Genomic DNA, 72,089 nt, shown 5'->3' on the forward strand with positions numbered 1-72,089 from the left:
AAAGATTTTTCAGAGCAGGCAGTGGTCCTATGGACTCTGAAAAAACCGAAACCAAATGGTTTCGGTATTTTTTCTTTTTGCAGCTTGTTTTCCTTCAAGGAAAACGGGCTGCAAAAAGAAAAAAGAAAAAAAAACTGCTTTATTCAAAAAGCAGTCACGGACATGGTGGTCTGCTGTCTCCAGCATGCCACCAACCCTGTGAGTGCCTAGACTCGCTATGGGGTCGCAAACTGCGACCCACCTCATTAATATTCATGAGGTTGGTCTTTGCGACCCCATAGCGAGTCGCAGAAGGTGTCTGAGACACCTTTCTACATTTGGTTTTGCGAGTTACAATTTGCGAGTCGCTATGACTCGCAAATTGCAAGTCGCAAAAATATACCTACCTACATCTGTGAGCACACCAGTCCTTTAATACCAGGTTACGACGAACTGCCACACAAGCCCTACCTGACAATGCATATTTTCAACCTGATGTTCAATTTGCTCTAACAACTCTCAAAAGTCAGATGCATCATTCATCGATCTGAAAAGAGCGTTAATGTTTGAAATCAAAGATTGGGTCACAAAAGTACCATGTATTCTAGCCCTCAGAGCCAGGTGCAAGCCTGAGTACACCTTGCGCAAAACAGCAGCAATCTTTTTGTCCACAGAGTGTTTTATGACCACAGCTTCTGCCAACAATATTCTCCCAATCAAACTGGCCTCAAAAGAATCAATAGGGATTAAATCTGAATTTAGATGCATATCCTGCAACACATACAATTTTGCTGTTAATCTAGGGAGCATAATTTGTCAGGGTCCATCCATCCACCCTTACAACTTCATTAATGTATGGATGAACTGGAACATCCAGGGGAGCAACACCCGGAAACTGGCATCAGATGGAGACCTTGCTGAAGTCTCATGAGCCTCATCCTCAGGGAAACACATATTAACCGTACAATACATAATCAACTCAGGAAATATCTCCCTAGCAATGTACTTACCATTATGGTCCTCAGTCCCAGAACCCTCCTCTTCTGGTCCTGATGACTCAGAGGGTCTCAAAGGTAAGGCATCCTTATGCTTGACTCTGTCTGACCTCATCTTTAACAAAGTATCCTTTATCAGCCTATTTATGATGGCTTCTACACTATAGTTACGCCTCTTTGGAGAAGAAGTCGAAGATCCTGATTAAGAAGGGGATGTTTCAACATCCCTCCTCTTTTATGCATGTTTCCCCATATCCAGTAATGCAGAAACACTTCCAAAATAGCCAAAAAACATCTACAGGTATAATTTCACAACGCAAATCGTTACGTGGTACTCACCCTGCATACCAGTTCCTAATGACTTTCCTAATCACACTCGCAGACACACCCAAGCACTATTAGATATGCATGTATACAAACATACAGGCACTTGTTGACACAGGCAGAGTCTGAGTGGATGCTTGGTTTGTTTGATGGTCGTGTGGGTGTATGCAGGGGATGGTAGACAGTAATATAGCTATTTGTGTAAGACATGGCTTATGGGTGGGTAAATGCATGGATATGATTGCACAGATGTTTTTGTGCAATTGTTGTTGAATGAATGTGTTGGAAAGCTGATTATTGGTTAGGGGAAGTCAGTACCTACACTTAGCAAGAGGCCACAAACCCCCACTAGGTCCAGTCAAGATCTCAATAAATGTATCCTGGCTCAACACTTGGTAGCTTGGTCACAAGCAGTTAGGCTTAACTGAGGAGACAGGTGTGTAAAGCCAATTTATAAAAATAGATTATATTTTGTATCTTTAAAATGACATGAAAATGGCAAAAATCCAATATAGGAACTGCAGATATCAATTTTTTTTAATTACATTTTTTTAGCACCTAGAATCAAAAAGCGTCACTCAGAACATTTGGTCGCACTTGACCTGGGAAAAGTCAAAATTTTAAACCAACCGTGATGTAGCCCTGCTCAGCTGCACTGAGCTAGAGGCCTCGGTTAAAGTTTTACCTTCAATCTTAGAACATTTCTTGAAGATTTCTCTCAGACTGGGACAAAGTCACAAGTTGAGGCTGACCTCGCTGGAGATCTCTTCAGTACACTGAGCAGGAGGCCTCGGTCAAACGTTTACCTCCAGATTTTGAAACGTTTCTGTAGCTTTTCTTCCCCGATATCGGACTGTGACGTTGTTGGATTGCCTTTCCACAAACCTCCAGTCAAATCCTGGAAGTCTGGGGCTCCGGAGCTTTTCAGCAGGATGAACCTGCAAGGTTAGTGGTCGACGTTGGCCAGCCTGACTTCCGCTGTTGGGTTGGTCCACTAATGGAGCTTTTTTTCCAAAGTTGCTCCAAACTTCTCCAAACGTCTGGCTCTTCTTCTAGAAGTGCTTTTAAGATGCTTCAAGTGTCAACAACTCACCACAAGGTTCCACAAGCTCTGAGTTGCTCCTTGGGGGTTAGACCTTCAACTCTTAGAATGCACCTGGTCACAATCCTTACATGGCCATTGGTCACTGGTCAGCTAGGCTATTTGTTCAGGACATGATTCAGGAAACTCTTGTCAGCACCTTTCTACCTGTAGCTTACAGGGAGTCCCTTCCTGGAGATGTAGAAGAAAGGTAAAGTTATTTCCCTGTCCAAGTTATATTCAATTCAACAGTGGCAAGTTGTTGGATTTATTATAACATTTATTTGATACCAAACTTGTAATATTTAGCTTCTTCTATGGAAAATAAGACTTTATTATTTTAAAATAATAGCTCTCCATGTTAGCCTATGGAGCCCATTCACTACAATGGAGAAACATGAACTTGACTATTTTTCACTCACCAGGGCTTTTATAACACCTTTTATAAAGTCCCTGCTTATAGTTACACTACACCCAACAATGGGGGCACTCCGAGCATATCTTAGGGGTGACGTGTATGTAAAAATAAGGTAGTTTTGGAAGTGCTTTTAATTCCGAAGTCGTATTTAGCGTTAACTTTAACTTAAAAGCATCCAGCAAGGCAATCCTGCTTTTAAAATGACACTGGGCACCACAGTAGTGCACCTATGGGTGTACTATCTATCCTGGGGACCCTAAACCTACATGCCCACCATATACTAGGGACTTATAGGTAGGTTGGTACAGCCAATCACAGTGAATCTAATTTGCATTTACCACTTTAATCTGAGCACAGGCCCTGGGACTGGTTAGCAGTATCCAGGGCATCATTCTAGTATGGAAAACACCAGTATGAGTGGAAAAAGTGAGGGGGCTTCTACAATCAACCCAGTTTCCCTAGGATGAATGATTTTTTATAGGTGGATGGTTATAATTGCTTAGATGAAGGTGGGCGATGGATTCAGGACTGAACATGAATGACATTCCAAAGATGATTGGATGAATGTATTACTATGTGTGGTTCAGACTTTGTGGATGCATGTCTGTGGATGTAAGAATAAGTAAATGAATGTGGTTGAACTTGTATGAGAGGAAGGGTGGATGAATGCATGTGGTTGGATGTGTATGAATACTTGAGGGTGGTGGACAGACAAATGCATATGTGTGGTGAATCAAAGCAATGGCCTAAAAGGAAGGAATAATGAGTGGTTGAGTTGAGGTTGATACTGAACTGTATATAGTTTAATGGACGGAAGAATCTAGGAGAGTGGATAGTGGATGCATGGGTGTTGAGTCTTATCTAAACGGATGAATGAATGGAGATCGATATTTCTTAAAGTACACACATAGAAGAATATAGAAATTCACATTACTACATAGCACACAGACATGTGCACAAACAAAAAGATACGCACACACAGATAGTGGCACATATAAGCACAAAAAATGACACACAGACAGAGATTACAAGACAGAGGGAGTCACTACGAGTCTGGAGGTCCAAGGACTGCCAGGCAGGCATCGCAGCAAAAGACCTACTACGCCTCCAACACATCCAAAACGCCTCCGCCCGGCTGATCCTCAATGTACTCCGCCACAGCCACATCTCCCACCACCTAAGAAACCTTCACTGGCTCCCTGTGGACAAAAGGATCACTTTCAAGCTTCTTACCCACGCTCACAAAGCGCTCCACGACACCAGACCAGCCTACCTAAACAACAGACTCAGCTTCTACACCCCCACCCGTCAGCTCCGCTCCACTAACCTCGCCTTCGCCGTCGTCCCCCGCATCCGAAGAAAGACCTCCGGTGGCAGATCCTTCTGATACCTCACTGCCAAAACCTGGAACACCCTCCCCACCGCCCTGCGACAGACTCAAGACCTACTCACCTTCAGAAGGTTCCTCAAGACCTGGCTCTTCGACCAGTAACAACAGCTCCACCACCCCCGAGCGCCTTGAAACCCTCACGGGTACGTAGTGCGCTTTATAAATCCTATGATTGATTGATTGACTCATGATGGCGGTAAAACGGCCGCACTCTAGGTGGTCAGACTGCCACATTATGACCTGGTGGGCGGACCACCAGGGGACTGCTGTCACCACGAGGAACATGGTTCCCGGTAGGCTGATGGCTGTCAGAGTTATGCTCAACCACGCCGGCGCTGCACTCAGCACCGCTGTGCTGATCAAAACCCCATTTACCACCAGTGCTGGAGGGCACATGAGGGGAACTGCCCAGTATCCTCAGAATGAGCACTGTCTGCTTTGCTCATTCGGAGGGTGCTGGGTGCTGCAGTGTTGGCCACTGCTCCCTTAGGGCTCCCTGGGCCAACCCAGCTGGAACATCGTAGTACAACATTGTAATGTGATGGGGGTGCCACCGGCATGGCGGTGGAGTCCTTCCCATGGCTTTGGTGGTCCTGTGGTGAGACCGCCAAAGTTGTAAGGAGACACACATTCACTAAATCCTCCCCCACAGACAAGAACACATGTGAAACACAGTGATGCATTCATTTACAGACACACATGCACACACTAAAGTTCATTACAAAAAACACGTCTAAACACAGACACAAACAAACACAGGCATCCCCACACATGAATGAAAACAAAAGCAGACTGTAACACATACACACACTTTTATACACTTAGTGCAGATACAAGAGCAAACCCAGACTCCTCAACACATATGGACACACACAAACACACACACACATGCACATGTTCATATATACACATTCACACACAGGCTCACACACACACACACACACACACATAGCTCTTTGCTCTGTTGTTTTCATTGGTGTATGTACTTTGTTGGTAACTGGTGCAGATCTTGAATATTGACTGAGGAATTTCACCTGACCTTATTATCAAGGTCAACATATTGTGAGTACAAACACCTGAAAGGGAATGTTAAAGTTAAGTCTACCTTTAGTATCTTGGGTATTGGATGGGTAGAGTTGAGGTGAAAACTATTTTTTAATATTTGTTTCTATTTTGTTATATGATTCTTAAATATATTATTCATTTATTTTTATGTGAAATAGATTTAATTACTGTTTTTCAAATGTTATGGGTTTTCTCAGGGAATATAATGGATAATATTTAAGAACTATTTGTTGTTATTAGCAGTTTATTTATCAACAAAATATAACTATGAATCTGTTTCTCTGTGTTTTTCCCTTCGTGCACTGCCTGTATCTTCACTGGAGGCTTTGGCTGAGAAGAGACTACATCTCCCAGCTTCCTGAATGCTCAGGAGGTGCTGCAAGCAGCAGTGGCATGCTGAAAAACACTCAACTTCTCCTGCAGCATAGGATCTGTTTCTCCATAGTTTTTTTCTGCCCACACCATCTGATTCTTTACCGGTGGCCCTGGCTGGGGTGGGACTTTGCCCCCCAGCTTCCCTAGTGCTGGGGGGGCATAATCAGTGGTGAGGAACAGAGAAGTACTGGACTTCTCCTGCAGTGCGGGACGCACTCGGGCACATGCTGAAGACAGGGTCAAGAGCACACCCGTTTGTGCCTATTTGAGGCCGGATGAGGCTGGGCCCTTTCTCTTGATTCTTCGACAAAACATAAAGCCTCCCAAGATAGCTCTGAGACAAGGTAAGCTATACTTTTACATTTTTTTGTCTTCTCTTGTTACTTACTCAATCTAAAAAAGGGAAAATAAATCACTCGTCAAACAAAACTTGGTGATAAGGGGAATTTTATTACCCCCACATTACTTCTTATTTGATTTCAGCTATGGGTGCTATTTCTGCTGTACTAGAGCTAGTGGAAAGTCACATAGATGCTGTCCAATAGTTGGTTGAAACTAAAGACCCCTCAGGGCACTTTTGATATCCCACAGGTGGAAGTTACAACTAGGACCCCAGTCTGTGAATCAGACATAACTCTGAAATCACTAGTGAGATAAAGCCTCAGTGCCTGCTGACATTTTTAACCCATGAATTATTCATGAGTCCCTTGCTAACTCTTCCATTGTTAACTTAATTATCCCCTCATCTAAGGCACAAAAAATCCAGTCCTTTCAAGCACAAGGGACACAATGAAAATGGCCAGAAGGTTGTTGCAGGGGTCAAAAGGCCGAGCTTGGAGCCTGTAGCTTCAGCTCTAAACAAAGTTAACTCGGTCAGGCCTGATATTAGGGTGGAACTACATTATGTATGCAAATCAGTTTTTAATAATTTATTGAAGGACCTCCTACTGGATGTTTCCATGCAGATCAAAACTTTTGGGGACAGAGTGCAAGCACTCATGGACTTTGCCGCAATGCTTGTCAGCTCCATTCATTCATCAATTCACAGGCCACCAGTCTTCTGCAAGACTTGCCAGTGATCCACTTATCTCAGTTACTCAGTTCCTCTACACACAGCAAGGGCCATATTTTAGCTCTGATTTTTACCAATCTAGTGAACATGTTAGTGGAGTATCCTTTGCAAACAGTTGGACGGACCAATATATCATTCTTTTTTCTATTCTAAAAATAGGAGAATTGGCCCCTAATGTCAACGTCCCTTAAAGTCCCCTCAATGGTGTGAATCTGATGAGGCCAGTTGGGAACAGGCTGTATGTGAGTCAGCTCTAAATAGACTTAAATTATGTTTTCTTGTCCTAATTAGGACTGAAAAATTGGGTCAACAAGACACTGGGAGAAGTCATCCTGATAAACATTTGTAAAACAAATGAGACTGTGGAAAAAACTGTGCTGCTTTTCTCAGGATGTGAAACAATTAAAAAAAGAATGTAAGATCAATGAAAGGAAGTGGAGATGTGGTGTGTAAACAAATTTATATAGCTTCCTTAAAAAAATATCAGCATGCCATCCGGACAGCTCAGTTATTTGATTTTACATATAGGTTCAAATATTCCTCAAATTCCGCAATAGATATTTACAGTAATGAAAATTACATTTTAAAGCCAAATCCAGCCATGCCCGCCCCTTCTAAGGAGCAACATGAATTATTGGCAGATCACTTTCTTGGGAAAGTGAGTGGCATCTATGACTCCCTAGTGTGAGGACATAAAGACAAGTCGGAAACAGGGACCAGCATTATGAACACTGAAACTGAGCTTTCAAACTCCCCCTAACTGAGCAAAGAGGAGGTTGTACTAGTGGCAGGATCGGTTAAATCAGGTGCTTCGCTTGATCCTACTCCAATAGATATCCTACTGAAGCTTGGGAATGCAATGCTTTCCACTCTGACAGAAATATATAAGATGTTTGGAGACCACCTGTGTCTGGAGGAATGGAAACATGCTTTTATTCACCCTATACTCAAGAAGTCGACGCTAGACCCTGAGGTAGTTGAAAATGATAAACCCATATCTCTACTCCTCATCCCTATCAATATTCTGGAAAAGATCATAAATAGGATTATGACAGATTACCTGGAAACCAATCATATACTCCACCCTACCCAAACAGGTTATTGAGTTGGCCATAGTACAGAAGCTGTATTTTTAAAGGCCATGGAAGATCTAAAGTTGGTTCTTGATCAGGGTGGCTCAGCAGCACTAACTCTTCTTGACCTAAGTGCTGCAAATTTATTAAATCTTTTAGAGGAAATTGTCATCATGGGAAATGCCCTGAAATGGCTTGCTTCTTTCCTGGACAAACAAAGCTTCCAAGTTAGTGAGGTTTCTTTTTATTCTACCAGTCATCAGCAGAGGTGTGGAGTTCCTCGGGGCTCATCATTGAGCCCTACAATTTTTAACATTTATGTCCGTCTGCTATCTGACATCATCTGCTCTTATGGGTTCACAATGTTGTCATACATTGATGATACACAGCTGATTGTCGTGCTGTCTCACCATACTAACATCACTTCCCACAAGACTCAATGGCTGCATAGAGAAGGTGTCCGAATGGATGACAGCCAGCTGCCTAAAATTAAATGGAGAGAAAACAGAAGTGATAGAGGTAGGCAACAGCCCATCCCTCAGGCAGCAGATTAGCAGCCCTCCTCTGTTAGGGGAATGGAAATGTCCAAACGGGAGGTGAAGAGTAGGTTTCACCTTACACAATCATCTTTCCATGTCCTCGCAGGTTAACAAGTTTTTGATCAGTCAATTATGCCTTGTCAACCCAATAGGGTCCCCAAATGTAACAATCTTGATCTTCTGGCTGCGCCCAGAATAATCAGAGCCAGATGCAGAGGATAGTCATTCTCAAATCTTGCTCCTAAGCACTGGAACTTTTTGTCTCCTAACCTGAGAAGAGAAAACAATTTTCTGAGTTTTAGGAAGCAGTTAAAAACCTATATTTTTCAATATTCAGTTTTGTATTCTTCCTTCACTTTTTCCTCGAGTGCAGGGAAGCACGGATTCTGGTAGCGGTGCACTATATGAGTCTGGTGAATAGAACAGGTACACATGTCAAAGGCCCATCCTCTTTTGAGAATGTTAACTCTCATCCTACTTTTACTGGCCAACTATTGTCTCAGCTCTCAATCCATATGGCTACATAATCTAATCTTTCAAAACTCGCCCAAGAGCTTATTATCACTCAATTTTATCATCTTGCCAGTTCAAAGTTTAACGCGGACATCAACGGGGAGTGTGCGGACCAATTGCAAATATCCCTTGAGTGCATGCACTATATTACCATAATAGAGGGCATTCCACTTGTGCATGAAGATTGGTAGGGTTTAAAAAAATGTTGCTCACTAGTGCAAGACTAATTCAGGTTGATCAACTGACATAACCAACTAAATTCTCATGGTTAGTAGGGTTGGCTGGCTTGGTTATTCAACTAAAACTTCAAGGCGCAAATACGTAGTGGTGAATTTCAGAAACCTACAGCCAGTAAGCTCGTTATTATACAGATTGCACCATCTAGCAAATATATCAGGTAAAATCTGAGCAATCCCATTGAATTTTATCTATCGACCACCTACCCTACCCTCTACGGCTTTCAAAATGCCCAGACCGGACTCTAACATGGCCACTCAGTCTATTACCCCTTTTGTCTACAAAAAACGCTTTGCAGCACTCTCATTCATGTCAGTTGTAGAATGACTAGATATACCTTCTTCATTACCACTCCATGCTGCTGGTTCCAAGATTTGTAGGGGAGAGGCTTTGAGCATAACCACTGCTCAAGTTGTTGCTGCCGGGACAGATTGCCTTTGCTTCAAGTCATGGAACATTGAGGGGGTCAGTTAGAAGCTAGATAATGTGGACTGGAACCAATTAGTTAACAACCATGATGTGTTGGGTTGCTAAGAGACCTGGTCCCTTTAAACTTTTCATGTCACTGGTTTTCAATCCTTTTGTGTAGCAGCTATGATCTTCACATCAGGCAGAACAAAGAGTGGTCTAGGGGTGCTCGGGCTATTGTTCACCCCTTGCTGTTAAATTTTATGACTGTTATTGACTGTTTTTTTAGATGTTTAGCTAATTAATTTCTATTTTAATTATTTCACAAACTACTCCATTTGATCTAATCACTGTTTTGGACCACTTTAATATGTATTATTCGGAGAGACACCCAAATAGGGAGGCTATCATTTGGATGGGTGACTTTAACATCTCTAGTTGTCCTCTCAGGGAGACCATGGCTGTGCGGTTACTGACTGGCAAGGGGAAAATTTTGCACATTTTACACACATCCCTTATGGGGTACCACTGAATCATATTATAATCAAGCAAAATTTACTTTTCATTTCAGATTTGTTTAAGGAGGGTGATATTCATTGCCTACCTTTACATGCAAGTGTAAAGGCTCCACAATTGATTTTATTTAGTTGTCATTACATATAGCCCCTTATGTACAAGAATAGCATATTCTTTCTTCTGTATTAGCAATCATAATCATATCACTGTACGTTTTAAATGCCCCTTTGTCAAATCAAAAACCTCCAGCTGCTCCCCTGATTTACAGTTTTCTATGAACAAAGGTATGCACATCAAATGGGAAAAATTGAACCATATTACATTTTTTTGACAGTCTATTAAAAAGCAAGCTGAAGTTATGTGTTGTTTATCTGAGGAGGCAACGGCTTACTATGTTTTTGAAAGTTTTGGTGGCCTTTGTAAAGTGATATCCAGCATGCTGGTCACCAAGAGATTACAGAAGGAACCTCCCCCATAAAAATGGTTTAACACAGTCTGCTTCACTGCCCTGAAACAGTTAAAAGTGGTATCCAAAGTGTCACCTTGAATTGTTGAGGATGTTAGACAGGTTAAGTTTACATATAAGTCTACTCTACCCGTTTCTCTACTCCCCTTCCCTGCAAAACTACTGGCCCATCTCCCTACACCCCTTCCCTGTGAAGGTCATCGAGAAGATTGTCAACAGCCAATTATCTCGCTTCCTGGAGGACAACAGCCTACTTGACATCTCTCAGTCTGGCTTCTGCAAGAACCACAGCACCAAGACCGCTCTTATTGCTGCCACCGATAACATCAGAAGCAGGCTCTACAAAGGTGAAACCGTTGCCCTCATCCTCCTTGACATTTCTGCAGCCTTCGACACCGTCTGTCACTGCACACTTTGTACATGCCTCCACGACGCTGGAATATGCCCCAGAGCCCTGGATTGGCTCACATCCTTCCTCACCAGCAGAACCCAAAGAGTCTGCCCTCCCCCCGTTCCTGTCAAAAGTCACCAAGTCCATCTGCGGAGTCCCCCAGGGATCCTCTCTCAGCCCCACCCTATTCAATGTCTACATGGCACCGCTCGCCAACATCGTCCGATCCCACGGCCTCAACATCATCTCCTATGCGGACGACACACAGCTGATCCTCTCGCTCACGAACCGTCAAGACCAACCTTCCCACCGGACTTCATGTCATCGTCAACTTGATGGAGGCAAGCCGTCTCAATCTGAACTCAGAGAAGACCGAGATCATCATCTTCGGCTCCAACAAATCAGCACAGGATGACTCCTGGTGGCGGGCCACTCTAGGAGCCACCGCAATGCCCACCACCCACTCATATAAACTCGGCTTCATATTGGACTCATCGTTCACTATGACCCAGCAAGTCAACGACATCACATCCTCATGTTTCAGCACCCTCCGAATGCTTCGCAAGACCTTCAGATGGATCCCCATTGAAACCAGAAGAACGGTCGTCCACGCCCTCGTCAGCAGTAGAATGGACTATGGCAACACACTCTACGCGGGAACAACTGCCAAGCTTCAGAGAAAACTTCAGCGCATTCAGAACGTCTCAGCATGACTCACCCTTAACCTCCCTCACCACAAACACATCTCAGCCCACCTCAGACACCTCCACTAGCTCCCCGTCAACAAAAGGATCATAACTTCAAACTCCTGATCCATGCTCACAAGGCTCTCCACCGCGCGGGACCCGCCTACCTCAATGAGCATCTCAACTTCCACATCCCGACACGCCAGCTCCGCTCCGCAAACCTCACCCTCGCCACCATCCCCGCGTCCACCGAACCACAGCTGGCAGAAGATCCTTCTCCCACCTTGCCGCCAAAACCTGGAACTCCCTCCCCATCAACCTACGTCTGACCCAGGTCCTCCTGACCTTCAGGAAGCATCTCAAGACCTGGCTCTTTGAGCAGTAGCTCAGCGCCTCTAGACCCTACCGGGTGAGTAGCGCGCTTAACAAATTACTGATTGATTGATTTAGACGAGAAGAATCAGAAGATAAGGAGGCAGGCATGGGAAGATTTGCAAGCTGCTTCAGAGCTCAGGGACTTCAGGGCATTCTGGGAATTCATAAATCAGCCTTTTTTCTCAGATGATAAACAGCCCAGAATAGATTGTCATATTCCTGCTGAGGAATGGGTTTGCCATTTCTCAAACATGTTTGGACAGGATCACACACCCCACATACTAGTGGATATATTGAAGTCTTCACCTGACAATATATTAGCCTTAAGCAGCTCTATTGACATGTGTGTGGTAGTAAGAGCTATATCAAGGTCCCCAGCTGGAAAGGCACGAGGGCCAGGCAGGGTACCCATTGATGTTTTTAACAGAAACTTACTTGTGGGCACCCCTGTTAACAATTGGTTCTCGCGCCGTGCTAAGAGGTGAAATCCTAAACTCTTGGAAGGATTTCACAATTGTTCCAATATTTGAAAAGAGGGGCAAACGCCAGCCAACTCATCTGTCGACATCTTAGGGAGGGTGGTCCTTCAAATACTGGAAGACTGGGGACAGGAAAATAATATTTTTGCCTGGGGCTTGATACAGTTGAGGAAACCTTGAAACTGCTCCTGGTGTCAAGGAAATATGTTCACTCCAAGGGAGGTGCCCTCCATATGGCATTTATGGTCCTCTTCAGTGTGTTTGACCTGACAGAGGCAAGTTGTGGGACATGATGGGCAAGGCAGGTATCAATTATGCCTTGATCGATCTTTTGAAGCATTTGCACTGGGGACCGACCGCCAGGTTTGTTTTGGTTTAAATTGTGAATGTAACTTCCTTCAGCTCCATCAGAGATGTCAGACAAGGCTGCATCTTAGCCCCGTATTTTACTCCTCTTCTATATAAATTCCCTTGATTCAGATCTGGTGAGCTACTGATGGTTGGAAGCCACATAGTCCCCGTCTTACTTTATGATGACAATGCAGTTTCAATTGCCTGCACCGTTAATAGGTTGCAGTTGCTTCGTGATTCCTACAATTAATTTATAGGGGAGCTAAGTTTAAAATCAACCATCAGAAATCATATATAATGGTCTGTAGTCCCAAACATACTCGCTCACGCAAACACAATATAGGTGGAATCCTAATCCCCAAGGTGCCTAATTAAAACTTTCTTGGGGTTATGCTGGAGGATAATCTGAGACAGGACAAGCTCCTGACCCAGTGTTCTGCTTTCCTTCTCTTAAATCATGACCGAGCTTACAGAACCTCTCTGGAATGCACTTCTGAGTTTAAAGAAGACATTTATTGTTATCATTACTTCACCATGAGGTTCCTGAGAGACGGAATTAGTAGATTGGAAGCACACGTTCAAAAGTAGTCGCAGCAATGAAAGCAAAATATATCAAAGTACTTCTCAGTTGCAATGTACACAGCAAATACATGTGATTATATTATAGCATAACTTCAAAGCAAAGCATAAAAGTCAAAATTGCATCACCGTAGGGCAAGGCTGTAGTGCCTATACTCAGCTTCATCTTTCTGGGGCTTCAAGTTGATGACTCTGTTCAACTGCAAGAAAGAGATTTTCTACCCAAACGGGAGACAGGCAACTGACGTCTCCATTCCTGTCTGAAGTCAAGATAGTTTCAATCTAACTCTGTTGTCCAGAGCCACCCCTTAAAAGCAAACTCAGTGTGAGAACTGAAGAAGCCTCACTCGTTCTCAGACTGGATTGAGAGGTAAACATAAAATCTACGCGCTCTTATCAGCTAGGGTCTGGTGTGAAAAACACAGCTTGGTCTATCATGTGGAAAAACGCAGCTTGGAAAAACACAGCTCATCTGCAGTGTCTCAACTACAATGTCTAACTGCCATGCCAAAGCCAACAGGCAGCTAACCTAAATACCGAATGTAGGGGCATATTTATACTCTGTTTGCGCCGGAATTGCGTCATTTTTTTTGACGCAATTCCGACGCAAAACTAACTCCATATTTATACTTTGGCGTTAGACGCGTCTAGCGCCAAAGTCCATGGAGTTTGCGTCATTTTTTAGCGTGGACACCTACTTTGCGTTAATGATATGCAAGGTAGGCGTTCCCGTCAAAAAAAGTGACTCTGAGGCATGTGCGCCGTATTTACACTCCCTGGCAAAATTCACGCCCGGGAGTGGGCGGGTCAAAAAAATTGACGTACGGCCGCTTTTGCGCCGTTTTTTAGCACCTGGTCAGGGCAGGCGTTAAGGGACCTGTGGGCTCGGAAGGAGCCCAGAGGTGTCCTCCCATGCCCCCAGGGACACCCCCTGTCACACTTGCCCACCCCAGGAGGACACCTAAGGATGGAGGGACCCATCCCAGGGACATTAAGGTAAGTGTTTTTTTTTTTTTGTTGTGGCATAGGGGGGCCTGATTTGTGCCCCCCTACATGCCACTATGCCCAATGACCATGCCCAGGGGACAGAAGTCCCCTGGGCATGGCCATTGGGCAAGGGGGCATGACTCCTGTCTTTGCTAAGACAGGAGTCATTTCAATGGGGGTTGGGAGTCGAATAAAATGGCGCAAATCGGGTTGAGGCGAAAAATTTGCCTCAGCCTGACTTGCCCCATTTTTTGGCGCCCAAGCTCCATATCCCCCTACGCCGGCGCTGCCTGGTGTACGTCGTTTTTTTTTCACGCACACCAGGCAGCGCCGGCGGCTAACGCCGGCTAACGTCATTGAATAAATACGGCGCCCGCATGGTGCTTCAGAATGGCGTTAACCGGCGCAAATTTTTTTGACGCAAAACTGCGTTAGCGCAGTTTTGCGTCAAAAAGTATAAATATGGCCCGTAATGTCTAATGCCATGTCAAAGCCAATAGGCAGCTAAACTGAATACAGAATGTAACGGCTAATGCCATGTTAAAGCCAATAGGCAGCTAACCCAAATACCAAATGTAATGTCTAATGTCATGTTAAAGGCAATAGGCAGCTAAACTGAATACAACATGTAATGTGCTACTAGTGAACATTGAGCAACTAATATGCGCAGTGGTGAAATACAAAGTCATTGATTGGTCAAACACAATTAATAGCATCACACCCAGAGAGCTTGAAATTTTGCTGAGGTAGTTGATGCAATCTCCAAAATTTAAAGGAAACCTGGCCACAAGGTAAATGCTTTACCTTGGGTACATATTGGACTGATGTTTAAGACTACACCTCCCCGGGGAGTTTGCAAATTGTAGAGAATATATTCCTATCCAGGCTATTAGCATTGCCCAAGAGCACTGCCAGTCCATTTGTAACTTGGGTTACCTTTTTTGGAAGATATAGCCAAGGCTGCGTCCTTTCTCCTGTGGCTCAAGATCTGGCACTCTCCACACACCAAATTCTCCAGAAACAAGGTTAGATTCTCCAATAATCTACCTATGACTTTGGTTTGTCGATATTTAGAGATAAAACCTGAATCATGTTTACTGTGAACAGTGAACCCTAAACACAGAGTTTACTTGACTCATTTTTGATTAGGCATCTACAGTTTTTGATAGCTTTCCCACAGCAGGGCACCTGGTTCTCTAATTTACCTTATTGCTCCTGCAACAAAATTTCCAAACAATGGCTTGCCCATTTTTTTTTTCAACAAGCATTCAGAATTAGAATAGAAATGGATGTCTAGGATTTTTTACTTTATTCTGAATATCCTAAGTAGGCCTGTCCCAATAGTTTTTTTGACTCACTCAATACAAAGTGATTAGGTTTTATGTGATATAAAATTGTACTCTGTTTTATTGATTCACGCACGTTTTAACTCTTGTGATTTTTCACTGTTTAATTCATTTTATGTTGATATTTATATCTATTTATGGCTTGAGCTTAATAAAATACTTGACTGACTGACAATATGCACTTAGAGTTGAATAATTTTCCATTTTCATGTGATTTTTAAATAAATGTAAACATTTTAAATTACGGCTAAGGAGATTTCATTAGTTAATATTTATCTATCTTAAAATAGTGAAATTGTTTTAATATAATTTTGCAAAAGTTTAATAATGAAGGAACATACTTAATTGATCTTAATCTAATTGCATTTTGTAATAGATTATTTCTCGCTGATAAAGTAATGTTTCATCTGAAAGTATTACAGATTAAACAATATTAATTAAAATAGTATTTAAAATGTAGTATAATATTGTGACACTACTTTTCAAATTGTTACTTTTAAAATTGTTACTAAATAATTATGGGCCAGATTTAGTAAGCGTTTTGCATGGCGCAAACTGCGAAAATTGCAGTTTGCGCTATGCAAAACGTGCATCGCGATGCATATTCCCATTTTGCGCGTCGGTACCGACGCGCAAAATGGGAATGTGACTCGCAAGTAGGAAGTGGTGTTCCCTTCCTATTTGCGACTCGCACCGCGATGCAGAATTGCTTTGTGACCGCAAACGCGGTCGAAAAGCAATTCGCAGTTACCACCAAACCCATTCGCAAAAGGAAAGGGGTCCCCATGGGACCCCTTCCCCTTTGTGAATTTTGCCATAAATGTTTTTTCAGAGCAGGCAGTGGTCCAATAGACTACTGCTTACTCTGAAAAACCGAAACCAAATGGTTTCGTAATTATTTTGTATTGCAACACGTTTTCCTTTAAGGAAAACGGGCTGCAATACAAAAAAAAACTGCTTTATTTAAAAAGCAGTCACAGACATGGAGGTCTGCTGTCTCCAGCACGCCACCATCCCTGTGAGTGCAGGGAATCTCAAAGGGGTCGCAAAATGCGACCCACCTCATTAATATTAATGAGGTGGGTCTTTGCGGCCCCATTGAGATTCGCAGACGGCGTCTGAGACACCGTTCTGCATCCGATTTTGTGATTTGGAAATTGCGAGTTGCACCGACTCGTAATTTCCGGATCGCAAAATCAGAATTTGCTACATCTGGCCCTGTATTCTTCAAAATAGTAAAATCTAAACAATATTACAATATTTATGTTTTTTAATCTTTTGGATGTTAGTAACCAAATTATGGATAAGTAGATAGTTAAAAATGATTATACTTTCCCTAATGTTTTTAGAGCGGTAGCAGCATTAGTACATAAATTTCATCCAGGAATATTTGCACTAAATGGTTCATTTTAGGACTGTAGTTAGAATAGTAAACAAAACCTCATACACAGTCCACAATATTATGCTTTTTCCCCATATTAACTTGGACAGGAGACAGAACTGTAAATCTGACCCCCCCATCCCAAACTGTATGCAATTTCTACACCAGTAGTGGGATGATCAGCATTAGAATAGTAATTCTGAACCCCCAATATTATGCACTTTACCCAATGTTAGTTGAAATCAAATTACAGTAGTAAATTTGGCCCACAACATGGTGACCTAGCCCTAGTTTTAGTGGATCAGGAGCTACAATAGTAAATATGACACCTGCATTTGTATATGTGAGAAAACAGGGCAGATTGCAGAGGACCGTTAACTTTTTGGTCCATTTTTCACTTTTTGCTGGTGTTTCCTGACTCTGATGGTGCCCTGGGTACTGTTAACCAGTGCCAGGAGCTGTGCTCTTTGTAAAATGAGCATTCAAATTATGCTAATTATAATATGCAGTGTCAACCTACCTATAAGTCCCTAGTATATGTTAGGGCATTTAGGTTTAGGGACCCCCAGCATATTTAGTGTGTCAACCACTACAGGGACCCCAGGCAAACCCACTAACCCAAGACAATCAGGGACCTGGGGTCAGTGGCAGTGGACACACGGTCAGGGGACAGAGGCACAGGATAACAGGGAAGCTAGGAGGACTGCTGTGCGACGGGGGAGGACAGGCCCAAGGAACCGACACTCCATGAGGCATTCTCCAACATCATGGGAGCTTACCACCATTCCCAGGAGACCCAGGGCATGGTACTGGGCAAGTTTCAGGAGACACAGTGGCTGCAGGATGAACACTACCTGGGGATCAGGGAGGACTTGAAGTCCAATAACACCACCCTGGTCACAATTGCAGGGGTACTGGCAGACCTTGTAAACACCATGTGGGACACAGTGGCACACAAATGGGCCCCTGACACTAGCCTGGACGATGAACAGCCCTCAGTGGAGTTTACCACACACCCTAGCTTTGTAGATACGTTATCTGTAGCAGTTGGCAACATACGTTGAAACCACAAACACCGACCATCCCCCACCCTCATTCCATGGTATTGGGAAATTGGGCTAGGGGAGGCCACAAGTGAGGCTGGAACACTATATGCAAATGCCAGTGGGGGAGAGGAGTGACACATGTGCTGCCTAACCTCTGCTCGCTCTTTCAGCAGCAATCCAAGAAGAAAACCATGAGCCGGGCTCCCTCCTGGTCACATTCCTTTTCCAGCCACATTCCGTTCCCATTGCTGGCAAGCTACTTCCTCCTAACTTCTGTGGGGGTCGTAGGCGGGTCCTCGTTGATGGGGGGGCTGGTGACATTCATATTACTGAGTTACCTGTCATATTTGTGATTTTTATATACACTGATATTAACTGAGTAGTATAGGCAAAATTAGATTTTTGATCAAGTGTGGCGCAATGGAACCCGTGATTCCAGTATGTGAGATGGGTAAAGCATGCAATTGGACCTTTCTACGCTGCAATTACTAACATGCAATACTCTGTCAAAGCAGGGTGCCACATGCCATAATACAAGACATTAGGGAATAAATTATGGATTTAAAATAATTTTGCATCACCATGTGCGATATTCATGAAAAGTCACAAATTTTCACTGAATAATTGCAAAATATTTACAAATGTGAAACATTTGAAAGAAAAACCACAAACTCATTCATACACTAATTCACTTATACATGCACTCAGAGACTCATGCACCGACTCACATACTTATGCACCCTCTCAGACCCACTCATAAACTCACATACCCACCTTCAGATGCACTCAGACAGTGAAGCACCCACTCACAGACCCACTAAGAGAGATAGGCCTTGTGGTCAACTTGCGCTGCGCATGGCAAAAGGTTATAAGGACTTGGCTGCAAAGCCCGGCTGCAGGCCAGGTGTTGTTGGAATAACATATAGTAAATAATGTGTGCCCTAAGGTAACTATAACTCACGCCTTCATAATGCACAGCTAATTACTCCACATATTATATCATTGATGAGATCTTGTAAGACATTTTTGATATAATCACTGCAACATTTGCAAAACAAATATTGAAAAGAAAACTGTCCATGGCATGCGTGCGAGTTATACTTGCCTTGGGGCACGAGTTATATTTACTTGACAGTACTCTAACTATAACTGCTGAATTTCTATGGATTTGTATGAGTAAATTCAGAACCTAACTATATTGTCCCTGTAACTTTAGTTTTTTTCAGTGAACATATATATATATTTATATTTACACACAGACACACACAGACACACACATATAGTAAATAATAAATACTATATATATATATATATATATATATATATATATATATATATAACAACTGCAGCACTCCAGGAACTTGTCTTTATTGTCACTCATAAGCAACTGCACCAACATTCAATGTTAGAAGTATAGAAATATCAAATTGGTTCTTGTGTTTGAAAGGGAAAAAGGGGCGATTCATTGCATAAGTCAGGTAATTCTATATTGTATGGGGGATAAAGGATGAAAATAGATCAAATGTTAGCATCCCTCTGTTTAAAGAAATTAAACTGATGAAACTGGATAAATTGCAAAAAGGCCACTGATGTCATCAATAGGAAAAATATTGGAACCCCAATGCCAAACATGTGAACTTAATAATCACTCGATAACTGCCAAACATGTGCGTGGTTGAAGCCACTTAGAGAGTATTATTGATTACACCAGTGAGTTTCTATGAACACTATTACTTTTAGTTTAAAAAGATGATTCGTATTTGTTCAGGATTTTTATTTTGTGCTCCAAGTACTGAAACTTCATGTCTCAGAATGCCACAGATAAAGCAGGGCAGGCCAGCGTGATGAACTGTAAACTAAAGATGAACTCACCACCATGAGAAAAGCTGCAATGGTCGAAAAGCATCAGTGCAGCACCCTTGTGAGTGACAATAAATACAGTAATGACATGTTTGTGGAGTGTGGTCCAACCCTGTGACACTTACAATGAGAAATGTTCTGACAAATAGAAAACCATAGAAATTCAGCAGTTGTAGCTTGAGTTATTTCCAGTAACTATAACTCGTAACCTAAGATAACTATAACTCACGTCCTGCCATGCACTGCTAATTTACCCTGATATTTTAGCACTAATGACCCTTTTATAACATCATTGATAACAACACTGTAACATTTGATGTCAAATTATTCATAAAAAACTGTGCATGCGGTGAGCGAGTTTTTCAGCAACTTTAAATATATATATTTGGGGGGGAACACATGTCCCCCTGAGACTCAGGGACCACCACCTCCCTGGGGCTATATAAAAAAACGAACAGAGGGTAACACAGACAACCCCCCCCAGCCCCGGGGACTACCACCTCCCCAGTGATTCATATTTAAAAACCTTAGGGTGGGTCACAGGGACCCAGGGTCCCAGGGTTCACCACCTCCGTGGGACAACATTAAAAAAATATATGGGGGTAAGTGCCTCCCCTCCCTAGGCTGATTTCAGTTCTGGGGACCTCAACTGGCATATGTTGGTGGATTCCCAGGGCACCCAGTCTACAATTATGGGTACTGCAGGGGAGCCTCAAGTCCTCTGCGGTTCCTCTTGCTCCCATCTCCAGCAGGAGCCGGCCTTCCTCCTGCATGCAGGGAGCTGATATAAATAGCAGCTCCATACATGCGGAAGCAATGTTTTCATCTCTTTCCCTGCTCACATGTGTTGAGTCGGTTGTCCCCAGGGCCAGGGAACCACACAGACCACCTCCTAAAACCATTTTGTAGCCCTGGGGAGGTGGGGGTTCCTGGGACTTTGGGGGTCCACAGAACCCCCCTTTATGTTTTTATAAATATTGCCCCGGGAAGGTGTCTGTCTCCAGGGTGTGGGTGGTCGCGCAGCTCTCCCGCACAATTCTTACAAATAGCTCTGGGGAGGGGACGGTCCCCGGGGCTCAGTGGGGTCAGCAAGACCCCTATTACATTATTATCTAATTAGCCCCAGGGAGGTTGTGGTCCCCAGGTTGTGGGGGTGTGAGCATGCCCCTCCACATAGTTATAAAACTTAGCCCTGGGGAGGTGGTGGTCCCCTGAGTTTCTATAAGTCCTAGGACAGAGGCCCTTTGTGGCCCCCTCCTATTTTTACCAGTAATTCCAATGGAAATGGCCCACCTGGGTGCCAAATAAATGAAGAGTGCTGGAGACTGTACTTTTCATGAAAAATCTCTGAAAAATCTGCGGATCTATCTGCATTTTCTTCCAAGAGTTAAAAAAACAAACATTTTAGCTCTGCAGCACCCCTGGGGTACCCCTGAACCAAGGCTTGGGGCGCAAGCTATTCCTACCCTGAAGCAGAGTCCCAAAATGGCTGCCAACCCTTCCTGGTTGAAGTGTTGGCAGCACAGCGACAGTTGGATCCACGTCCCAAGATGAATATATTTTTTAACCTTTAATATCTCAGAAACTACTGGAAGGGTTTACACCAAATCACAAAAAGCAGAATCTGCACACTAGGATCTAGCTTCCTGTCAAATTTGGTGTAATCTGCAGTTCAGGAATGAGGCATGTCTAAATGCTCTATGGGAAAATGAATGGGGAAAATGCATTTTGGGACCCCCCATTTTTGCTCACCCCCTGCTTGATGGATCGCCCTGAAACTTTCAAGGAGGCAGCTAAACTAACTGTCATATTAGTTTTGAAAGTTTTGTGAAGATTTGTTAAATAGCGGCAAGGTTATAGGCAAAACAAAAAATGCTTTTCCTATGGAAACTAGTCCTAACTATGAATACATACTGAGGATAGCCAGTTGGTACTATATCTACAAATAGTAAATGAAAAATCCAAAATTTTAAAACTTAGTTATAGTTAGGAAATATTTATTTATTCATTCTATTTAAGCCAAACTTAAGCTAGCCAAACAATAGAAATTTAGACACAGTGTAATGAACTCGGAGGCCCCACTACAGCAACTATACTTTGCACTTTCTCTATGCACTGCTTATACCCTTTCATATTATCACTTATTCCTACTGAAATTATAACATTCATAAATTCACTTATGACATAACAAATCACATTGTTTCTCAGAAGAGAGTGCATGGTAGAGTGGCAAGTCAATGTTATTGTAGTGTAGTTTCTAAGACCATTAAACTGAATACAGAGGTGCACAAGTTGTAGTAGTTTGAATAGTTTGAATAAGATGCAGAAGTCCGGGGCAAAATAGGGAAGGGCAACAGACATACAGCAGCTTTGGAGGAGACGCTGAACAGGATAGTCCCTGGCCAGGGGGACGGGGCTCCTCTCGGACAAGGACAGTTGAGTCACGCTATCAGGGAGACTCGGTGGAAGAGAGCCCAAAACAATCGGCAACACCGCTCCACCGCCAGTGAAGAGAGGCACTCTTTCTGATATTTCAGCAAAAGACTTGCAGGTGACCCCATAGACTGTCGGCAAAAGACACTCAAACTAAGCGGAAGGGAAATTCTGGCATTAATTCAGAAAGCTGGAGACTCCAGAGAAAGGAGAAAGTATGTTTCCGCCCATGTAAGAGACGTTCTTGTGCAAAGCGGAGGAGGAGGTGGGATCGATCGGGCAACTGGCTTAAAGTGCAGGCCATTTAGCTACTTATTCTGACAAGATCTGCGGACCTGGTTGGCGTTACACTGCAGGTAAAACAAACATTTTGTTGGAGACACAGAGATTGAGACACAGGGGCTTGGAGTCCCAGGATTTTGAATCGGGACTTGGTGTCCCACTAGCCTCGTGGAGGGGACGGAGCCACCAGAAGAAAGCTGAAGCACTCTTAAGCGCCATACCAACGCCGCTGTGTGGGACACGTGTGGGCCACGCCCAGGCAAAGTGGGGCCAGGAGCAGGCCCGTCCCTTTCCCATCATTGGCCGGAAGAGGCTGGGCTGGGCCATCCCTCTTAGTCTCAGCAGCCAGGGTAAGTGATTGAGTTTTAGCCCTCAGACGGATCATGGACAAGGTTTTTCTCTTGTATCATTCCTTTTATAATCCCCATATGTAGCAAACCTTTATGGTGGAAGAAAGTTTTTGGTTTACCAGCACCCCAAACAGTGGCCGTTCTTTGTGACTGACTTGAGAGGCAACTGGGGCACCTTAGGATGTCCGTGAAGATGGGCAGGAGAAAGTCTTTGCTAACTGGAGATCAGGGAGGATGGGAAAAGGGTAAATAAAACTCGAATTCAACATTGGATTCCTTCCCAGTGCGTGCTGTTGGTGTAGTCACGAGAGAGATTGACCTGGCTGAAAGGAGGCTCTTGCTGGAAGTGGGTGACTGGCAACAAACTTCCACTGAAGATGGGGGGTTGGGGACCATTGAGGATGAGGATGGACAGTCTCGGGATAGCCAGCAGGATTTGCACAAAACCTCGGAGCAAGTAGAACCAGAGGGGTCCAGGGCAAAGGGTCTGTGAAGTGGAATAAGGAAGAGCAAGAGGCTTTTGATGGCCTCTCCTCAGGGCAATAGTAGCCCTCCTTCGAAAAAGAATAAGACTGCAAACAGACCTGAGAAGAAAACTAAACTGCTCCAACCTGCTAGGCCTACTTTGAACCCTTTGAGTCCCATGGATCAGTGCCCCGGTTTCTGCCTTGAAAATTTATTGCCAACATTTAAAGAATTGATTGAGTCTTCTTTGGCCCCAGTATTGGAAAAACTGTGGGTGCTTGAAATGGCAGTCTCTCAGATGAGTGGCAAAGAGAGGCCAAGGCTGGCTGTTGAGAATGAGGGCCTTTCAGATCTTAGGTGGCAAAGCAGTGTGGCCGAGAGGGTTCAGCAGCAAAAAGAAAAACCTAAATCCCTGTTGAGAGAGATGCAAAAACCTCTTAGTCACCCCAGCTCAAGGGCTGCTGGCATCCGCTCAGAGACCGTTGGGGGAGTCTCCTCAGTAACCCCAGAGACAAATTGTGGCAAGGAGGGTGGGGTGATTTTCGGCAGTGGGCATACGGATATTGTGGGTGTGACTCAAGAAAGAAGTGAGATTCAAAACTCACATGGGGGAAATTGTCCCCCCCCCTTGTCTGTTTAGAGCTTCCTCCAGCCTGTGCACCATATGTGGTGGTTCTCACTGGTGTTCCCCCCTAGTATAGGGTACAAGTGAATCCACGGCCCAATCAAAGAATAATACCTGCCATTGGCTGAGTAAAAACAGTGATTTTGTGTGTAAGGACTTTGAGGATATCCTGTTTGTCCAAAGAATTGACTGGGTCGGGCCCTGGGAAAAGGTTGACAATGGGGATTGTGTGATTATCAATTGTAGAAATCCAGGCCTGGCCCAAAGGATCCTCACATCGCTTGGCATTCCAGCTGAAGAGTAAGTTGTCCCTTTGGGTTTTTTCTACAACCACACCCAGCTGAGAGATGACACCTTAATTAGGAATCCTAGCCCTGGGCAAATTGCTCCACAGCTAAACAGTCTGGGTTATGTTTTTACTCCCTCTAGAGAGCTGAAGAGGGTGGATTGATGTTATGCACAGAGTCACTTGGGGGGGGGGTGATGAATTCTCCTCCTGATGCCTTGAATACTGAAGGATGGGATGGTTCAAATGGGAAGTGTTGTCTCATTTTCTGGAATGTAGCTGGGTATGAGGCAAGGCTTTTGGACAGTAACTGGTTGAAGTTTGAGGTACACTATGATTTCGTCTTATTGCAAGGGACCTGGTCAGATGGGATGGCTGTAAGGGATGGTTTTCTAAGTTTTACAGTCCCGGCCGTAAGGTCCCAAGGCAGTCGCCCAAAAGGTGGTTTAGTCACCCTAATTTGATTCTCTTAAATAGCTAGAGCCTATCCAATTACGTGTAAACATCAGGGCTTTTTAATCACTTGGGTAGTCTTCTCAAACAAATTTAATGTTGTGCTGGTCAACTTCTACAATGCTGTTTGGGATTCTGGGTGTCAAATTGAGGTGCTTTTCTCTGTTTTGCAGAAATTGAAGTGCAGACTGGATGGTTTTGGGATGGCTTTTTGTGCTGTGGTGGCAGGGGACTTTAATGCCAAATTAGAGAGCTACAGCACCATGGAGAACCCTTTTGAACAGGATTACAAGGTAAGGCCAGTAGAGGGGACACATGATGTGAGGGGTGGGGTGTTGATTAAAGGCTTAAGGAATCTGGGTTTCCTGAACTTCTGTGACCTGGGAGTGGTGGGTACACATCAGGCTCCCACTTTTGTTGGTAGGGGGTTTGGAACCACAATCAACTACATTTTTGTGTCCCCTCCTTTAAAGAATATGGCCGTGGAAGGTGAAGTAGTAGTGCAGCATTTTAGTGATCATAACCCCCTCAGTATTTCTTTTAATTTCCATGAGAAAATGCGGAACTTAGTGTGGGGTGGGCCGGTCTCGGTGACACCCAAAGACCAGGGTAGACGTCTCGGCAGGATACAAGTTAACATTCAGCAATTAACAGAGAGGGTAGTGGGTAAAAACTTAAATATATTTTTAGGAACACTCTTGGCTGATTCTCTGAGCCCAGGGGAAGTCATGGATGCTATATCCATAGTAAATAGAGCCATTAAAGAAGGTATGACTGTAGCTGCCTAGCATCCATGTAAGCTTTAGGGGGTTGGTTTACCAAGCCCTGTTATGAGGCCAAGCAATCTCTGAGGAAGGTTTTAAAGGGAAAACCTAGAGATATAACCTTAGTAAGAGATGCGAGGGCTCACTATAAATCTGTCCTGAGGGACAGAAAGCAATAGCTTAAGGAGCAGGCCTGGGAGGAGCTGGAAAGGGCATCTCTACTTAAAGACCCCGGCCTGCTCTGGAAGGTGGTCAATAAGGGCTCTATTGAAACTGAAACTTCTGAGGGCTTGGGTTGCAATATCACCCCTGAGACGTGGGTGGCCCACTTTTGTGGATTTTTTTCTGGGTGCCCTATAGGAGACCTTATGGGTGATCAGCAGGGACACTCCTCAGATCTAGCTATCAGGTTTAACCTAGAAGAGGTCAAGGAGGCGCTGCAATGCAGTGCGAATCACAAAGCCCCGGGTCCCGATACTATTCCAATGGACTTATACAAACATTGTCCACAGTTGTGGGCACCAATTTTGCTCACTGTTCTCAATGCAGCGGTGAGTGTGGGAATCCCTGCTACTTGGAGATCGGCATGTATTGTACCCATTTGAAAAAAGGGCAATCGTAATGATCTGAAGTTGTATCGCCCAATCTCATTACTTGACTCCTCAGCAAAAATGCTGGTTCTGATTATCCTAAGACGCATTGAGGATTGGATGTCTGATAATACAATCTTGTGTAGGGCTCAGTACGAATTCAGGGAAGGGTTAGGTACCCTAGAGCAGTGTTTAAATCTGCTAATGCTGATTGGCAAGTATACACAGGCCACCTGGGGCACCCAGTACCTTGCTTTCATGGACCTAAGCTGCACCTTTGATAAGGTAAATCGTAGTAAGCTCTGGGATAGGCTTACCCAGATGGGCATGGATCCTCTCATTGTGGAGCTGCTTCGCTATCTTCACACAGGTACCAATGCTAATGTGAGGGCTGGGCAGCATGGTGAAAGTACAGAGTTGTTTTAACTAAATAGGGGAGTGCGATAGGGGTGTGTTCTGGCCCCTACCCTTTTTTGGCTGTACACAAATGGGTTGTTTGATTTCTTAGCTGAGAGATGCAAGGACGCTCCTAAAATCAATTGCAAGAGTATTCCTGTATTGATATATGCGGATGATGCTGTTCTTATGGCCCGCAACATGAACGGTCTACGTGAGGCAGTTAAAGCATACAAAAGTTTCATTACATCATTAGACTTGGAGATAAATTGCAGCAAATCACATTTTATGGTCTATTTTAAACCTTTAACTAAGGTGGGCGCTTTAAAATTAAAGGAACAGGTAATTAGAAAGGTGCAGGATTTTCCCTATCTTGGAGTGATCTTTGATGATAAGGGTACGTGGAAATCATGTATCGCCAAGAGAGGGAGGCTTTTTAACTCCACTGTAGGTGCTACGTTTGAATTTGCTGCCAGGGTTGGTAACAAACCTATAAAGCCCCTGCTCGAGGTATACAGGTGTAAATGCCTTCCAGTTATGGTGTGTGGGGGCCCACTCTAGGGTTACATGGAAAATAGGACCCCGGTGACTGAGAAAAAACATTTTTGTAGAAGGCTATTAGGGGTGGGTCAAAACACTTCTGGGTTTTGTTTGCACCTTGAGCTCGATTTGGATTTCAAATAACACACCATAAAATTAGCTCCCGTTTTATTGTGGATTTCAATATGGACGAATGAATTTGTGCCCCTAAACAGGGAAATCCTGCGTGATTGTTGGCGATGCGATCAGGCTAAGGAAATTCCCTGGCTGGCTTATGTAAGAAATGTTTTAATGCATTGGGACGTCCAGACATCTTTGATGCTCCAGAGGGTTTATCCAGAGCGGATAAAAAGTGGGTAAAGGAGAATTTTCTAAAAATGGCAATGGCCAAGAGGGAGGTGATGGAGCTAAGGAAGAAATCAGTGAGGGAGTTTATTATGATAAAGATGGGGGTGGGCCCAGAGACCTACCTCTTGGATGTCAAAAACGTATGGGAAAGGACCATTATCACACGTTTTTGTTTGGGGGTGATCAGAACTAATGTGTGTTTCCCGTTAGGGCAGTTTGATCAGAACACCATAAAACTGTCCATGTGATGGTGTTTCCCCGGAGACCCTAATGCACTTTACTATGTTTTGTGAGATATATGCACCTTTAAGGAAACAATATTTAGTTCCCCTTTTGAGGGATAGGGGTTTTGTGCAATACCGTCCAGCTTTTTTGTGGTTATGTATGACTTCAGAGGCGATGGTGTAGCGAGGGATTGGTTCGCTTTTAAAGGGAGCAATATCTTTGTAATCATGGTGTAGTGTTTATACAAATTTTTGTTGTAAGCATGGAACCATCAATTTTGAGCTTTAAAATGTTTTCATAATTGAGGGGTTACAAGGTTTAAAGAGATTGTGATGTGCTGCGTATTTATATGTTTTTATGGTTGAAAACATGTTTTAAATAGTATAATAGCGATTTTAATTTTGACCTGTTAAATGTGTCTAACAACTGGGAAAGAGCCCTTTTGTTAAAATTCTGAGGTGGCACTATATGTTTTATGTTATTTGTTTCTGTGGGGTGATTATGGGAACCTTGAAGGGAGAAGTGTGCTTGTGATAATGTCTTCCCAATCCTTTTGCACTTTGTGGTATTTTGTAAGCTGTACAAATCTTTTAGAGTTCAATATTTATTGCCTCCTTTTAAAACTCAAAGTTTTAAATAATGCAGAGTTGTTCTTTGATTTTTAAAATTGCTATTCAGCACTGATGTCTGCTTTAGAATGGGTAGTTTTCTTAAAGCAGTTGTATTTTATTACAAAAGTCTCAATTTGTAGATCATCTCTTATTGTTCACCCCTACAGTATTTCTTATGTGTCTTTTATACATTGTGTATATTATCTGTTATGATTGTCTTCGACACTCAAATAAATAATTGATTGGAATGGAATAGTTTGAAGTTAGTGCTTAAATTATAAATTTAGGTTGTAACTATAATTTTAGAATTTGTAATGTTTGAGTAGTTTAAATTTGGTTCATATAGAAACCATAAATAAAGTTTTCCTAGGTAAAAATAATATATATGGCTATATATAGATGTGTATGAGTGTATATATATTTATATATATATATATATATATATATATATATATATATATATATACCCCCAAAACAATACAAACAAGAATAGCGACGCGCTCACCAGCTGGTGCGCAGCACCATGGTAGACCGTCCCCTCAATTAAATTGTAGAACAATTGTTGAAAAATCTAATGAATAATGGTGAAATCATAATTAAACCAGCACATAAGGGTGGAAACATTGTGATTCTTAATACATGAGATTACATTACAGAAGCTTATAGACAATTAAATAATGAGCACAACTGTAAAAAACTCACTCAAAATCTAATAAATTGGATGGTTTATCAAGTACATTCAAAATAATTGGATGATTGGCATCAACAATTGTTGCTCAATACTGATGAATATACATTTTTGAAAAAGGAAAATCCAACTATACCTACAATCGATTTTTTATCAAAAATTCATAAATCAATGATAGCCCCACCAGGAAGACCAATTGTATCAGCTTGTGATTCACTCTATGAGAGGATATCTGACTATGTAGATCATTATTTGGCACCTATTGTAATGACTTTGAGCTCATACATAAAGGATTCAGGGACCTATTGAGAATTTTAACAAATATGAATTGGAGTGATGAATACTTGTTAGTTCCAATTGATGTGGTATCTATAAATCATAAGGTTGGATTGAAAGCTTGTGAATATTTTCTGAGGCAAAGAAGTATAGCTGAATTGGAATACTCTAAGACGTTACTTTCTTTGATAGAAAAGTGTCTCAAGAATAATATATTCATGTTTAATCATGAGATTTATCAACAAATGTGTGGCACAGCAATGGGCATTTCTCTTTCTCCAAACTATGCCAACCTAGTAATGGGATGGTGGGAAAGAGAAATAGCATGGAGTTAGACTAATGACTTATATATGGAAATTATTGCATTGTGGGTATGGTTTATTGATGACCTCTTTATCATCTGGCATGGGCCACAAGATGAATTTATGACATATTTTTTGGTCTTGAACACTAATGACATTGGACTACAATTTACATGTGAGATGAGTAAAACCTCAATTAATTTTTTGGACATTATGGTTTATGTCGAAAAGGACAATCTAGAGACAACAGTATATCGTAAAGGAACATCAACTAATAGTGTTTTACATGGTAAAACCTTTTTATTCTAAGCCATTGATTAAAAGTATACCAAATGGCGAGTTAATAAGAATGCGGAGGAATTGTTCAAGTGAAAAGGAGGTACAGATAAAACTTAAGGAAACAATTCAGAGATTTAAAAAGAGAGGTTATAATCAAAAAATGTTGAATAAGAGTTTAGAAACGCTGAAAACGGTGAGTCGAAATGATGTATTACTTCCAAAGTATACTAAAAAAGAAGAAAGACAAGATAAGAATAATTTGAGAATGACAAAGAATTACACGGAGAAAAGTGGTTTGATAAAAAACATTTTATGTAAACACTGGAATGTGATTTGTAGAGATCCGGACTTAGGTCCGAAAGTGGGTTCAGTACCTTTAATAACATATCGCAAAGCACCATCAATCAAGGATTATATAGTGAGGAGCCACTTTTCATTAAAAAGTTAACAAAATTGGTTATGTGAACAACAAAAAGGATTTATCAAATGTAACAACTGTAAAGCATGTAAAATTGCTAAATCAATAAAAATGATCATAATGCCCAAATGACATTGAAATTCAAATTAAGCATAGAATTACTTGTAAAATACACGGTTTATGTGATTGAATGCCACTGTGGTTTAAAATATGTTGGTAGCACTATTTGTATGCTTAAAAAAAGAGTTTTGGAATACATCAGAGCAATTATACACAATGACCTCACTTATGAAGTAGCTAAACATTTAAAAATACATGAAGCAAATAGTTGCAAAAATTTGAGATATTATGGAATAGACCACATTCCGGAACATGAAAGAGGTGGTGAAAGGACAAGGAAGTTGAGATAACTAGAGTCTAAATATATTATTCAAATGAGAACCAAAACACCATGGGTACTGAATAATGATGAGGAGCTTTTTGTGCATTTATTAACTCTCTGACATTTTTAATTTTATTGGAGGATAGTTCAGACAAATCTGTGTTACACAAAATTAACTCAAGATCTATTTAGACTCATTAAATTTGTGGGTACTATACCGATATATGTAAATGATTATTGGATTATTTAAATCAATCCATATTTAATGGATCCTTGTGGTCAAAGTTAAATTAGGCTCTTAGTGAGCATTGATGATGTGATAATAATAATAATGATTTAAAATGAATTTTAAATTTATAGATAATGCGTGTGAACTAGCTAACCATTCTTGAAAAATTTAGAAAATTTGGGAAATCTTAAGTCTTTTTTTCTAAAATTCACTTATATTTTAATTTTGAGAAAAAATATTTTTTTATATATTTCTTTGTTTAGAATTATTTTGTGAGGCAACATAATACTTGGATTTAAGTATATATGAAGTAATTGTTTTTTTTTTTACACTATGAATCCCATAATGCATTGTATTGGTATCAGTGATGTGTTAATATAAAAGTGAACAGAGTGAAAGGACTTGGAAGAAGACCGTTTGGTTGAAACGCGGTGTTTGTCGTAGTGATTCAATTCATATGAAGGAACAAGCCTTAACAGAGTGCATTGCCATAATCTTTTTTGTTCTACAATATCAATCAATCAATAGTTTATTCGGTCCAAATTTGGGCCATTTAAAAGATTTAAAAAAATATATACATACGTACAGAAAGATAAAAACCACAGACCAGTACACAATAAAAGGAACAATAGTAAAAAAAAGTAGGGGTCCAGTAGCTGCCTGAGAAAGATTACATAAATAGGAGGGGTGAAAGAGGTGCTCGGAATAGTCTCTGGATCTTACCCTGTACATAACCCTGAACAGTAGAATAATGATAACGTAAAAGCTGTTGTGTGGCACATCTCTATATAAAATCAGGCACTGAAACTCCAGGCAGTAAAACTGATTAAAAAATTTAAGAAGTCAGACAGTGGTAGATGATGCTCTAGGTTAATTAGTTCTTTTGGGTTAATTAATCCAATAAATTGCATCTTGACAATTATAAAATTAAGTATAATTTTAAATTTATAAAACACTTTGGTTAAAATAACTCAATATAGCACTTATTCAGAGATACGGTTTTTTGTGCTCAATAAGTCGCGGTTTACAATTAGAGCCCAAGGCTGATATAACAGGATGCTGATTTACTGTTTTCAAGACAACTCTTCAAACAGTGAGTTAAAATCTAGAATAGTCCTATTACGAATTTTCCATGCTGCTGCCAGATATTTAGAAACAGCGCTGATTATCAGTATGGAAGTGTCGTATTTACATATTCTGAATAGACTGTTGCGGGATAGTGGTTGGAGTGTTCTGCACAAGGGAATAATCCACTTCCCTCGGGGGCCTTTGTACAGAGGGCAGAAAAATAGGATGTGTTCAGCTGTTTCCTTGCATAAATGACAATTTATGCATTTGTCCGATGGGGAACTGTTAGTCGACCAACCAGCCGTGTAGCTATTAACCGCCAATGTCCCGTACCTGAGCTGGAGTAGTAGAGAGCGAGCACGGGCTGGTATGGGTAGATCCAGGGAGCTTTCAGGGAAGGGAACGTGTTTGACCAGCAGGAATTCAGCTGTCAGCCGACCTGACACATGTGAACAGAGAGATTCTTCGTTGATTTTTGCCCAATAATGTTCTTTGATCAGGCGTTTAGCACTGCCAGGAATCATCTCGGGGTTCTCCCAGTACTGGGATAGACTCAGTTTGGTCCATGCCGCTTTCATCTCCCTGAGCCACCGTACCTTTTCCCATCCGTGATGAGGTGGTAATAGTTCTTTAACTGCTGCCCTGTAGGGTTCAAGTTCGTCTGTTTTCCATAGTCTAACCCAATACAGGAGTGGTCTTAGATATGCTATGTCTTTGATACTATTTAAGCCCAGGTCCAGTCTGAGGGGGAGCATTGGCGTGCCCCTCCCCAGTCTAGATATGTGTCTGAGGAAGTTGTTTTCTTTGGTTTGGAGAGTATCCATCTGTCTATGTGATCCCCAAAGTTCTGCTCCATATAGGGCCGCAGCACGGATTTGTGCTTTATATATTTCAGAGATAAGGATCAGAGGGGGGCTTGTGGCAGTGCTAGCTTTGCGTCCTATTACTCCACATCTTTGGCTAATTGTTAGTGCCCCTTTCCTTATGGCTGGCTCCCAGCTGCCCTTGTCGGATAGTCTAATGCCCAAGTAGTCATATTCCATTACTCTCTCCAGGGGAGTCAGATCCATCTTTATGTTTGCGCTGAGCTTCTTGTTCGGGGCGCTGTATATCATAAGTTTGGTTTTCTTATGGTTTATGTCTAATCCATAATTTCTGCAGTAAACACCAAACTGATTTACCAAGTTTTGAATTCCCATGGGTGATTTAGACAAAAGAATAGTGTCATCTGCGTAGAGTAGGCAGGGGACTTTGGTTCCAGCCTGCTTGGGAGAATCATTTGTGCAGTTTGCTAAGTACTTGATGCAGTTGTTTATGTATAATAGGAAGAGAGTTGGGGCCAGGACGCACCCCTGTCTAACTCCCCTATCAATAGCCACTGGTTCTGTGAGATCACCCTTCTTGCCGTTCCTGATTTGGGCGTAGGTATTTTCATGTAGGCGGGTAATAAGTTTCAGAAGGCCGTGCGGGACACCCATATTGGCTAGCGTCAGCCATAACTGGTTTCTGGGGACCAGGTCGAACGCGGCTCTGAGATCAATAAAAACTACGTAAAGGTTACCCCTTCCTATTTCTACAGTTTTCCATTTTATTGTTAAAAATCTTAGTACCTGATCTATAGTACTGACTGCTGGTCTGAACCCTGCTTGTAGGTCAGAGATGGCGTTTGTTTCTAAAATCCAGTCTTCTAGACAGGACAAAATTTGCTTTGCATAGATTTTTTGGAAGTTGTCGAGTAAGGAGATTGGGCGATAGTTGGCAGGGTTAGAGGGGTCGCCTTTCTTAAAAATGGGGACTATCTCTGCTCCCAACCAGGAGCTCGGAACAGGTGCTCCAGCAGCTATCTCGTTTGAGATGAGGTTTAGGTATGGGGCCCATACATCTGGATTTGACTTGTAAAGGTCTCCTGGTATTTTATCAAGGCCGGGGGCCTTTCCCCATTTCATTGAGATAATCGCAGCCTTGGTATCTGCCAAAGTGAATTCAATTTTGGGGGTCTCGGAGGTCATGATATGGATCAGATCCCGGGAAGCAGCATCGGTGGTCCCCAGGTATAATTGGGAAAAATGGTCGGACCATTCTGCAGGGAGTATTGAGGCACCAGGCGAACGGTGTGGTTCATTGCTGGCATCAGCTACCAATTTCCAAAATTTCGTGGTGTCGTTTGTTTTAGCAGATTCCAGGAGGAGGACCCATCTTGATTCATCCCATTCCCTACGGGCTCTACCTTGTTCCTTTTTGTAGTCTTTTCTAGCTTCCCTTATATAATCCATCTGGCCACCTCTTAGGGCTCTCAGCAACTTATGCTGTGCTTCTCTGCATGCAGTGTTGAACCATCTTGCGTTAGAGTTCTGTTTAGGCTCTGTTGCCGACTCTTTAGTAAGTAGAGTTTTTAAAGAGTTAAAAAACAGTGTGTGGGCTGCTATAAGCCCACCACTATCTTTCGTGGGTTGAAGTATATATTCCATATGATCCGCCAGCTGCCAGTACACTTTTGCCAAAGTGGTTATGTCAGTGTTCAGGGATTTCCATCTAACATTTCGCCTGTTGTTGGTCAGTGCGAGCTGCTGACTATAGGACTTGGGGCAGGAGGCTTCAAGTAGGGGTAGTAGGTTCCTGAGTGATAAAATCAATGGTTCATGGTCGCTTTCCTCATGTTCTGTGATGTTCATATCGACCATGTGACCCCAAAGGCGGATGTCGAGCAAGATGTAATCAATCTGGCTCTTCTGCAACCCACGTTTAAATGTGGGGTGAAGGTTAAGATCCGAACGGGAGCGGCCATTGCAAGCCCGGAGACCGTGTGCCAATGTAATGTCCATGAGCTGGTACGATAGTCTGTTGATTTTAGGTCTTTTGCTTGACACCAGCTGGGGGATGCCCCAATGAGCATCTTCATCTTTATATAGTTCCTGGGCCAGTGAGTAGGGTTCAAAAGTGGTGTTAAAATCTCCGGCAATAAGAATAAAATGAGTGGGTGATTTATCGGTGAGAAAATTGTCTAAAATAGTCAGTGCGTTGGACTCATATTTATTGCCCAGGCTCCTATTATAGATGTTAATTATTAAAAGTGGTTTCTCTCTAAGGGATGGTATTGATAAACCCATTAGATCAGGGCAGCCCAAGTCAATTGGTTCAATTTGGCATTTGAGAGAACAGCTGAGCCATATTAGCAGGCCACCTGAGGATCTCCCTGAATTCACCTTATTTGCTGGAACCCAGTAACTTTTGTAACCGATTCTATATTTAGGCTCCAGCGCCCATGTTTCTTGGAAGAGACATATTTTATGTTTGTCTATGAATTTTCCCCATTCAGGGTTGTTCATTTTACTCTCCAATCCGGCAATGTTCCAACTGAGGATGGTATCTAAGCCATCTGGTTTGTTATGGGGAGCTTCAGCCACGGGATTCTCTCTCGGGGCTAGGGTACCGTGGGGAAGCAATATGCCCTTCTCGGTCGTGTCTAGGGTGCTTCCAGCCCCATCTGGGACAGGGGGTGGTCTAAGCCAATCAGAAACCTGGAGTAGAGGTGGGTTTGCGGGTTTGCTGTGATCTAGTGGGTCTGTTGCTAAATTAATCTCAATCACCCAGCGCTCCTTATCTGTTCCCTCGATATGAATTTCAGAAGATTTAAGATAGTCTGACTGGGCGAGAGCGGGGGTTAGAGTAGACTCACTAGTGTTGCTAATGGGAGTATATTCGGCCCCACAGTTGATTTGCCCTGTTTTATGAGTTTCATTTTTCCCAGCTATAGGATAGGTTTTGTTCCAGTTGCTTGAACCTCGGGAATTAAGAAAAGTCACGTGTGATAGTCAATCGTTTTCGGAGAGTGTGGGCGAGGCAGGATTGCAACTTGGCTGGAAATCAGTTGGCATCTGAGCCCTAGGAAAATCTCTGGATGTCATTGTCACCCCCTTGAAACCTGGTGCAGGTTTATGGGGGTAAAAGGCCTGAAGCCTGCAAAGTGAAGTGGCCCCCCCTAGGGGGTTGAGATGGCATGCATTTAGGGAAAGCTGATCGACGAGGGAGGGTGCATTAAAGTTAATAACAATACAGTCCCCAGTACCAGGGTTTTTGAGTGGACCCACCCAACCCACCCTCCTCACCATTAATATTGAGGGTATCATATGGAATGCGAATCTAGCATGTTTATGCAACCAATGAATAACCTTGTTTTTTAGTTCTGTGAATGATTCGGGGATGATGGACTTGAGCTTAGGGACATTCGTAATAACAAGCACGTAGGGGCAGGCTTCTGGAGGTAGATGTAAAGTTCCCATGTTGATTCCTGAGTCCAGCATCCGATCTACTGGGATATTTGGGTGGGTTCTATGGGGTTTGGCGCCCGTGTTTGTGGAAGGGGCGATTTCACCAGTCCGCCTTAGGTAAGAGGAATCGCTCTTTGTGTACCACGTTTTAGGGAGATTAGCCAGACTAGGTGTAGAAAGCTTCGCTAGTTGATGTAGTGTGTCAGAGCAAGGTGGTTTTGGCTTGTGAACCGTAGGTGGTTTGAGAAGGGGGCTACTGGCATCATTGACAGGGGGGCCAAGGATAGGGAGTTGTCGCAAGCAGTGCAAGCCCGATGGGGAAGGGGGGATTGGCTGGCTGGGTTTAATGAGGGCATCGAGTTTCTCCTCGATGGCTAATAGACGGATTGTTATAGGATGTAGTTGTTTTAGAAGCTCATCTTTAATAAAGTCTGTGATAGAAGTAATATCCAGATTGCCATAGTTGGTGGTTTGGGCAGGTATATGATCCTTAGGTCTGGTAGAAACAGTATGGACAGAGGGGTCCAGGACACGGGCCCATTTGTTCTTTAGATTCGTCTCCCCCCGTTTCCTTTTGCCCTTTGTGCCATGATTTGGGGAGGGTGTAGGCCTGATTGACATAGGCTGGGTAGATCCCGAAGAATGTATGGTTCTGTCCAAGGGTTCTGCGTTGAGTGTTTGGATTGTGAGGGTGGTTGGTGCAGGTGGTTCTGCAGAGGGGGGCTGTGAAGCTGGTGAAAAGAAGGATGGGGGAGCAGTTAGACGGCGCTCGACCAGTTCAATTTCTTTTTCTAGTGCCCCTACCGCTTTTTGGAGGAAGCCGTCTAAGGTCTTATTATTGCCTGCCTCTTCCAAAGGTATCCCTCCCTTTCGTCTACCCATCTTGTTTTGGTAGGACACTCAGATCCTGTTCAAAAGTTTTGCAATCTTTTTCCTGTGAGCACTCTCCCTCTCTTTTCCTCACCCTGTTTAGCTCTGCTGAGGTTTGTGTTAGGGAGTGCTGAGATATCTAAGGGGCATGAAGGGCTGATCACCTCTGTTTGAGGAAGTGTCCGGGTGGGTAAATAGTTGTCAGCCACTGCCCAAGTCCTGTATCTGTGGAACCTGTTTAGGGCGTTGGAGTTCCGAGCTGATGAAGATCTTTCAGGGTGCCTCACTCCACCCACAGCACCATATGGTGCTTCCCTCAGGCAGCCTTTACCTGTTACAAGATGTCCGGGGGGTGGCCCTGCCCTGGCTCTTCCTGGCAATGACGGGCAAGGACGGGCCCGCCCTTGGCCCGGGCTTCGCCCGGGCGCCGCCCGCGCGCGTCCCGCGCGGCGGGAGCACGATGAGAATTTAAAGGGCTCCTGCCCTTCTAATTGGACGCTGGGTTTTGGGCTCCTGCCCCCTCCGGATTGCTTCGATGATTCACGCTTTCCCGCGACGGCGGGAGCGCGATGAGAATTTAAAGGGCTCCTGCCCTTCTAATTGGACGCTGGGTTTTGGGCTCCTGCCCCCTCCGGATTGCTTCGATGATTCGCGCTTTCCCGCGACGGCGGGAGCGCGATGAGAATTTAAAGGGCTCCTGCCCTTCTAATTGGACGCTGGGTTTTGGGCTCCTGCCCCCTCCGGATTGCTTCGATGATTCGCGCTTTCCCGCGACGGCGGGAGCGCGATGAGAATTTAAAGGGATCCTGCCCTTCTAATTGGACGCTGGGTTTTGGGCTCCTGCCCCCTCCGGATTGCTTCGATGATTCGCGCTTTCCCGCGACGGCGGGAGCGCGATGAGAATTTAAAGGGCTCCTGCCCTTCTAATTGGACGCTGGGTTTTGGGCTCCTGCCCCCTCCGGATTGCTTCGATGATTCGCGCTTTCCCGCGACGGCGGGAGCGCGATGAGAATTTAAAGGGCTCCTGCCCTTCTAATTGGACGCTGGGTTTTGGGCTCCTGCCCCCTCCGGATTGCTTCGATGATTCGCGCTTTCCCGCGACGGCGGGAGCGCGATGAGAATTTAAAGGGCTCCTGCCCTTCTAATTGGACGCTGGGTTTTGGGCTCCTGCCCCCTCCGGATTGCTTCGATGATTCGCGCTTTCCCGCGACGGCGGGAGCGCGATGAGAATTTAAAGGGCTCCTGCCCTTCTAATTGGACGCTGGGTTTTGGGCTCCTGCCCCCTCCGGATTGCTTCGATGATTCGCGCTTTCCCCAATTCTACAATATATATATAGATATATATTTACATACACACACACACACACACACCTCTATTCACTGAAATGACCCTGACATTCACAGCTCTCTCATCACTAATTTTAACACAAATGTTACATTGGTTTTATCAATGATGTTGTAGAAGATGTCATGAGTGAAGTAATTTCAGGGGTAATTAGCAGTGTATGGTGAAGGCACAAGTTATAGTTACCTTAGGGCACAAGTCATAGTTACTTGAAATAACTCTAACTAGAACAGCTGAATTTCTATGTTTTTTTATTCAATTTCCTAACTGTAATGTCCCTGTAATCTTTGTTTTTTTGTGTGAATTTCTATGTTTTTCAATGTTATGTCATATTTAATTTACGGTAATCTAACCACCACTGGGGTCGGCCGCAGGGCTTGTGGCCTACTTCCTGTAAGTACCCAACACTGTGCCAAACGAGTGGGTGTATGAGTGTTTCAGTTAGACTCTGACTGGGTGTTTCAGTGTCTGAGTAGGTGAGTGAGTGGGTGTGTGAGTCTCTGAGTGCATCTGTGAGTGGGTGCCTGAATGCCTGTGTGGGTGAGTGGGTGTGTGAGTGTCTGATAAGGTGTGTGAGTGGGTGTGTGAATGTCTGAGTGGGTTTCAGAGTGGATGTGTGAGTGTCTGCATCTGCAAATGAATCCATGAGGGTCTGAGTGGGTTTGTGAGTGGGTGTGTGGAGTATTTGACTGGGTTTGTGAGTTGGTGCATGAGTGACTGAGTGGGTTTGTGAGTGGGTGCCTGAGTGTCTGAGTGGTTCTGTTACTAGGTGCGTGAGTGTCTGTATGATTCTGTGAGTGGGTGCATGAGTCGCTGAGTGGGTCTATGAGTGTGAATGGTGATCGCTAGGCCACTAGTTAATAAACATATATGTATATATTACCTAATGGTGGTCCTTACTAGGTAGTTATAGTTAGGACCATGTTTCCATATAAAAAATATTTTTTGACTCGCCTATATCTTTGGCACTGTATATATATGTATATATCTATCTATATGTATGTCTGTATTTCTATCTATCTATATGTGTATGTGGTGTCATGTATCACAAGCACCAAGAAACATGCACTCCAAAGCTGGATAATTGCAGAAAAAGTTTAAAGGTAACACGTTTTGACCATAAAAAAGATTTTCTTTACAGCCTATACAAAAACAGAGTGAACTACCACATTTAAAAACAAGTGACACGTCATACAACACAGTAGTAAAAAGACTGTACCACAGCCACACTTCCTTGGAAAAAGATTCACTGAAGTAAGTCAAATAAATCATATAAATCACACTCTGATATACTATGATCCAATTATATTTCCGAAAATTTACTCTAGAAGACTTGTTGTAGATCAAACTCAGCCTAACTAGGGCACACCACCTGGTTCAAGTATAAGAATCCCTTTAAAAAATACACACATAAATCACGAATCCATGGCATCAGCAACAAGTCAAGGCCGAGTTGCCTTGTGTGGATATAGTAATCCCTCCCTGCTAAATATACTTGATTCCCAAGGCTCATAATTTATAACTGCACAAAGTCCGGGACAAGTGGCAATTCAGTCCTCTTTTATGGCTGAGAAAATATATTAAAAAACACCAAGGTGGTCATTACAACCCTGGCGGTCGGTGTTAAAGCGGCGGTAAGACCGCCAACAGGCCGGCGGTAAAAAAATTGCACTTACGACCGTGGCGGAAACCGCCAACAAAGACAGCCACTTTAACACTCCGACCGCCACGGCAGTGCAAACAAACAGTGCGGCGGTCACTGCCAACAGACAGGCGGGAGACAATGTACCGCCCACACTTTTATAACAGGCCAATCCGCCACCTTTTCCGGGGCGGATTCACCGCGGATAAAAACACGGCGGAAACAGGAATTTCAAAGGGAAAACGCTCACCTCTACACACCCCACGAGGAACGAGAACACCATGGACCCGGAACTCCAAATTCTACCTGCGATAGTCTTCCTGCTCCTCTACCAGGAGCACGAACGCCGGCGGTGAAGACCACGGTGAGTACTGCAACTACAACACAGGGGAGGGGGGAGGCAAAAAACAGGGACACACACACGCAACACCCCCACCCCCACCCACTACAACACACACACTATTGCATATCTATACATCACAGTTACACCCCCCAAACCCTCCGGAAGAATGCAAAGACAACAGAAAATGAGTGTAACCATTGTAATATATTAAAAACAAGTAGGCAGAAATATATATATATATATACCATATACAAAATATATACCAAGCATAGTAGTCCAGGTAGTGCACTAAGAAAGTCCGTGGAACACTGGGACCACACGGTATGGGCGAGGCCCACACAAGATCCCCGACCATGACGGGGAGAACACTGCAGGGGCATCAGATACCAATAAAACAGGCACCTCAGGGGAGGGAAAGGGGGGGCACCTCAGCCACTTGAGTGCACAACACCAAATCCACGAGGGGGCCACATGCCAACTGTTCCATCCTGGGGAGTTCAAAGCCACAGTCTCTCAAGTCTCTACAGTGGGTGGGTTGCCCACTGTTCCATCCTGGGGAGTGCAAAGCCACAGTCTCACAAGTCTCTACAGTGGGTGGGTTGCCCACTGTTCCATCCTGGGTAGTGCAAAGCCACAGTCTCACAAGTCTCTACAGTGGGTGGGTTGCCCACTGTTTCTTCCTGGGGAGTGCAAAGCCACAGTCTCACAAGTCTATACAGTGGGTGGGTTGCCCACTGTTCCATCCTGGGGAGTGCAAAGCCACAGTCTCACACGTTGATGACAGTCTCCACTGGTTCTGGAGGGGGCATGGTGCCCAGAGTGCTTCATCCTGCCAAGGACAGAGGTAGTGGATGACAGTCTCCACTGGTTCTGGAGGGGGCATGGTGCCCAGAGTGCTTCATCCTGCCAAGGACAGAGGTAGTGGATGACAGTCTCCAATGGTTCTGGAGGGGGCATGGTGCCCAGAGTGCATCATTCACCCTGTGACGGACTCAGTTGTGTCAGTGCCCCTGCCGCTCATGGGCTAGCGTAGCTTGAGATGGCGGTGTCCTGCTCAGCGGTGCTTGAGATGGCGGTGCCCTGTGCAGCGGTCCTTGAGATGACGATGCCCTGTGCGGCGGTGCTTGAGATGGTGGTGCCCTGTGCAGCGGTGCTTGAGATGTTGGTGCCCTGTGCGGCGGTGCTTGAGATGGCGGTGCCCTGTTTAGCGGTGCTTGAGATGGCGGTGCCCTGTTCAGCGGTGCTTGAGATGGCGGTGCCCTGTTCAGCGGTGCTTGAGATGCCGGTGCCCTGTTCAGCAGTGCTTGAGTTGGCGGTGCCCTGTTCAGCGGTGCTTGAGATGGCGGTGCCCTGTTCAGCGGTGTTTGAGATGGCGGTGTCCTGTTCAGCAGTGCTTGAGATGGCGGTCTCCATTGCAGGGTCTCAGCTGCTGGCGTTCCTTCATGGCCCAGCGGGGCTGGTGCTGGCGGTCCTTCATGGCCCAGCGGGGCTGGTGCTGGCGGTGGCCTCCTGGGCAGCTGGGCTGGTGCTGGTGCTGGCGGTGGCCTCCTGGGCAGCTGTCCTGATGCTGGCGGTTGGCTCCTGGGCAGCTGGGCTGGTGCTGGTGGTGGCTTCCTGGGCAGCTGGGCCGATGCTGGCGGTTTGCTCCTGGGCAGCTGGGCTGGTGCTGGCGGTGGCCTCCTGGGCAGCTGGGCTGGTACTGGTGGTGGCCTCCTGGGCAGCTTTGCTGGTGCTGGCAGTGGCCTCCTGGGCAGCGGGGATGATGGCAGTCTTCTCCGCCGTGCTGCTCTTCCCAGACTTGCCGGGTTTCTTGTGGCCCTTCCCCACCTTGGAAGGTGTCACAGCTGACTCCACACTCGCAACGGGACCCCTGGGAGCAGCTTTGGTGGCTGGAGTCTTCCCCCTCTCCCGCCGGGCACTGGCCAACTTCTGATGCTTCACAGGTGGGGGACTGTCTGTGCTGTGGCTCCGTGCCACACTGGCTGCCCTGGTGGCCGGTGCACTCCAGATTCCGGTTTCTACAGGCACCACGGGTCCCGGAGATGTTGTGGCTGAGGTGCTAGTTTGGGACCTATGAGATGGACGGGGTGGGGGAGGTGTGTGAAAGAGGTCAAATTTGGACAGGAAAAGTTTTTGGGTCACACTGGGACGGGTAGCTGGAGGGGGTTTGGGAGTGGAGGAAGAGGTGGTGGTTGTAGGAGGTGTAAGTTTGGTGACTTTGGGTGAAGGTTCATGCGGTGGAGGCTGTCGTGAGGTGGATGACTGTTGGGTGGGTGTGTGCCTGCGTTTGTGTATCTTGGGAGGGGGTGTCACAGACGCACTGGGAGAGGACACAGGGGACGTGTGAATGGTAGTGGGGGTGGTGACTGCACGTGAGCGGGGTGTGGTGGTGGGTGTGCTGGAGAGGGACGTAGTGGCTGTAGAGGTAGTGCATGCAGGTGTGAGTGTAGACGAGACTGGGAGGGAGGAGGGAGACGAAGAGGAGGGGGACACAGCAGAGGCTGTGGATGTTGGTGTGTCTGCATGTGTGTGATGCTTGTGTGAGTGCCTGTGGGATGTGTGGTGCTTATGTTTGCCTGAGCTTCCCTTGGGTGTTGATGTGTGTGCATGTTGGTCTGTAGGTGTGCTTGGGATAGACTGAGGTACAGGGGATTGGGTCGGGTGGAGGAAGTTGGAGGGGGGAGGCTAGAGACAGGGACAATGGCTGCCATCAGTGCTGAAGCCAGAGTCTGAAAAGCTCGCTGAAGGGCCGCCTGACCAGAATGAATGCCCTCCAGGAATGCATTGGTTTGTTGCAACTGCCTCTCTACACCCTGGATGGCATTCAAAATGGTAGACTGCCCAACAGTGAGGGACCTGAGGAGGTCAATGGCCTCCTCACTGAAGGCAGCAGGGGTGACTAGGGCAGGGCCTGAGGTGCCTGGGGTGAAGGTGATGCCCACCCTCCTGGGTGAGCGGGCACGGAGCAAAGGCTGAGGGGCTGCTGGGAGGGCGGTGCTGGTAGGGGGGGTGGTGGCTGTACCTGTAGATGCGGGGCACAGATTTTGCCGCCACCACAAGGGAGCTCCCATCAGAGGACGAGTCCGCGTCGCTGGTGTCAGCTCCTGTCCCCGCCGTGGAGCTCCCCTCGCCCTCCGTCCCACTGGTGAAGTCAGACTCTGTAGTGTCGTCCTCCAGGGCCATGTGAGATGCAGCTCCCTCGTGCTCCGGTGCCACTGCTCCTCCACCTGATGATGCTAATGCACACAAGAACAGGGAGACCACAAAAAGGGGGGGAAGACAGAAGAAAGACATGTTGAGTGCATGCATTACCGCTACCGTTGGCGGACACGACAGATACAGAAGCCCCCTGCACTATGCCGCGCTCTTGGGCTCCACTGTTCAATTCCTGGGAAATGGCTTACAAGGCTATGGACGACATCTGCACACATAGATGACACAGGGGCATAACTAGGTGTACTTGCCACTCTACAGAGGTGGGCTGTGGTGCCACATGGCTTGACTTACGGAGGGGCCTTGCCTACGGAACTCGCCCTGGCCTAGGGACACCCACAGCCCACCTCCCCCACCCAAGTCAGCAGAATGAGAGTTGACTCACCCCCTTGTGGCTGCTGTGATGCTCTCAAGCGCCTATCCAACTCCGGGTAGGCCTCCGCCAAGATCCTGAACATCAGGTGGGTCATGGTGCGACGGGCACCCCTCCCACATTGGGAGGCCATCCCCAGCTGAGCCTTCGCCGTCTTCTTGCTGCAGCGGTGAATGTCCTCCCATCTTTTCCGGCAGTGGGTGCTCCGTCTGTGGTAGACCCCCAGGGTCCAGACGTCCTTGGCGATGGCACGCCAAATATCTTTTTTCTGGTGGGCGCTGACCTACATGAAATGTACAGGGGAAAAAGAGAAGTTATTACCAACTGCACTGTCAAAGTGATTGGCCCCCATTCCTACCCTTGCCATGTGGCACATGCATTCACCGTCTTTCATGCACGCAGCACTCTCCCCCCTTCCTTCTTACATCCAGCTCTCTCCACACAGGTATAGCCCGTACAACATGCTCCCTGTGTACTTACCTGTTTGTCTGGAGGACCGTAGAGTAGCGTGTACTGGGGGAGGACCCCATCCACGAGCTTCTCCAACTCCTCTGATGTGAAGGCAGGGGCCCTTTCCCCAGACACTCGAGCCATTGTCTCTTCCAGACCGAGGTCACAGCAGCACTTGCAGTGTAGGTCCTCTCCTGTCGAAGATCAGGTATGGAGTGATTGAAGAGATAGAAAATAGCGGTCACGTCCGCGGCGGTGCGTACCGTCACCGCCAGAGTACATCGTCATTGGCTCCTGGGACCCATAGGGTCCAATGTTAACCAATGCAGCATTGCACCGCGGTATTCGACCGCCTACCGCGACGGTGTACAACGCCAGCGCAGTTACCTCACATCCCATTGTCCCACTTTACAGCCATTTCAGGGGCCCACATTGCTTCATTTCCAACTGCGTCACACATACCTAGCCCTAGACTCAACACACATACAGGCCACCTTTTGTGTATGATTGGTGTTCTGGGTAAACTGTGGGTAAGTACCTCTGAGTTGTTTGACTCTGTGCTCGCTGTTGTCCTTCATAGGCACCTTCCGCTGGAACATGTGAGGAGATGGCGGCATCCTCCGGTGTACCGACCGTTGGTGGACCTGTCGACAATGGAGGAGTGACATTTGATTATCACATGCAGGCTTCACCGTGCCACAATCCAGGACTGTGTACCCAGTTGGAGTCAGACCTGATGTCAGCAATCCGCCATCCCACAGGAATCCCCCCTCTAGGGCAGGTGCTGTCAGTGCTCCATTTCCTTGCAAGTGGGTCATTTCAAACAACAGTGGCCATAGCATCAGGGATGTCCCAGCCTATGTTTTCCAACGTATTGTCCAGAGTGTTGTCTGCCCTTCTGAAACACATGCAGAGCTACATCGTTTTCCCTCAGGTGGAGGATTTTCCTACAGTGAAAGGTGATTTCTATGCCCTGGGACCCATCCCCAACATCATAGGTGCCATTGATCTCCATAATGTCCTACTATATGATTTTTTGGTAATTGTTGGGAACCTAGCCATTTGATGAAACAATGTATGGACATACTATATTCTAACATGAGTCCATGAGTATATATTTATACACACATACATATATATACAGTCGCCATGGGTAGTTTTAGTTATAGCTACATTTCTATAGAAAAAACATTTATTTTGCTTTTACTTCTGCAACTTTTGGGAAATCTTTACGAAAAACTTCATCCACCCCAGATCCTTCTGAGAAAGTGTTCAGGTGATCCATCAAGAGGGGCGTTAAAAAAAGGTGAGGGTTTCAAAACATGTTTTCCCATGCAGTTTCCCATGGGACAATTACACAAAGCTACAGCCAAAACAACTGTACAGAATTACACCAAATTTGTCAGAAAGCTAGATCTTGATCCCAAAAGTGTGTTTTGTTATGATTTGATGTAAATCCATTCAGTAGATTTTGAGAAATTAAAATTCAAAGTTATATATATATATATATATATATATATATATATATATATATATATATATATATACATATTTCACACTTCATAGAAACTGCTGATCTGACAGATCAAAATTTCAAAAGGTATGATCTGATTTGCTGGCAACTAAGATGTGTCAGTAGTCCTGCTGTAAAAAATTGTTATAAAAACTAAAAACATATAGAGGGCAATGTCAGGATAACCTGCCCCCTAGTACAGGGAAGGGCCCAAAGTGGCCAGAAATTAGATTTTTTAACTATATCTGTGGAGAATCTGTGACCGATAGCTTGGAGAAGAAAAAGAATGTGGGCCCCAGTCCTTTTGAAATCTCTTCCCCGGCCTTGGGTTAAGGCCCAGGGGGGTAGCAGTTTTATTTTATTTGGCAAGGGAGGCATCCACACCCTTCACCAAGCTTTTTCTAAATCCCTGAATCCCCAACTCCCAGGACCACTTTTCATTAAAAGGGGAGTGGGAACGTGGACCCCTTCCTGAGCCTTTTATAGGCCCTGGGGACCTGATTCCCCAGGGTTGCTTGAATTAAAATTGCTGGGCCTGCCCAACACCCTTTCCTTAGCCTTATTTAGGTCCTGAGTACACAACCCCTGAGGTTATTCTGTTTTTTAGGTGAAGAGGCAAGTGGCATCTTCCCAAAGTCTCTTCAAGACCCTGGGAACCCCATCCTCTGGGACAGAAAATTATAATCTGGGAAGGGAGCATGGGACCCACATCCACAAGCCAGTCACTGCCACAGGGCCTCATTCCCTAGGGTCTGATGTAAACAGTGACCTAGGAACCCCATCCCCAGGACACTACAGTTCCCTGCTAGGAGAGTGTGGGCATTCTCCTGGGAAGGAAGCACTGCTTTGCTCCCACCTGGATGCTGGCTAGTGCACTGGCAGGGGCTGTGGGGACATTTGGGCTCCTCCTGCTGCCCTCAATGTTATGGAATATTGTGGGTGAACCAAGTGGGCACCAGATCACCCACAGTAAAAGGCAAAGGCCAGCTCCCACAGCAATGCACTGGGTGCTGGCTGGGGAGCCAGCATATGCCTTGGATCCTGGTGGTCCCGCAGTCCCCAGATGGGGATGGGGAACCAATAAAATAAATGTTAAACAAAAAATAATAATGTTTGAACGGAGGAACTGTACATTTATTACTCACTGCTCCTGTACGGAGCATTCTAGAAAACGCCGTGAGGGCTTTTTGAAATTATTTTTATCTTCCTGGAAGGGGCACCACCAACCATTTTTAATATTGTGGAGAGCTGCAGGGAGCACAGAAGCACCCTTAGCAATGTAAAAAATCATAGTAAGTCTCCTGCGTTATTGAATCTATGACCCTTGGAGAGCTTACCATATTTTCTTTAAAGCCCTTTTTTTCTGGAACTGTATGCTCTTCAGGTGGAGTACAAGGGTCCCTTTGGCTGGTTCTGTGACTGGACTTTGTTTTCTGTAAAATGTTTAGAAAATACTCAAATACATGTTTAATATTTTCTAAACATGACAACATATGAATTTATCAAAATGTACATTTGATTACAGTTATTGGGACTTTTTGACAAAGCCAATAGGTCTGTTTTATATATGTTGATGTGCTGACACCTTGATAAAGCAATTTTTATGTTTTGATATTTTGAGCCTTTGAGAAAGCCAGTATGTCTGCCTTATTTAAAATGGCACTGTTGGAAGTTGGGCTATTAATTGTGCGGCTAGCACAAGTAATTGTTTCTCAGTTGTTCTCAGTGGGCACCAAACACCCCACTGTAGTGCTTGACTCTCACAGGATAGCGAGGCAGAGCAGTCTGTAGTCTACTCAAGAAAGGTGAGGTGGGCTAGTAATCACCAATCACTGGTACACAATAATAACACTCAATAAATGATTATCCTGTCTGTACATTTTCTTTAGAAAAAGAACAAGTATTATCCACACAATACTAAACAGTATGGAATAATTAAAAAATATGCATTGGCAGGTGGAACATACCATAGATGACCTTGTATAACCACTGCTGACCACCTACATGTATCAATAAAACATGCAATCATCATGAAAACCCATAAGCATTAATCAATATTTAACTTTGTATTTGTGTGTTCTTTCATACATCTGACAATAACCTGTAGTGATCAGAACAACTCCTAAAACAGCATGGTAAAAAGCATTGCAGTGCAACCACATGAACAGTGCATTGTACATTCTAACCCTTTCAGGCCTTATACAAGGCCCTGAGAGCGCAAATGACCTGCAGGTGTAGATCAAAAGCTCCAGCCATGGGATTGATTGAAAATGCCTTGAACAGTGTGAAAGGTGATGATTGTGCTCCACCCAAGTCAGGGAGCGGACCCAGAAGATGATCTGCAAAGCAAGAGCACATCATACCGAACGATTTGGTGGTAGTCCCATTGTTCTATGACCACCACAGGCTAAGTTATGGGTGAAATGATAAGTAAAGCAAAGAACCCTGCAAAGCATTAAGGGAGACGTTCTTTGTGAAGAGGTGGATATTACTGTACATGCTCTCCAGCTGATCGGGGAGAGTCACGTTGAGGTTTTCCATGGTGTTTGCTTTGTAAAATGCTGCCTCAAGCCACATTTCTCAGGTTTCTTTGATGGGGTGCTACATCCCATCTGGGTACCCAGGAGCTGGCTGTCATTGGAGGGCAGCACAGAGAACACCCCCCCCTGCTGCCGTCACCAGCTCCCTACATGGCCAACAATGCTGCGTTCAACTGCAAGAGCCAGAAGGAGTCTTCATGGAGTCTGCCTGCTCCAGTGGGCACATGTCTTGTTGCAGCTGCATCCTGGGGCCCAGGGTTTTAGTCCTGGGCTCCTCCTCCCTCTGTGGAGAAAAGCATTGTGGTGTTTCCTCCTATGTTCACCATATCCCATGGCCCATGGATGTGGTCCAGGGCCCCTCCTGACTTTAATAGGGAAGCACAACAGCACTTCTCCACATTCTTGCAGTGCTGGGGGTCCTAGGATGAGGTCTGGTCCCCCTTTTTATAAAACTGCACAGGAGATGGGGTCTCCGGATGAGATAGGAAAATAGAGAGGGGGGCCCTCACACACCTTCTTCCTCAGTGTAATAAAGATAGCTTACTTGCACCGCCCGACTGGTCCTGATCCATCATGGGGAATCCGATCAAATGGCAGCGGACCCCCACATGCTCCACTGAGGAAAAATTAGGTCAAAGTTTGACAAACTTTAGAATGCCATAACTCAGGCCCAGCTGGGACACTTTGGATGATCCTGGGCTATTTAACTCCTGGTGGTGAGCTCTTTCCACCCTCCTCACCTCCAAAGTGGTATTGTCTTCCAAAGCGTGTCTGTCTGGCTCCCTGAACTAGTTCTCCTTTGTGGATTTGTTGGTGGGGCAGAATAGTCCAGCACTTCCCCCAACTGATCCTCAGGGGGAGTAGGGGAATCAGCCTCACTGATCCTTTGGGAGACCCACTTGTCCCAGGATTAACTGGAGTGTGTCCTGGGTCCTGAGTGGAGGTCAAGGGTTCCTTCTTACAGTTCTCTATGGCAGTCCCAGGATCCAGTAGTGAAGCAGGCAGAAAATCTTTCCCTTGCACAAGAGTTTATAAAGGGGAGAGGAAGGTTCTAGAAGACAGGCACCCCGAGCCATTCCTGGGGTGGCACAACACTTCTCCACCACAGGTTCCAACCCTCCTGTACACCATGTGGGACAATGCAAAATAATATCATCCAGGAGCTACTGGTCACATCAGCTCCTGGGGCCTCCTGGCTGACATCACTGCCAGGGACGTGCACACTAGAATTTCAAAAAGAGCCTCCTGGTGGGTTGGGTCCAGTTGTCTGAGCATTCTCTTTTGTTCATTGGGCTTGGGCAGGCCCATCCCTGGTGCATTGTGCCAGCTAGGTGATTGATACACATAATCCCGCCCCCCCCTTTCTTCCTCAGGAGCTAGGGTAAGTAGTGATAGTTGCTCCTTTTCTGTGGGGACGGCCTTTGTTCCTGCTCCTGGAGAAAATGTCATTACTGGGCACAGAAGGGTGACAAAAGGCCTGGGCTCTGATCCCTAGCTGAGCCAGGAAAACATGCAACCTCTCAATGATGTGCAGTTATCATTTTGGAAGTAACAAATGTGATTTTCTTGCACAGGTTATATTCCAATTCAAGATGTCAGTGGTATCTCTAGACCTAGGGGAAATGAAAATCTATTCTAAGGCTGTTCCCTCCCCATGTGTTTAATAGATGTCACTATAGTTAAAACAGTAAAGCACACTGATGTTCTCTAACAGAGACACTACCCTCATGAGGCTTATCTCAGGGGACTATCTAATCCTGCAGAGTCTATATTGCGGCAGACTACCTGTGCACTGTTAGCGGGCTATGCATCCCAGTAGTCTCCCACACGCAGCCCACACATGTTAACACATGTGTGCATACATGTTCATGTGTAACAAGCCAAGTGCCCCTTACCCTTGCTGCATACCAGCAGCCTTTTCTTAAAAGGTGGACACTGGTGGTCAATACTTGTCTGGTTATCATGTGATTACTGTAGCTGAGACTGTGGCGGTGAGGCTCATCCACAGTACAAAGTCCAAGAAAAGGGTGTAGGAAAGTGCCTCTTTTACCATGGTCACCCCCACTTTTTGTATGGTTTCTGGTGCAATTTCGAATGAAAGTGTACTGGTAAACAGGTCCCGAGTGCCAGATCTCCTTCCCTAAAACTGCACAGTCATTTTTCCCAATTGGCAAACCTATAGTTGCCACTGTATGTCCCTAGTAAACGGTTCCCCTGGTACCTAGGACATGCAGTACTGAAGGAAAGCACTTCAAGGCTGCAGTATAGATTGTGCCACCCTCAGGGACTCTCTCACCTAAGTGCACACAGTGCTTCCTTCGCAGACTGCGTGTCTTGGTGCAGACCTAAATAGAAAACACAACATGGCACAAAGCCTAAAGGCAAGGTGCATAATATTATATGTGAGGGCATACCTGCATGAGCAGATATGCCCCTGCTATGTCTTTGTCGATTCTCAGACATAGTAAATAAACAGTGTAGCCAATGTAAGTACATGCGTTGGACACTGGTCATTACTAGTTCCCCAGCTACATGATGGCTTCACTGACAATAGGGATGTTTGGTATTAAACATCTCATATTAATCAACCCTTATTGTATCCAGTGATGGATTTATAACACATACACTCAGAGGGCACCTTAGAGGTGCCCCCTTAAAACAGACGAACTCCTAGAGTGGGCACTGACTGGTCAATGCTCTGAAGGGCTCAGAACAAAGGCCTGTTCTGGGCAGAGGTGTGACTTCCTCTCCAAGGCAGGATGGACATTTAAGGGCGGGGAGCTTCAAAGGCCTTGCCACCTTTGAAATGCGACCCAGGCCTCTCCAAATGAGGCCGACCCCTAGTTCTTGACCTCACTTTTGGTGGCAGGACTGGCGGGAAAATTAGGCAAGTTAGTATGAGTGCCCATTGCATGGCAGTACAAACTCTAGGGTGGATGAGCTGAAGAGGACACTGCTTTTTACAGGGAAAGAATTAGGCCAACAGGGTTAGGGCTATGCCACTTCCCAAAGTGGTCATATGAAGTGTATAGTCACCCTAAAGGCTTTTAGCCGGCACTCCCTTTAATGCATCTAAATTCGATATTTAGGTGGCACCCCTGAACCCTAGAATCAGATTCCTGTCGACCTAAGAAGAGCCAGTCACCACAGAAGTCATCCAGCAGAGAAGACTGAAGACACCAACTGACTTGGCCCCAGCCCTACCGGCCTGTCTGCAGCCTTCAAAGAACCTGCGCCCAGAAGACGACTGTCCTGCAGTCTTTGCAGTCTTTGCAGGATTGCCTGCCATTAATAAAGAACAAGACCTCTTGTGGACAGTGGACCTGTCCTGAAGAAACATCTCCAAAGAAAAAGAAGTCTGTCTGAGGAACCGTAAGACCGCCACCTGGAACCAACTCTGCACCTGATGACCACGGTCTGAGTCCAAGTGTCCCACCTGTCCAGTGAAGATTTCTCAGCATGTCTGACCCAGAGTCCATCACAGACTGACCCCTGCTAGACTCCACAGCAACCCCTGCAGCCTAAGTCTGGGGGCTCCCCCTGACAGTGATCTGCCCAGGAGGCTGTTTCTGATGCCAAAAGACACAACTGCACCCAGAGCCCATGGGCCTTGGGGAGCTCACCCAACGGTGTCCCTATAACCCCGGGCATCTTAACTTACCTGGGAAACTGTGGGTTGACCTCTCCTGGCCTCTCGGCCAGGGCCTTCAGCCCGTTTCTGAAAGTTATCTCCTGCATCGATTTACATTTGGAGCCCGATGCTGTGGTGGCACACTGCACCTGGCTGCCCCTGTGCCACTGAGGGTGTAAGTTTGGTGCTGCCTTATGGCCCTCCCTTGTCCTTGCTTCAACACCGGGAGATCCATCCCTGACCCCACTCTACTCACCTGTAAACAGCAGTGCAGCAGATATCCCCTGTCTCAATTGGATAGCATTGGATGCCTGATGCTGTGTTGGTACACTGCACCCAGCTGCCCCTCTGCGGCTGATGGTGTAAGTTTGGTGCTGCCTTGTGGCCCCTCGGTGCTTGCCTCAAACCCTGGAGACCAACCTCTGACACTGCCTGTACTTACCTGGGAGCAGCACATCTTCAGTCCCCCCAGTCTCCATTGACTAACATTGGGCACTGACTCCGACTTCAACTTTGGCGCCCAGCCTCATATTTGCCTCTGTGGGTGTACTTTTTGTACCATCCTGATCTTTTCTCATTGCTTACCTAAAACCCTGAAGACTGGGGTTGTAAGTTGTGTACTTACCTGAGAAACTGCATTCTTGTTTTCCTTCCATAGGTTAACATTGAAGACTCTGAAAATTGCAGTGTGTTGATTTTTGAAACAACAAAGCATTTTTTATTTCAAAACTGCTTACCTTGTAACAAAGTTCTTGGGTTCAAAGCATATATACAAGCAACTGTTATTTTTGTAAATTGGTGTCTGATTTATTCTTTGAGTGCATGTCTCATTTAGTGTCCCTGTGAGTACAACAAATGCTTAACAGGACTCCTTGATAAGCCTAGCTCTTCGCCCACACTACCACAAAAAGGGAACTATACCTATCTAATTCTGCCTCTGCAAACCTTTGGGGATCTACTGGATTCTCTGCACAGTAGACTTCATTTTAATAAACTATATCAAAAGCCAGCTTCCTACGCCGAATGATCAGAAAAGCAAAAAAAATCCAGGCGGAATGCTGGGGCAGAACCAAATGCAACAGACACCATTTATTTTGATACGTGTCATAGCAAGCCAAAAGTGCCTGCTGGGGCTCTGTGCCCAACCCCAGGCTGCACATGGACTTACATCCTGTTGCTTCTCCCTCAGCTCCTAACCTATTTGAAAGATATGGGTGCCTGGGTGTGCACTATGGCAAAAAAAACACAAAGGGCCTCATTAAGATTTTGGTGGTCCATCGAACACCATGGAGGTGGCGGCAGTCTGACCCCCATTGGGTTGGCAGTCGGACTTCCAGATTACGAGTTATGCGGGCCTATGGAGCAAAGACCACCACCATCCCTCCAGCACCACCAGGCAACACAGACCGCCACTGTTACGATGCAGCACAAACAGGCTGGCAGAGCATCTGTTACTGCTGACCACATTATGAGCTTGCACACTGTCAATGTGACCGTGGCAGTCCAACCACCACATTTCAACAGGCAGAAACGGGGAGTATAAAGGGAGATACTCACCTGAAGGCAGCCTCACACGTCCGTTACTGCCATGGAGCCTATCACAACACATTTTGCTGCTGTTGTTGATCATCAATGAAGCACAAGATCAATGCCGTTGTGGATGCAAAAGATCGTAAGTACACACACACCTACCTGTGTAATTACACTCAGCAATAGATTGTTACACTGTCATCCACATCATATGGGGTTTCGCGCTACGGGCAAGAAGTACACATCTCATTGTGTACACAATCATAATCATACATAAAGTTTGACACATTCATAATTACAATACGCCCCGCCTTGGGTAGGTCTCTCACACTGCACTGCAACACTACATAGAAACATATGTCCCCTCATTCAGGCACAGGGATAGTGAAGGCTACACAACATTGGCTCACACAACACCAACAACATCACATATGCAAATACAACTCAGACACTCACATTCCTCGCAGGTCATGAACTCTCATCAGATACAACACACCTATGTATGGATGTGTCCTAAAACACAAACAACACCCCCATGAACCAAATCTGCAATTGACAGCCACATCACCCACATCACAGCACAATGGAAGGACAGTGGCATGCACAATAGACAGAGAGAAAAATATGCAAAGAATACTATGATAACAATACTGGCACAGCAGGGATGGGGGAATCAGGAACACTCAGGAAAGGAGGCTGCACTGGGACATATATCACTTTGTAAATGTACCTTAAACAACATTTGTACAGGAAGTAGCCCTATATGTGTCTCAGGGACAAAAAATACAAGGGCGGTCATTATGAACATGGCAGTAAACACTGCTGACCGCTGTGGTGACGGTGAACAGAAGACCAACGTTGGCGGTGAATAGAAACCTACCATATAATGAACCAAAATCCCAAATCCGACATAAATCACCAGTCCACCAGTCACCACCAGGACCCTGTCGGCAGAAATGCTGGACCTCCCACCCCGCCACCGCCAAGCACACCCACATACCGCCCTCCAAATAATGATGCACAATCCACCTTGGCGGTCAGTGGAAGACGAACAACCATTGGCGGTGCAGACCGCCACGGGCGGCAAGTGGACCCAACAGCAAGAAGTGCATACATGGGATAAGCTAGAAACCCATACACCTGACACACATCCCCTACACCATAAAACACTCACAGACACACCCCACAATCCTTTGCAATGAAAGTAGGCCAACGGAGACAGAGATTACCAGAACCAGACACCAAACGCCACTATACATGTGACTCACACTGAACCACAGAAGAGCACCCTCACCGTGTTTCCACCCCGACACCATACACCATACTCACCATGTCACCCCCCCCAAACACCCACGCTTCACAGAAAGGGAGCTAAGGACCATGGTGGACACGATCCTGAAGGTGGAGCCACAACTATTCGGGGCTCAGGTGCAGCACACACCCATCGCCAGGAAGATGGAACTATGGCAGACCATTGTCAACAGGGTCAATGCAGTGGGACACCATCTACACACCAGGTACGACATCCGCAAGAGATGGAACAACCTGCGGGGGAAGGTCAGGGCCATTGCATCCAGGTACCACATTGCAGTCCAGAAGACTGGGGGCAGACCTCCACCAACACCACCTGACTACACCCACTGGGAGGAAAATGAACTGGCCATCCTGCACCCTGAGGGACTCACTGGATTCATTGGAGGAATGGACTCTGGTAAGTCATTTACATTTACCCCATATCCATCACACCTGTAATGCATGCACCACCCCACCGCTCCAATACCTACCAGTACCACTACCCCACCCAACATACATTCACAACATCCAGTCACCCTGCATGCCCACAAACCCACTAAAATGCCCACATCCCTCCCCCTGTGACCAGCCACCTATCCCTGCAAGGATTCACAATGGCACTACACCACCAACAATTCAAATCCACATTCTAAGCAAAATGCAGTGCAAACCTCACAAAGGCACCCTGCATGGCCCCAAAGTGTAACACCTGCACAAAACAGCCCAGCCCTGTGCACCCCATCTGATCATGTATTTGTTACAGACATGTCCATTGTCCCCAACAGGCACTACCACCCATGCCACCCTGACGGACAGGACAAGGAGTGCCAGTGCCCCCAGGGTGACAGAGGCACCTCACAGAACACTGGAGATGGCACCCTGGACACTGATGAGCAGGCTGGCCCCTCAGATAGTCCTGTACTGTCACATTCCAGCAGCACCCCCCAGGATACCACTGACACCCCTACCACCCAGGCAAGAACATCGGCCCAGGGCAACCGTCCACACACCTGTGTATCCAGGCCACATACTGGTGGAACACAGGTACAGAGGGCACAGTGACCCCCTACCAACAGGCAGAAAGACGAAGGCCCCAGTACAAGTGGTACCGCCAGACCTGTGCAGGGGACACAGACACACAGGGATAGGCCTAGTAGGAGGGCCTCGGTGGCCCAGGGGGGAGGCCACAGGATGAATGCTGCAGCCCAGGACATGATCTCTGAGGTCCTGGGGGCCTACCAGCAAACCCTTGACAGATTGGCCCAGATAGTATCCACCCTGGAGCACAGTCAGAGGATGCAGCAGGAACACCACCAACAGGCCATGGAGCAGTGGAAACTGCACAACGCCACAATGGCTAGCACAATAGGAGCACTGCTGCATCTTGTGCAAACCCAGTCTGAGACCCACACAGGCCAGGATTCCCCAACTACAGCACAGGAGACAGATCGGACAATGACAGCATTAGCAGCAACATCCCACGAACTACCCTCAGAGGAAACACAAGGAACACCCATGTCATCCCCTCTAGTTCAACAGCAGGTGCACAAACGGACCCTCAGGCCAAGATATGGGACTGGAACCCCTGCCAAAAACAAGGCCCCCTCAAAGAAGTGACTCTGCAACAATCTGCCCACCTACCATTCGACACAATCAACCAACAAACAGTGCTAACAATCAATAAGAACTCATGTATGCATTGATGGACCCATCAATACTGACAACAAGGCTGCCACCATGTTGGCATTGAGGACAACCACCCATGACCAACCACCATCACTGTAATGTGCACTATTCAATCCCTGCACAAAATAAAACACATTTCACACCTGTAACACTGTCCCCTGTCCTAATGTGTCAACAGAGTGAAGTATGGATGCAACTGGCTGATAAGTACTTTATTTGTAATGCGTAGCATGAAAATACACACTCACCTTACATGTTGTTGTGCCTAAATGTTGTTACAAAAAGAAGCACTTAATTGTATTAGGTCCCATGCGGACCTGGACCCAGTTGCAAATAGTAGATTCAAACCCACTAGATGACAAAGCACACTGACAGTTTGTTTCACAAACACCAATGTCAGCCCCTAGTCCCACATAGTTACTGAAGTAGAGTTGTATCAGTTGGGTCCTGGAATTTACATCTTCACCTTCCTCATCATCACTCTCGTCCCCTCTCTGAGGAAGCTGGTCAGGATATACAGCACCATCCACCTCCAAGAGGGGGATAGAATTTCTCACTGCCACATTGTGCAGAATGCAGCAGGCCACCAATATTCTACACACCTTTTCAGGCCCATAGGCTAGGCAACCCCCAGAGATATGTAGACAAATAGATCTAGCCTTCAGGAGACCTATTGTGTGCTCTATCACCCTCCTAGTACGTCCATGGGCCTCATTGCAATTCCTCTCTGCATCTGTTCCAGGATTCCTCACTGGTGTCAGGAGCCAACTCAAGTTGGGATAGCCAGAATCACCTAGAAAAATGTGCAAACAGAGCAGTCATTGTCAAGCCTCGGAGTCAGACAGCCTGTCTGTCTGCTAGGTGGCAGTTAGTGACAGAAACACCTACCTATGATCCACTCCCTGTCCTCTTGTAGGTGTTCCATATTGTGTGGCACACTAGTGTTCCTCAGCACAAAGGAATCATGGACTGAACCGGGGAACATGGCATTCACATGTGAGATGTACTGGTCTGCAGTACATACCAATTGTATGTTCATGGAGTGAAAGTTCTTTCTGTTTCTGTACGCCTGTTCACTGACTCTTTGGGGTATGATAGGTATGTGGGTGCCATCGATGGCACCTATCACATGAGGTATGTTTGCAAATGCATACAAGTCAGACTTGATGGCAGGGAGGTCAGTACTTTGGGGAAACCTCACATAGGACTGCAGGTGTCAAACAAATGCATTTAGAAATCTTGTCAGTATGATGCTGAACATTGGCTGAGAAAATCCTGCACCCATGCCCACTGTCACTTGAAACGAGCCCGTGGCCGGGAAATGGAGTGCAGAGAGCACCTGAACTTCAGTAGGGATGGCATGCTGATTACGATTGGCCGGAGACAGTGCAGGATCCAGTAATGCACAAAGTCGAGAATAGTTGCAAGGGTAACTCTGTAATTGATTATGATGTGAAGCTCAACCATGAGCCGCAAATCAACAAGTGGTCTGTACACCGATGGGGCCCTTCCTCACCACAAGGGTCGGTACCTAGAAGTGATTTGAAACATGTGTAAGGAACACACATACATAGGCACACATTATCATTCATTGAGCACTGCTGACTTGATTGTAGGGACTCAAAAGCTAAATGTTTCTGACATAATTTCATCTAGACCATAATGATAGAACAGGGTTTGTCATGTGTGGTATTGTGAATGTTCACATGCATAGGTGTGTTAGGTGAACAGTAGGGCCTGCATTGTGCAGATATCATTTTAATTAATGCTTAGTTATTGGCAAAATGTCTTCCCCTGTAATCAAGAACTGTCATGGTGGAAGTGTCCTCATACCACTAGCGGTTGACGTAACAGCGTAAGGCGGTGTTTACCACCGTTCGCAGTCATTGGTTAACATGGATGCCAATGGGGAATCCTGGCGTATCATGATCACCGCCGGTGGTGACGGTGCACACCACTGCGGTACGTATGCAAATTCGTCACCCCAACTTCACTTAACCCCCTGATCTCGTGCAAGCAAGTACTCCACTGAGTGTACTGCTGTATCATGCCTCTGGTCATGGAAGTGGCTCGTGTTGCAGGGAAAAGGGCCCTGTCCTTCACCCAGGAGGAATTGGAGAGGCTAGTGGACGGGGTCCTGCCCCTGTATGCCAAGCTCTATGGATGGCCAGAGGTACAGGTGAGTCGGGAGATTGGGGGCAATGGTTGTGTGTAATGGATGGTGTTGGAAGTACATATGTGTGCACCTCTGACCCTGCATGGGCCATGGTTCATGACATGCTGGGTGCGTATGTCCTGTAAGTCTGCTAGTACTGTCTGTCCCATAGTGGACGTATATGCCAGCTGTATATGTTTGGGCAGTGCCTGACCTCTGTGTTACATTTCTGTGTGTCCCTTTTAGGTCAGCGCCCACCAGAAGAGGGCACTTTGGCATGCCATTGCCAAGGAGGTGCGGACCCTGGGGGTCTACATCTGGTGGAGCACCCACTGTAGGAAGAGGCTGGAGGACCTCCTGCGCTGGGCACGAAAAATCTGTGAGGCCCAGCTGGGGAAGTCCTCCCAACATGGAAGGGGTGCCCCGTCAGGCACTGACCCCCCTCATGCTACGCATCCTGGCGGTGGCTTACCCAGATCTGGATTGGCGCTTGAAGGTTGCACATCAGTCACAGGGGGTGAGTACACATATCACAATCTTAATCCTTGATGGATGTCTGTGTGTGCATTAGGGTTTATGCTGATTTGTTGCAGGGACTATGACTGATGTCCATCTACATGATGGCCCCCGTAGTGTGTAGGTGTGTTTGGGTTAGGTCTCCTACACTTTGGGTCCTTAGGTAGTTCAAGGGATGGGTGTAGAGCAGGGTTCTGGTCACTAGTCAGGGGCATGGCCATGGGCATAGTGAAATGTGCTGCCTGTTGGAGGGTCTTCTGGGTGGGTGTATGTATGGCCACTATGTTCACTCCTTTAAGCTATTTACAATTGTCTCTCCTGTTTTGTCTCCCCATCCCTGTTCTCTTGTGTTGTTTGTGTACATCAGCATCATCTGGCAAGGGAGCTGAGGCACCAGTGAGTGGGGATCCAGTGGCCCATGGATCCTCGGAGGCAGAGTCATCCGACTCCAAGGGGACTAGTGGGTTGCAGGGTGAGGGGAGTACCACGGGGAAGGCAACTACCACTGGAGGTAGCGACTCTGAGACCTCCTGCAATGGGGGCTCCCTGGCGGTGGAACCCTAGTGGGCAAACCCCTGCAGTATCATCTTCCGCCACCCCCATGCCATCACTGCCCTCCCATTTGCTCCCCACCGTGTTGCCCGTGCCCGCACACCCAGAAGGGTGGGCATCTCCTTCGCCCCAGACACCTCCTCCCCTGCCCCAGTAAGCCCTGCTGCCCTCACAGAGTAGGCTATTGAGCCCCTGAGAACCATCTCTGTAGGGCAAACAACCATCGTCAAAGCCATCCAGGGGCTAGCATCAGAGATGCAGCAGACCAATGCCTATCTGGATGGCATTCATGGTGCTGTGTCTGGCCTACAGAGATCTTTTCAGGCTCTGGCCTCCTCTTGGACGGCAGCCAGTTTTCCTGGTCATTCCGGCCCCCCTCCAACCTCCTCGACCCCTTCCAGCACCCCACCCCCTTCACCCGTCCAAAGCACACAATCTGACACGCAGTCAAGCACCTCAACACACAAGAAGTACACTTCTAAACACAAGCACCACACCTCCCACCACAAGCATTCACACAGCCAACATACACATGCACACACAGCAACATCCACTTCCCCTATTGTGCCCACCTCTTCCGCCTCCCTGTCTGACCCCTCTTAATTCACACTGCCCTTCACATTCCCAAGCCCCTTTCCCAGAGAGGAAGAAGCCCCATGCAGAGCCAATTCCATCTGGCTCCACCCGGTCAAAGCACGCGCCCCCACCTTTCGAACGCAAGTCCAAGCCCCACACCCGTCGCAAATCCCCACCCCCACCACCCCCTGCCCCTGTTCTCTGAAGTGCCTGGATGCCCCATTGTTGCCCCATAAGGTGGAGTACCGTAGCACTTTAGGGAGTCAGGTTGGGGCCATTGCAGCCCAAAAACGCCTGGCGCTATGGACTGGCCATTGGCCTTAATGTGAATAGTTGGCTCTGTGAGCTGCATTAAAATGTTATGTGTGGCCTGTGTTTTGGTGACACACTCTTGAGCCCTGGTCCCTCGTTTCATTGTTTGTGAGTGTGGGGCATTTGTACGTACCATGGTCAGGTTGGATTTGCCTTGTGTCGGGTAAGTACCTATTGCTGTGGGGTGTATGGCTTGTGCTGCTGTGAAGGGTTGTGGGAGTGTTGCAGGGTGGGTGGAGTGGGTGGGTATGTAACTGTGCCCTTTCTTCCCTTGTTTCGTAGGTTTGCGGGACTTATTGTCATCATCTTTGTTGGCGGTCTCGGTCGTGGAGGTGTATGGCAAGGAGCAGGGCTGGCATGATCTGCAGCTCTCTATCCATGTCTGCTTCGGCGTGTTGTGAGTGCCTCCAGTGAGTGTTTCCTTATATTGGGTTCGTTTCCGCCTTGCTTTGCGTGGCGGTGGTTCCCGCCCCGGAACTGTCGGCTGTTTAGTGGTTCATTATTTGATGGGCAGGTTGGGCCTTTCCGTCAGCCTGTGGCCGGCCTCTGCCGTCATTGTCGGCACTCCTCTACTGGCGGTGGGTGGTTTTCAGGATGCCTTTGTTTCAGTTGGTTCATTATTTGGCGGTCTGGACTGCTCCTCTGTTGGCGGTTTATACCGCCAACGCCGGCGGCACGGTTTTGACCGCTGTGTTCATAATGAGGGCGTAGATCTAAATAATATGCCTATCTGCACAATGTGGAAGTGGAAGTCAACAAAGCACATACAACACAAACTGCATGGGACATGCCTCTATAGGAACTAGCTGCAAAGGACACACAGCTAAATGGACACATGCAAAGTCAAATGCAAAACAAGGTAGCTCAACTGAACACACTCCATGACTGCATAAAGAAATCTCAAGCCAACACACATCAGATTAACAAATAATCCATATCAGGGGGACAGGTCTAACACTATACATGCTCACATTGTACAACACAAGATGAAATATTTACCATAATAAAAATTACACAATGCCATGACACCACCATTGCCATTACACCTAAATATCCCTACACATAATATATGTACCCTTGTCTGGGGAAAACCAGCCCTTGCCACTAAGTCAGATACTGCAAACAACACCAAATGGATCAGCAAGCATGTTGACACACACACACACAATGGAAGGTACACAACACAAAATAATCAGGAACAAGATTCTGGTAGTGAAGCAATTGCAGGGCAAATGTGTACCCAAAAAAACAAATGTTTGAGTTTATTAATGTTAAACCTTCAATGTTCAAGGCCATTGGCCAGTCCATAGTCCAATGCACAGGTGCTTCATGGTGCTTTCAATTGACTCCTAACTGCCATGGAACCTCCACATGAAGGGGTATCAAGGGGGCAGGCAGGCCAGGCAGGCACCTCAGGGATCATCCTGGGGTGTGGGAGGTCGAGTTTTGAATGTGGGATTGGGCTTGGGAGGGGTGGTATGCATTTTGGGAGGGGTGGCCTTCTTCTTGGGGGGAGAGGTGTGGGTGCTTGCAGGGGGGCAGGGGACGTCTTGGAGGTGGAAGGGAGGGGCTGGGAGCTGGATGGGGGCCTCTTGGGCTTGGGATGAGGTGGAAGGAACAGAGGAAAGGTCAAGGTCAGACAAAAAAACGTTTTTAGGGACATGGGATTGTCAGCAGAAGACGGGTCGGGATTTAGAGGCCAAGGGAGGGATTGTCTGCTGTATTGGTGTGGATGTCATGGGTGCATGCTTCTGGGAGGTATGCTTGTGTTTGTTGGGTGTCTGTTGCTTGGGTGAGTGAGTGTGTGTGTTTGTGTTTCTTAGGGGACTGGGAGGTAAAGGTGCTGGGGGATGAAGTGGTGGATGTGTGTGTCTGTTGGGGTGGTGACTGTAGGTATTCTGGATGTGGTGAATGTCTGTGTGTCAGTAGTTGTGGTGTCTGCAGGTATGGTGCTTGTGGTGGATGTTTTGGGGGTCTGTGGGGTGGTGTCTGCGGGTATAATGGGTGTGGTGGGTGTGTTGCTGACTGTTGGTGTAGTGCCTTTAGGTATGCTGGATGTGTGTGGGCAATGCTTGGTGTGGTAGGGTGTCTAGTGAAGGAGTGACTCTTGTTGTGTCTGTTGTTTGCTGGCATGCTGTTTTATTCTGTGGTGCTTGTGTTTGCGTGTGCAACTCTTGTGTGTTGATGTGGATGTGGGTGGATCTGTCTGTGTGCGTTGGGCAGGTAGGGAAAAAGGCATTTGGATTGGGAAGAGAAAATTAGGGGGGACTGAAGGTGGGGGGTGACTGGCTGCCATCAGTGAGGAGGCCAGAGCCTGAAAAGATCTATGTAGGTCAGCCATTGCACTGTGAATGCTTTCCAGGAATGCATCTGTCTGTTGTAGCTGAGTTGCCAGTTACTGGATGGCATTTACAATGGTTGATGAGTCCACAGACATACATCTCCGGAGGTCAGTAGCCTCCTCACTGAGGGCATCAGGGGTAACAGGGGCTGGGGCGGAGGTGCCTGGGGCAAAGGAGACACCCACCCTCTTGGGTGAGCAGGCACTGCCAACTCAGTGGGGAATAACGCGGAATGTGGTATTAGAATGGGGGTGGCAGGCAACAATGGTACAGGGGGATACCCTGATGGGTCCACCACCGCTAGAGAGTATCCACTGGAGGAAGAATCTGATGATAAAGATGATGTCCCAGTCTCCCCTTTGGAACTCCCTAGCCCTTCAGGCCACTGGGTCCCTCTGTGTCTGTGGTGTCTTAATCTGAGGTTCAGTGGTCAGATGCTTCCCCACTCGGCTGTGCCCCATCTCCTTCACCTGCTGCTGCAGATGCTGTAATTACAAAGACAAATAGGGTCATCACATATCCATGATCACACTTGAACAACAACTCTGATCAGCATACATTGCCATGATGTCATATAGGCCCCAGCAAAACAATAAATGACCTAAATGGCCCATGCATGTGCCATACCATATGCATGCATGACATATGAACTGTCAACAGTTGCCTACAAGAAAATGTGGATCTCATAGAACTACAATTGCATGACTGAAGTTGTGCAATCATAATGCCCATTCAACAAGTAGGAGACACCATCTCCCTCAAACCTTTGCCCCATGGAGCAGACCTCAGTCACCTGTTGGCATACAATAGTAGGCCAATACCAAAGGCATTCTCATGGATCCCACAGAATGTCATGTACACATCTAATTGTCACATACATGATGACCCAACAATGAGAAATTATACTACAAAGTCATGTCATGTTGACAACAAAGTACAATGCCCTGTAGAAGGTGACATGGAAATACCTATGTCACACTGGGAACATATCAACAATGTACACTTCACCAAGTGTCCCAATAGAGTCATGAAGGTAGTATTAATGTTGCTCAGATAGGCCTCACAAATGGCATGGAAATGGATCATGTAAACATCATGTGCAATATGTCAGGGAGTGATGTCTCCAAAATACACTACACAATGATTCACCAAGCCCCATGGTAATCACCACTAAGGGCTAGCACCCCTTACAATGAGATACTCTGATTGCATCAGTAGATGACATTAGTCCTTTCTATGTTGGAGAGGACCAGAAATTTGCAGGTACTTGTAGAGGGCCCTCAACATGTTTTGCGAATAGGAAGCTACATCACTGTCTCCATTTTGGTCCTACAAACTCAGATGTCTATGGATGAATGGATGTACCTAAACACATGTAATTCCAACATTTCTGCAAGTCACTCCATGATGATGGTCAACATTCAGGGCACAAACCTCCCGCATTACACACTCGTGGTGCACTTTCCACATGATGCCACATCAAGGGCATAGATATTCATATTGTGGCTCTAAACTTTAGGCCTACCTGTCATGTCCCTCTTTGCTACTGAATTTGTACAAGCCAAATGACATGCTATGATGGGTAAGGGTATGTGTGAGCCAATAAACAATGGTGACAAACTCCAGTATGTGACACAACATGAAATGTGTCCCCACTGGAAATGTACTATTCTACAAACAGTTTGCCATGCACATATAGGTGAGGGAATACAGACATCATCCCATCAACATGGGTGGACCATCCAGGAATCTGCAGCTTACAAATCTTTTCCAAAAGAGAAAGAGACACATGCTGACATGTAGGCACAAGGACTGTTGGCAACAGTGACGGCACATAAATCATGTCAATGGACATTCCCCAATTACCAAGGGAAAGTATTGACCGATAATTGCATCCAAAGAACAATGTAAGCCCTGTCACATGTATGTTGGACATTTTCACATAACAGACTGCAGCGAGGCACCAGCACTCATCATATGCGGAAGAAAACTAGCTTCTGGGTGGCAGATGCTTAAATACACAGGCACCCAGACATATGGCAGAGGACAGTGATACATCATCTACTTACCTTTGGCCTGGAACATTTAGGAGCAGTGGTCTGTTGCATAGAAATTACACACACTACACCAACAAACAGTACATGATTGATCAATATACCCAGCCCTATGTCGTCCTTGCAGAGAAAGTGGTCTGTGGATTCCACCCAGTTGTGTCCTAGGTCCCTGGGAAAATATGCAAGGCACACCAATATAAAACACACAACATGTCTACATAAACAATCAGTCATCTACTGTGTGACACATGGATCACCCTAATTGTCAGTGGGTGCTGTCAGTACCTAACTGATTCACTTGGCAATGGGACAGGCAGGAATATGCCCTGAACTCACCCCCTTGTGGCGGCTGTGCTGCCCTCAAACACCCATCAAGCTCAGGATATGCTAATACCAGAATGTAGACCATTAGTGGGGTCATGGTCTGACGGACACCCCGCCCACGTTGGGAGGACATCCTCAGCTGGACCTCTGCAATCTTCCAGATCCAGCGTCTCAGGTCCTCCCACCTTTTTCTGCAGTGCGCGCTCTACCAGCTGTGGACTCTCTTGGTCTCTTGGTGATGGATCTCCACAATCCCTTCTTTTAATGGGAGTTGACAAAGATGGCTGCAAAAGACCAATCAAGAGATCATGATCACAAGTCTTATCACATAGTGTTGAATCACATACATGTCAGTAACATCAAGTTAAAACTTTCCTATGTGTCAATACTCCCCAAGTGTGACACATACCAGCCAATAGGTGAAGTGAAATGACTACAGACATACATTTCTCCATCTTCAGCCTAATCATCAACCCTGCCCTGGCCCTACAATTACTAAGCAAGCTTACTAACATCATGTAGGCCATGGTCTAGCAGCCTGACTGAGATGTTAGCCACTATGAGACACATCACAACCCAATGTGGCTTCTGAAGGGTAAACTCCTGAGGCATGAATGGACCAACACATTCACACTCTGTGGAAATGACTCTCTGCATGCAGTCCCTACATGTAACTGCCAGATTATAAGCTCCAACATTACACATTGGTAACCAAGAAGGGACTGGCATGGTGGGTATAAAAAGTGTCTTCCCTGTCCATGTTTGGACATGTGGACTAACAAATGCTTTATGGGGTGGGGTTCTGCGGTATGTACCTGTACCACAGAACCCTTCTTTGGACATATGTGTCTATCCCACAGAGATGGCATCTAACAAACAAATGCATGTGTTGTACAGTTTCTGCTATGTGACCAAACTACAGAGTCACATATCATGGCCTCTCAGGAATGTCCGCACTGTGGGACTGTCATTTATGCAATAAGGCTGTACAAGACAAATATGACCTGTGGGAAGGTGACAACAGGGGTGTGGGAGTAAGGGACCTGTCATGATTCAGACACACATTGACAGTGATGCTAAGTGCACATGTAGACTAGCTTTATGATTTACCTCTGATCCCATTCCTAATCTAGTCAAAGGCATTCTGGACAGGACTTTACACCAGACTCTTATATTGCCCACATGACATGATTTGCTGGGGTACAGAGAGTGGGCACAGTGCCACAGTTTCATAGCAACTGTGACTCCACCCCAGCCTAGACTGAGAGGTATATTAGTCAGGCCCTGATCTGTGCAGGCTGAGCAGACTGAACCTACATGACCCTCCATTCCATCACTGCCGTGCATGACAGTACATCATTTAGCCAACAGCTATTTGGCATGTGGTGTGTGTGGCAACCTGAAGGGCAGCCTGAGTCATGATATGCCTTCAAAACAACAGTTTAGTAGGAGCAGATGTGTTTAGAAATCTCAGTGGCACCATACATATTGCTCACATTACTCACAACTGACTCATACAACCAGCATACTCAGCTCATGCTCTCATGCATATACATGTTGTCTGACATTTACAACAATCATGAAGAAGGAGATGCAAGTGGATGGCAGTAACGTCTCCTCACCTACTTATGTACATCCAACACAAGGAGGATCTAGGAACCCAAACACCTCACACCACACAATGTGGCTGAACTTTACATATGGCACTGGCCACCAATACCTGCACTTTGTAGATCCCTTTGATGCCACACAGACTGCAACAACAGGCACATGAGTAGTCAACCTGACACCTTTGATCACATTCTAGCCTGTGAGGAGGGAAAGGATGGTGAAGATCAGAGAAAACTGTACACATGAGGTGCTTACTTGCTCCTTGGGTGCACCATAGAGCTATTCATACAGGGGTAGGACCGCATCAACTAGCATCTCCTGCTCCTCTGGAGAGAAGGCAGGGGCCCTATCACCTGCTAGACATGGCATGATTGCTCCCAGAGGTGGTACACAGCAGGTCAGGTCATGGAGGTCTTGCTGGGAGCAGCGTCAGAAGTCAAGTGAGTGCATCTGCAGAACATGACTGTCACGTCCAGCACGGATGCAGTTTTCACTACTCACAAAAACACAGTCATTGGCCATCGACGACCACCGGCAACAACTTTAGCCTATGGCTGTGTCTGCCACAGTTGTAACCACCAACCACCATGATGACTTCCATCGACAGTCACAGGTGGTTCCTGATATTCAGTGAAGTATGTCAGGAAGCTACCATTTTAGAGGCCTGAAATGCGGTATTGGGCTTTACAAACTGTGTCACACCTCTGAAAATGTTGTTTTGAGCTCCCAAACATGCGTATCCTGTCTTGTCTTGTTGTTCCTACTTCTCAAACACCACTGTAGTATGTTGCAGGGCACAGATAGCATTTAACAGTGGGGCACAGGCCACATTTGTCGAAGGTCATTTTTGCAGTCAGGATATCCAGTCATATATTGAGGAGCAATTGTGATGCACATATTTGAGTTTTGTCAAGATACATATTGTGGACAGGTGTGGAAAAACATGGGGGTCACATGTGACCCTTGTGTTCTTTGCAGCTGTAATGTGTACTGGTTGCCATGTCTATCCCTCTTGAAATGCCTTGTCATGTGATATCATTGACATGCATCATGTATGTTGCTGTGGACACAATGACTAATGATAGAACTCATGTCTTGTCATACATTGGTACCCAGGGAGAGGGAGGATGCGACAAACACCTGTCTACGTCCACTGCCAGACCTTCAGGCCATGGAAAAACACCACATTATACTCCTGTATCATCTGAATAGGCTAATAATAATGGATTTATGTCACCATTTGGAACAGCTATTAGTTATCCTACCACCCTACCACCTATTTTAATAGTCATGTCAGTATTGCACTTCCTAGCCACAGGGTCCTTCTAACATACAGAGGCCCTGTCAGTTGGCATGCACCAACCTATGTTCAGTCTGGTGTTTAAGGATGTCCTCTCAGCAATGCTGAAACACTTACAGCTACATACAGTTTTCCCAACGTCAGGAATTAGCTCCTGTGAAGGCTGACTTTTATGGTTTTGCATGCATACCACTTGTGGTGTGGGCCACTTATGGCATACATGTTGGCTTGGTTACACCGCATGACAAGTATACCGCAACAAAAAAGAACTTCTATTCCATCAACGTGTAAGTTGCCGGTTTTGTGGATCTTTACATTTCACAGGTTTGTGCTCATTATCCAGGTTCAGTCCATGATTCCCTCATAATGTGGAACAGCACTATACCCCAGCTGATGTCACAACTGTACCCAGACAGGGCCTGGCTGTTTGGTAAGTCACATCTCTCCTGTTTGTGTGTGTACACTGTCAGGTGCTACAATCCTGAAAAAAGGGATTCATTGCACATATGTCTTATTCCTTAACAGGAGACTTTGCATATCTACACCATGCTTGGTTGTTGATGGCAATCAGGAATCCAACTACGCCAGGGGAAGTCCGCTTCAATGATGCCCATGGAAGAACAAGGCAGGTAGTGGTGGGGCCTTTTGGGCTCCTGAAGGCCAGATTTAGGGGTCTAGACCAGACAGGTAGAGCCATTCTCTACTTACTTGGGAAAGTGTGTCAGATCACTATTGCATGCTGCATGCTCCCTCCACAACCTCACCCTGCAGAGGAATATCCCATGCATCCTAGAGAAGGGGCACCCTGCAGTGCCACTGGGTAAGAATCCTGAAATGTCAAGTGAAGATGGCAGTGGTGAAGAGGAAAGAGCTGACTTGCGGAAAGATCCCATCAATAGCTACTTTTTATGAGTGTAAGTCTGTCATGTTATGTAATGACTGTTACTATACGAAGAAATGTAGTTTTTAGACTCTGTGGAGTAGAGTGTTTTGTCAACAACTAGGGAGCTAATACTCTGCAGTATTTAGCCAAAGGATGCCTGAAGGGTTAGCCCTTGGCATATCACCATCTTGATGTACCTACGTTGTGTCATTCTCATTGCAATTTCATTTCCTTTACAGATGCTTATCATATGATTTGTGTGATAGGTATTTTTTCAAGCCTATACTCCTTGTTTTGTCTTTGTACAGGTACCTTCACCATGACATCCTCATGTGGGCTTGTCAGAGTTGGTACACTGGGAGGTATCTGATGCAGTTCCGACATACGAAGTGGACATGGAATATTCCTTGTAATGTAGGTCACAGATTTGGGCTGTATGAGACCTGTGCCAAGGCAGCTTGAACAGTGTTTGGGTGAAGGTCAGAAGTGCACATTGGACTTGTTTAGTGTGCTGTGTTGGGCCGATTGCTTTGTGTGTGATCATGTGGCCATGAAATATGTTGTCATCTTGTGCAAGCAAGGTATTCACTCTTCACATAGACTAAACATTCTTCTTGTAGGACCTGTATGTAGCTGTAGATGTGTTTCATCATTGCAGGCCATGGTGCCTGTACCACAACACTGATGTATGTTTGTGTCATACCACCAGATTTAATTGCCATTGGATTATGATGGACTTGTAATCAGGGACTGTTGTACTGCCCTCTCTCTGCATATTGGTTTATGTTATGATAAATTTCTCTAGCTTGGTATGTGATAAGGTGTCAGCGTCACCAGATCCTCGGGGTCTGCGCATGCTCCCAACACGTCCACCACTGAACAGCTCCAAGACTCTGATAGATAAATCACAGAGGCTAAGAGAGTTCAAGAGGGGAAGAGGGGATTAGGAAGGGAAACAGCTGGGAAGGAGACCTGTAGTAAGAAAAAGGTTAGAACACACAATATGAAAATTATATCTCCTGAAATCATGAACAATCTAAGAATAAAGTTTAAAATGACTAAGTTTCAAGATGGCCGGATACCTGTTAGGGAATCAAGATGGATTAAATGAAAACGTTCTTATTCAAGTACTTTCATTTACATGAGAATCAGAAAAATATTCTGAATAAATTTTAAACCAGTCATATAAATCCTTTTTTGAGAATGCATACTAGAACCATACAATATTACATCTAGAAACTCTGATCTTCTGTGTACTCTTAAAATGTTTCAACACAAATTGCGCATATTGTAGATTTATATATATATATATATATATATATATATATATATATATATATATATAGTAAACACCATAAAGGAATGTGCACCATGAATAACACAATATGGATTCAGGAAAACAAATCACATAACTTGTCAACTCGAATATTACATGATAAATATCTTAGAATAGTGGCATACAATAAACAACATGAATTAAACTTGAGAAGAGAATCGTTCTTCTTGCTGATTCGAGTGTCACCATGTAAAATGCCAAGAAATGATAGTACGCAATGAATATCAAAGTCAAATCATCATTAAACGAATTGCGCGTCTTGCCGATTCGTAAACCATGATGTAAATGCCAAGAAATAACAGCTCACAATGAACAACAAGATCAAAGTACAATGAAACTAATCGCACGTTTTTTGCCGATTCTTAAGCCACCATGTAAATGTCAAGAAATGGTAGCGTGCAATGTATAACAAGATTAAATTATCATGAAACGAATCACGCGTCTTGCTGATCCGCAAGTCACCCTCAAATGTCACAAACACTCAAGCGCATATTTCAGACACGCAAAGTACTCTGTCAAATCATAAAAGAATTAGGCCCGAGAACATGAGAGTTCTCGATAACGGCGTCGGGAGGCCAGCCCAACCACTGTCTTACCACCCAGAACAAGGATCTCCAAATGAAGAATGAAAGTCAGATGTCTGGAAGATCAAATAGGCCACCGGGACAGGAGCTCAGGAAGTAGCTGCTGCTCTCCCCTGGGACCTCTGAATAGTGAGCACCTGGAGCTGGGCTGGCTCCTTTTTATAGAGTCTTGGCCGAGCCCACAACCACACCCAGGCATGTTGTAGGGAAAGTCTCTAGAAGGCCCTGGAAAGGGACCACATCCTAACACACTCTGAAAGCCTGCAGCAATACATTGCAAATGAACAGCATTTGTAAGCACATTAAAAATAAGTCTTCAGGATTGAATTCTGCAATGCAAAAGGTTAAACAACAACATATCAGCACAATGCATAAATTACGTTGTTTTGAGAGTGCTGGGTTGTTGCATTCTAGTCGCCAATAGAGCGCGCACTGCCCTGGTGTAGACATAAGGCTCATGCTGGTGGCACCATTCACTTTTCTGTTTGCCTGTTCTACAACACAATGGGGGTCATTACAACATTGGCGGTAAAAGCCGCTTACCACCGTGCAGAAGACTGCCAACACACCGCCGCGACTGCGGAATTCTGCCACGGTCATTATGACCCACAGCCCGGAATCTGCCAAAATCCAGACACCCACACAAGTCCGCCACACCAAAGGTCAGTGATAAACTGGTGAAAACAAAACCGCCACGCCAACAGGAATACGCCCACACTATCACGACCCACAAATCCACGCAGCGGTCTTTCAACCGCGGTATTCCATTGGCGGTACACACTGCCGCGCTCAAAATACACACACATTTACAAAACACAGCCACATTGGACAAGTCAAAATACACACATCTGATACACATACACACACCACTCCCACACATCCAATACAATATAAAACACACACCC

The sequence above is a fragment of the Pleurodeles waltl genome, chromosome 12 (genome assembly GCF_031143425.1).
Source record: "Pleurodeles waltl isolate 20211129_DDA chromosome 12, aPleWal1.hap1.20221129, whole genome shotgun sequence".
Classification (NCBI taxonomy): domain Eukaryota; kingdom Metazoa; phylum Chordata; class Amphibia; order Caudata; family Salamandridae; genus Pleurodeles; species Pleurodeles waltl.